Source organism: Tachypleus tridentatus, chromosome 5 (genome assembly GCF_004210375.1).
Source record: "Tachypleus tridentatus isolate NWPU-2018 chromosome 5, ASM421037v1, whole genome shotgun sequence".
Lineage (NCBI taxonomy): Eukaryota > Metazoa > Arthropoda > Merostomata > Xiphosura > Limulidae > Tachypleus > Tachypleus tridentatus.
The window spans coordinates 30,534,916-30,607,004 of NC_134829.1; the positions used below are offsets into that span (position 1 = coordinate 30,534,916).

The window sequence follows — 72,089 nt, forward strand, 5'->3', positions numbered from 1 at the left end:
CAAAAAATGACACTGGAAAACAAAGACTACACCTATCAGTACCAGTTTTCACTGAATAAAGATCACTAACTTAGATGGGCTAGAACCACCACCATCAATCTTTACAGAAGAAACGACACTAGTCAAGAAAGACTAGAACCATCAGTACCAGACTTCCCTGATAAAGGCCACTAAGTTAGAATGGCTAGAATATCCACCATCAATCTTTACTGAAGAAACGACACTAGTCAATAAAGAGTAGAAACATCAGTACCAGTCTCCACTGAAAAAAGGTCACTAATTTAAAAGGGCTAGAGCCACCACCATTAATCTTCAGTGAAGAAACGAAAGTAGTCAAGAAAGACTAGAACCATCAATACTGTTCTTTACCGAAGAATGATCACTAACTTAGAAGGACCAGAAACACAACCATCAATCGTTACTGAAAAAACGACACTAGTCAAAAAGACTAAAACAATCAGTACCAGACTTCACTGAATAAAGGTCACAAAATTATCAGGTCTAGAACAACCACCATCAATCTTTACTGAAGAAACGACGCTTGTTAAGAAAGACTAGAACCATCAGTATTGTTTTTTACCGAAGAAAGGTCACTAACGTGGAAGGGCTAGAGCCACCACCATCAATCTTTACTGAAGAAACAACACTAGTCCAGAAAGACGAGAACCATCAGTTTCAGTCTTTACTGAATAAAGGTCGATAACGCAGAAGGGGTAGAACCACTACCATCAATCTTTACTGAAGAAACGACACAAGTCAAGATAAACTAGAACCATCAGTACTGTCTTTACTTAAGAAAGGTCACAAACTTAGAAGGGTTAGAACCACCACCATCAATCCTTACTGAAGAAACGACACTAGTCAAGAAAGACTAGAACCATCAGTACCAGACTTCACTGAATGAAGGTCACTAATTTCTCATGGCTAGAACCACTACCATCAATGTTTACTGAGGATACGACACTTGACAAGAAAGACAAAAACCATCAATACTGTTTTTTACCGAAGAAAGGTCACTAACTTAGAAAGACTAGAAATACCACCATCAATCTTTACTGAAGAAACCACACTTGTCAGGAAAGACTAGAACCATGAGTACTGTACTTTACTGAAGAAAGGTCACTAACTTAAAAGGGCTAGAACCACCATCATCAATCGTTACTGAAGAATCGACACTTATCAAGAAAGACTAGAACCATCAGTACCAGTCTTCAATGAAAAAAGGTCACTAACTTAGAAAAGCTAGAATCACCACCATGAATCCTTAGTGAATAAACGACACTAGTCAAGAATGACCAGAACCAACAGCCCCAGTCTTCACTGAATAAAGGTCATTAACTTAGAAGGGCTAGAGCCACTGCCATCAATCTTTACTGAAGAAACGACACTAGTCAAGAATAACTAAAAACATCACTACTGTTATTTACCGAAGAGAGGTCACTAACTTAGAAGGGGTAGAACCACCATCATGAACCTTCAGTACCAGTCTTCACTGTAAAAAAATCACTAATAACAGCTAACTCGACCATCATCAATCTTTACTGAAGAAACGACACTAGTCAAAAAAGACTAGAACCATCAGTTTCAGTATTTACTGAATGAAGGTCAGTAAATTAGAAGGGCTAGAATCACCACCATTAATTTTTATTGCAGAAACGAAACTAGTCAGGAAAGAATAGAACCATTAGTACTGTTCTTTACCGTAGAATGGTCACTAACTTAGAAGGGCTAAAACCACCACCATCAATCTTTACTGAAGAAACGACACGAGTTAAGAAAGGCTAGATCTATCAGTTCTAGTTTTCTTTGAATAAAGGCCATTAACTTAGAAGGGCGAAAACCACTACCTTTAATCTTTACTGAAGAAACGACACTAGTCAAAAAAGACTAGTACCATCAGTACTATTCTTTTCTGAAGAAAGGTCACTAAATTAGAATGGCTAGGACATCCACCATCAATATTTACTAAAGAAACGACAGTAGTCAAGAAAGACCAGAATCAATAATACTGTTCTTTACCGAAGAAAGATCACTAACTTAGAAGGACTAGAAATACCACCATCAATCGTTACTGAAAAAACGACACTAGTCAAGAAAGACTAGAACCATCAGTTTCAGTATTTACTGAATGAAGGTCAGTAAATTAGAAGGGCTAGAATCACCACCATTAATTTTTATTGCAGAAACGAAACTAGTCAGGAAAGAATAGAACCATTAGTACTGTTCTCTACCGTAGAATGGTCACTAACTTAGAAGGGCTAAAACCACCACCATCAATCTTTACTGAAGAAACGACACTAGTTAAGAAAGGCTAGAACCATCAGTACTGTTCTTTACTTAAAAAATGTCACTAACTTAGAAGGGTTAGAACCACCACCATCAATCCTTACTGAAGTAACGACACAAGTCAAAAAAGGCAAGAACCATCAGAACCAGACTTTACTGAATAAAGGTCACTAATTTCTCATGGGCTAGAACTACTACCATCAATTTTTACTGAGGATACGACACCTGAAAAGAAAGACAAAAACCATCAATACTGTTTTGTACAGAAGAAAGGTCACTAACTTAGAAAGACTAAAAATGCCACCATCAATCTTTACTAAAGAAACCACACTTGACAGAAAAGACCAGAACTATCAGTACCAGACTTCACTGAATAAAGGTCACTAAATTATCAGGTCTAGAACTACCACCATCAATCTTTACCCAAGAAACGACACTGGAAAACAAAGACTACACCTATCAGTACCAGTTTTCACTGAATAAAGGTCACTAACTTAGATGGGCTAGAATCACCACCATCAGTCTTTACAGAAGAAACGACACTAGTGAAGAAAGACAAAAACCATCAATACTGTTTTGTACAGAAGAAAGGTCACTAACTTAGAAAGACTAAAAATGCCACCATCAATCTTTACTAAAGAAACCACACTTGACAGAAAAGACCAGAACTATCAGTACCAGACTTCACTGAATAAAGGTCACTAAATTATCAGGTCTAGAACTACCACCATCAATCTTTACCCAAGAAACGACACTGGAAAACAAAGACTACACCTATCAGTACCAGTTTTCACTGAATAAAGGTCACTAACTTAGATGGGCTAGAATCACCACCATCAGTCTTTACAGAAGAAACGACACTAGTGAAGAAAGACAAGAACCATCAGTACCAGTCTTCCCTGAAAAAGGCTACTAACTTAGAATGGCTAGAACATCCACCATCAATCTTTACTAAAGAAACGACAGTAGTCAAGAAAGACTAGAACCATCAATACTGTTCTTTACCAAAGAAAGATCACTAACTTAGAAGGACTAGAAATACCACCTTCAATCGTTACTGAAAAAACGACACTAGTCAAAAAGACTAGAACTATCAATACCAGACTTTACTGAATAAAGGTCACTAAATTATCAGGTCTAGAACAACCACCATCAATCTTTACTGAAGAAACGTCACAAATCAAGAAAGACGAGAACCATCAGTACTGTCTTTACTTAAGAAAGGACACAAACTTAGAAGGGTTAGAACCACCACCATCAATCCTTACTGAAGAAACGACACTAGTCAAGAAAGACTAGAACCATCAGTACCAGACTTCACTTAATGAAGGTCACTAATTTCTCAGGGCTAGAACCACTACCATCAATGTTTACTGAGGATACGACACTTGACAAGAAAGACAAAAACCATCAATACTGTTCTTTACCGAAGAAAGGCCACTAACTTTGAAGGGATAGAACCACCACCATCAACCCTTACTGAAAAAACGACACAAGTCAAGAATGACTAGAACCAACAGCCCCATTCTTCACTGAATAAAGGTCATTAACTTAGAAGGGCTAGAGCCACTGCCATCAATCTTTACTGAAGAAACGACACTAGTCAATAAAGAATAGAAACATCAGTACCAGTATTCACTGAAAAAAGGCCACTAACTTTGAAGGGATAGAGCAACAACCATTAATCTTTACTGAAGAAACGACACGAGTTAAGAAAGGCTAGATCTATCAGTTCTAGTTTTCTTTGAATAAAGGCCATTAACTTAGGAGGGCGAAAACCACTACCTTTAATCTTTACTGAAGAAACGACACTAGTCAAAAAAGACTAGTACCATCAGTACTATTCTTTTCTGAAGAAAGGTCACTAAATTAGAATGGCTAGGACATCCGCCATCAATATTTACTAAAGAAACGACAGTAGTCAAGAAAGACCAGAATCATCAATACTGTTCTTTACCGAAGAAAGATCACTAACTTAGAAGGACTAGAAATACCACCATCAATCGTTACTGAAAAAACGACACTAGTCAAGAAAGACTAGAACTATCAGTATCAGACTTCACTGGATAAAGGTCACTAAATTATCAGGTCTAGAACAACCACCATCAATCTTTACTGTAGAAACGACACTAGTCAAGAAAGACTAGAACCATTTGTCCCATAATTTACTGAATGAAGGTCACTAACGTAGAAGGGCTGGAACCACTACCATCAATCTTTACTGGAGAAACGACACTAGTCAAGAAAGACTAAAAACATCACTACTGTTATTTACCGAAGAAAGGCCACTAACTTAGAAGGGCTAGAACAACCATCATAAATCGTTACTGAAGAAACGACACGGGTCAAGGATGGCTAGAAATATCAGTACTGTTCTTTTCGAAGAAAGGTATCTAACTTAGAAGGGCTAGAACTACCACTATCAATCTTTATTGAAGAAACGACACTAGGCAAGAAAGACTAGAACCAACAGCACCAGTCTTTACTGAATAAAGGTCACTAACTTGAAAGGGCTAGAACCACTACCATTAATCTTTTCTGAAGAAACGACACTAGTCAAGAAAGACTAGAACCATCAGTACCAGTCTTCACTGAATAAAGGTCAGTAGCTTAGAAGGGCTATAGCCACCACTATGAGTCTTTACTGAAGGAACGCCATTAGTGTAGAATTGCTAGAACTACCATTATCAATCTTTATTGGCATTGGTTTAAAGAACGAATATTGAAGCTGTTGAAGATTGTTATAGGTCATATAAAATCCTATGTATAATTCTCCTGTTATGAAGCCAGTGGCTCTGAAGAAGAAAAATTAAAATACAACAATAGTGACACACAACCAATGCAACGAATTCACAAGCTACTCTTTCTGTGAATCCGTTTTAGAAGCCTTTACCATTATTCTCTATACTTCACGGTTGGGTACTCGGCTCACAGTATTCAGTGTCGCGAGTTCGAATTTACGTTACCGACCTCGGTCGTTTTGACTCTGCTAAATGTAATTATAGATGACGGCATAAAACCAAAATAGAGGCTTATGGTTTGAACAAATAATATCTATAGTATCTCCAGCCTTGTTTCCTTATTATTGTGTAACAGTCTGTAGTTGCAGGTTTTTAAATTCCCATTTTGTTTATTTATCTTGTTTACTGGCCTTTTTATGCTCAACTATGTGCAAGAAATTACGTGATGTGGTAGTTAACTTTATACAATAAACGTAGCCAGTAGCTAGCTGTCGCAGTCCATGATAATTTACTGTATCTATTGGCCTCTGATCGCATTACTTTGAGATGTAAATTGTTAAGCTGCAGCTGAAGACTGTCATGGAGATGTTTTGAGAGTATACTGAGCATTTATAGTTTTTCTGTAACTAACTTATATATATAATGCACAGCAATGAGTAACTATGTGCTTGGACTAAGACACACCTCCACTAAGCGAATATAAAATTTTATCAGTAGAAAAGCAATTTTTTTCTAATAAAACACATATTTCTAAAAATCGCTTTGAATAAACCTCTGTATATTTTAAAGTAATTATTTTATAAATGTGTGTAATAAAATTTAATATTTGTGTGTTGACTTTTTTTACTTTTTCACTCATTCGTAATGATGAATTACCTCCTTAAATACACCAGTCGTACAATGTACAAAATTGAATATTTACGTGTTACAGTCGTCTAATATTCGTATATTATGAGCTGGGAATTGCTGTACTTAAGCTTTTCGAAAGAATATTAGATATCTGTATGATAGTTTCCATTAATGTTGTCATCAGAATGTTGAATAAAAGTAGAATCACCAGCCTCATCTTAATATAAATTTTACGTTTATATAATAAAAAGAAGTGTTTGTTTTTTAATTTCGCGCAAAGCTACACGAGGGCTATTTGCGTTAGACGTCCTTACTTTAGCAGTGTAAGACTAGAGGGGAAGGCGACTAGTCATTACCACACACCGCCAACTCTTGGGCTACTATTTTACCAACGAATAGTGGGATTGACCGTAACATTATAACGCCACCACGGCTGAAAGGATGAGCATGTTTGTTTCGACCAGACTTCGAACCCGCGCCCCTCTGATTACGAGTGGAACGCCTGAACCCACCTGGACATGCCGGGCCAACTAAAAGAAATACGTACTTTAACAGAATGGTTACAATGTATCGAAACTCTAGCTTTTGGACTGATATCGGCCTTTTATTAAAAATAATGGGTCGAATGTTACATAACAAACACCAAGTTTTTATTTTATCATCAATGTTTTTATGGTAAATGCCACTCTTCTCCAAGTGCTGTGTTTTTTAAATGAGCAACAATAAAGCATTTTCTTCATGCTCTTTACTGTAACTTATGTAATCTTCAATCGTCAAGTTATTCCCTTTGTGCCTCTGATGAAAAGTTATCATCAGTTTGAAAACTAATGTATAAAACGCATTTTTTGCATAGACTATGTAATACTATAACCAGATAACCCTATGTAATACTATAACCAGATAACCCTATGTAATACTACAATCAGGTAACCCTATGTAATACTACAATCAGGTAACCCTATGAAGTCATACTTTGGAAAATCAACACTCTATATACATAGCATTATGAAGTTATTACAAAATTAACATAAAACAACAACAGTATCTTTATATTTACTGATTACATCACAATGTGGGCGACTGTCGTTAACTTCAGTGCTCCCAGTTTCACATATTTCTTCAAAATGTTCTTTAACAATACAACGGCATTTCCATAATTTCACATCAAACTTTGAATTCTTAAGAATTACAATGCGTGTTTGCTGACAACGGTTCATTTGAATTCTCTCATGTGCCACCATACGGATTTCCCGTGGATCAAATATATAGGGTCCGCGGGAGGCCCAACGAATATCATTTCGCCGAGTATAGGTTTCATTATTTTCTAAATCAGATTTAGTTTGTAACAAAGAAGGAATCAAGATAAAATTATATGTAACCATATCTGAGCTTTTAATCTGTGTTATTCATTCTGCAAGCATGGAACGAAACAAGGACAACTCTTTGCTGTGGCTGTGTTGGATTGGCAAAATAATGTATAGAGAAACCGTTATTGGTTCTTTCACAACATAAACTATAAAAGTAAAAAAAAAGTATAATTAAATTATGAAATTTAAATAATCCTACAATACCATGTTGAAGCAAAGTACAGCGTTACACTTAAATAACAGCTTCAATAAAAAATATAAAATTCACGAAATATCTACCGCAACTTACTAAAATACTAGATCTAAAGTTCAGCACCATATATCGCGGGTTTGAACCTTAGACTTTCTGATTCACAGCTCTACATGCTAAATGTATAAAGACGCAACGTACTAATGAAGCTCTTTTTGTTCCAGAAAAGCGGCATATGTATGAAAGAATTAACAAGTAAATGTTGATTATTGTAAAGTGTTATAAATTGTTCAAGTTTGTTTTGTTATAAACTAACTTTTCACACATACTTCGTTATATTATTTTGTTTGAACTCTGTTGAAAGCACCAACTAACAGATCAAACAGAAAACGTTTTCTTTTTATAAGTTTACTTTTACTTGTCTTGATTTTCTTGACGAAAACAGTAAGGGTTTTACCTTTTCAGTGACTTATCAAATGTTTTCATTTTTACTAGCTATCTTTTCGCTATCATGAAGAATAATGTATTTTATACTGATAACGATAAGTTTGGTTTGAATTTCGCGCAAAGCTACGTAAGGGCTACCTGCGCTACCCGTCCCTAACTTAGCAGTGTAAGACTAGAGGGAAGGCTGCTAGTTATCACCACCCACCGCCAACTTTTGAGTTGCTCTTTTACCAACGGATAGTGGGGTTGATCGTCACATTATAACGCTCCCGCGGCTGAAAGGGCGAGCATGTTTGGTGCGACGGGATTCGAATCCGCGACCCTCGAATTACGAGTCGAGTGCCTTAACCACCTGGCCATGCCGGGCCATAAGGATAAGAAACATCTGTTATGGATTATTTAGAGAGAGTACTGTTTATACTACAATTTCTACTCTATTTTTCCTCTCCTGATGGGATAGTGGTTAGCTTACAGATAGCCTGTTGTGTCCGTCCTTTTTTTGAAACGTACGATTCCCACAGTGGCTCAGTGGTAAGTCCGAAGGCTTATAATACTAAAATCTGACCTTTGAAACCCGTGGTAGACACAACAGAGATGGTTCATTGCAAAGCTTTATGTTTATCATCAAAACAAACTGCCAGAAGTTCACAGAAAGCTGGTAAGAAGACTAATTCGCGCTATACTGTTCGGCAACCGTTCGAATCAACAAACATATTTGCAGCATAGTCAGCGAGCTATAATGCCTTAACCCTGATTGGCTGTCGGCGTCACGTGACTTTCTTTATTGACACAGATAAAGCGCATGGATAAAATTTTAGTTCATGTGACTTGAGACTATTTCATAAGTTATCACCTTACGACTGAAACGATGATTATTCCAAGACTAGCGACGTATAAACTACAGAAGTCTTATTTCATCGTGTGTGTCTTGAATAACTTTATGTGTGATTATTGATTTTCGTGAAGTGTGTACAATCCTGAATAAACTTGAAATTTTGCATGTGGGACATTGAACCACACAGAGAAGAAAAGAATATCAGAGTAATTTGGAGGTAGAGTTCAGAAAATAGGTGAACCAAGCAATCTCTGGGTTCTCAGGTGTGACTTTGGGTTCTCAGATGTGACTTTGATAGATGGTATTAAAATGCAAGAAATTGTTAAAAACAATAATTTAAAATCAGATTTCGGACATTTACAAACACAGGCTCCTATATTAAATCAAAGAGGGTTTTCTTTAGCTCTAGTGTATGAGGTCCTCCGATTTATATGAAAATTAGCATGAATATGTAAGGGATAGTTATATTTTTAAACTTTTCGTATTAGTGCTAACAAGTGAGATCTCAATGGTGTTTGGGTGACTCTTAGGATTATCTGCAGGGATTCAGCTAAAAATTGACATGATTATGTTCAATGAAAGTATGCTTTGATCAATAAATCAGTTTTACATTCATTGATTGTTTGTTTGTTTTGAATTTCGCACAAAGCTACTCGAGGGCTATCTGTGCTAGCCATCCCTAAGTTAGCAGTGTAAGACTAGAGGAAGGCAGCTAGTCATCACCACCCGCCGCCAACTCTTGGGCTACTCTTTTACCAACGAATAGTGGGATTGACCGTCACATTATAACGCCCCCACGGCTGAAAGGGCGAGCATGTTTCGCGCGATGGGGATGCGAACCCGCGACCCTCAGATTACGAGTCGCACGCCTTAACGCGGTTGGCCATGCCGGGCCTTACACATTAATTTTAATAACTTGAATAAATGGTTATATTTGTTTCTATATCGATGGCATTTTTTACTTCTAATGCAGTTGCGCTATGCAGGTGTACCAATTCTTCTACGATCTGTATTATTGGAGTACTTTTCTTTTTATAAATTGTTGATTATTTGGATTTTGCGACAACACCTGGTTCAAGGTGTCTAATGGTATCTTGTTCCAGCCACCTAAGCCTTACGTTTTTCAGTTAGATGACGTCTTCTTTCCCCAGGGATATTTCAGTATATTTTGATTCTGGGTTAAAACTAGTTAGTAGTGGAACATACTTTGCTAGACGAAGTATGACGTCAACCGAATTTGATAATCGATCCATGCTGTCATGGAGCAGATGTCACGAGGTGACGTTGTTCACTGGACAAAGAAAGCGAGTTGAGGTTTGAAATACAGACGCTGTATTTCTGTCAATTTTATTCTCAGTTTTACAGTGAGACTTTCTAGAGCACTTTCTTGTGAGAAGGGAGACTTCAAGACTAGCTATTATATAAATCTGAGTGACAGCTGTCGTCACACGTGTTCTGAGTATTCTTTTGTTTATCGAATAAGCTTTACTAAAAGTATGCCCAGCCCGTTCACTTTCACACAGAACGATCACTTTTAATCCCAATAACATTTGTAACTTTTTTCTGATCGGGTTCTGTTGTTATTTCGAATAATTCTATCTGATACTTGTCAGAAAATCAGTTTATAACTACAAAAACAACACAGTTATGTTATGAGTGATGACACTTTGATTTACCTTCAGTTATCAAATATTTAGCTCTCTATGGTCATAACCTCACGCGGACTTTCCTGAAATATGGTGATTGTGTTTTATTAGCACAAACCTCCTCAATAGTATTTGACCTTTAGCTGAAACATGAAATAATGTATTTATTTTATTTCCTTTACGAATCATACACATGAAAGGTTTTACACATAAAAGCGGTTAACCTCATTTTGTATTTTATTTGGATTCGTGCAAATGTAAAATACATACATTCCTATAAGTTTCTCTAGTTTCATCAGTATTAAAAAATTAATAATTATTTTTCACTAACAATTAAAATATTGGTATTTTGTCTGTAAAATAATTACTTTTCTTATAATTCTATCCTCAACTCTACATATCGAATTTTATCTTTCATATCAACAAAAAAAACGTTATAATACAAGGTATGATTAATAATCTATTGCTGGTTACATTATGGTTTTCAAACATTTAATTAAATTGTATGCCCTCTCTGTGGCACAGCAGTATGTCTGCTAACTCACAATGCTAAAATCCAGGTTTCGACACCAGTGGTGGGCATAGCACAGATAGCCCGTTGTGTACTTAATTACAACCAACCAATTCAACCATTCACTTCGTAATGTCCACTTACTGTAAAACAGAGAGTTGACTATGTCCAGCGCACCGCCCCTAGTGGCCCAGTAATGAATTTGAAAAATCATAACGCTAAAAACCGGACTTTGATACCTGTAGGGAGCACAGTACAACCAGTCTTCTGTCTAGCTTTGTGTCTAACAAGAAACATGCAGTATTTATTACATTTAGAATTTATTACATTTACCAAACAGGTAAGTTTCAGACTCTTTTAAGTAAAAAATACACATTAGTAATGGACAGCCCCCCAGTGACACAGCGATACAAACCATAAGTATACAATAATGTTTAATTCCGAACAAACAAATAATGGATATTTGGAGGATTGGTTCTTCGTATTTGAAAATTATGCTTGTACTATATAAGTTATACACAATCTTTAAAAATCATAACTTTCCCACAGTTTTGATTTATACTCATAGGCTGATATAAATATAAGTTAGAGTGGTTACTATGATCATTATGATAAAACCTGAAGCTTGTACAAATATACAGGTCAGCGTACATCTGAAGCCTAGTGAGCTATGTTCATCTAATCAAGGTTGCTTACCTCTAAGAAGAGGTCAAGTGAGTCTATATGAACAACTTGTCCAACTGTTGACAAGGGTGAAATGTGTGAACCTAAACAGCTCATCCTACTTCTGTTAAGAGAATATGTGTCCACACCACAACTAATCCTAATGTTAACGAGGGATGAAATGTGTGAACCTAAACAGCTCATCCTACTTCTGTTAAGAGAATATGTGTCTGCATAACAACTAATCCTAATGTTAACAAGGAATGAAATGTGTGAACCTAAGCAGCTCATCCTACTTCTGTTAAGAGAATATGTGTCTGCATAACAACTAATCCTAATGTTAACAAGGAATGAAATGTGTGAACCTAAGCAGCTCATCCTACTTCTGTTAAGAGAATATGTGTCCACACAACAACTAATCCTAATGTTAACAAGGGATGAAATGTGTGAACCTAAACAGCTCATCCCTATTTGTGTTAAGAGAAAATGTGTCTTCATAACAACTAATCCTAATGTTGACAAGGAATGAAATGTGTGAACCTAAGCAGCTCATCCTACTTCTGTTAAGAGAATATGTGTCCACACAACAACTAATCCTAATGTTAACGAGGGATGAAATGTGTGAACCTAAGCAGCTCATCCTACTTCTGTTAAGAGAATATGTGTCCACACAACAGCTAATCCTAATGCTAACGAGGGATGAAATGTGTGAACCTAAACAGCTCATCTTACTTTTAATAATGAAATGTGTATCTATTTAATAACTCATCCTGCTGCTTATAAGAAATGGTATCTCTCTTCGTAAGCAACTGATTCTACTTCTGATGAGAACACAGAGTACTAATCCTACCTATAGTAAGGGGTGACGTTGGTGACATAGACAACTTATCCTACCTCTGATAAGGGTGAAGTGTGTGTACGTATAACATAATAATCTATTTCAAAGTGGTTAGCTTGAATACAAGCCAGCATAGTGACAGCACAAAAGTGAACAGTTCTTTCACTAAAGACAATACAATATCGAGAGATGTGAGTTCTTTTTTGAAATTACTCGTACAAAAGAAGGCTGTATAAAGTTCTATATTTATAAACACTTGTAGAGCTGCATGAAATAAGTGTAAGGTTTCACATGAAATAGACACGCAGAAAAATTACATGGTAAATAAAAATATTTTTTGAGCACACATATGTATACTTTTTCGAGCGAAGTATAATGTTAATCGTACCTCCTAAACTTTCTGATCGGACACATCGTTTACACATTTTATTACACAATTAAATAGTTCAGTTTTTGATTATACTTCTGCGAAAAGTTTTTGAATTATTAAATAATGCTTTATTTAATTATTTATGTATATTAAATTGGCAAATAAATGAGCATTCTAAATGAGTTATCATGAAATTTGACGAAGTCTTAACATATAAATTTGTGAATTTCTAAACCAAAGAACCAGTAATTCGTTACACACTGGTTGTATTGTTATACTGATTTTACTGATGGTTACTTATGAAAAATAAGTAAATGTTAATTCCTTTAATAAAATTGATATCTTATATTCTGAAATCAAATCATCCTTTAAACTTGAAATGAATAAATAATTATCATCTTTAATAACATCTTTACAGCGAGAGATATTTCTTCACGCGCATTGAAGTGTACTTTTAAAATGTAGCTGAAAATGCAAGAAGGAAATAATATCAAGAGATATCTGAAAACACATTAATGTGTTGTAACTGACATTAACTTTGCATATAGACATGTCAGAGATGTATTATTTTAAACAAAGGACGAGCAGCTCAACACAAAAACTACACTGAATAGACATTTTATTATCCATTTCTGGATCATATAGTGAAACAATAAAGTATGAATTTTAGCTAAAGGATGTTTTAAACATAGCAGGACTCTATTATTTCATTCTGTACTAAAATAAAACAACCTTTAAACATGTAACTCAAATCACTCAAAAAACATTAATCTCAGAAACAAACTGAAAAAATGCGGTTACGCGTTTCGTCATGCGAAACGAATGGCTTTGATGTCTTCTCATAAATCACGTTTCACTATCTTTTTTTTTTTTTTTTTTGCAATGGTGTAACATAAAGTTTTGTGAAAATTGCATCAGCTACTTGTTCTTGGTCGGGTTGTTCCAGCAATCCGCTGGAGGTTGTGTTACGGTGCCAAGAATGGTTTGGAACAAGAGTTGAGCTCTTTGATTAGTTTTAAAAGAACTAGGCAGATTGGGTTACAACATACAAATACTCAGTTAAAACGCTATTTGTTTAGGAAGTTTATGTAACAGCTCATCCGGCTTGATATTGATCGAAGGGCCTCATTGAAAATGAGGTAGAATAGATCTTTTATAGAAGGAATGTTATTACCGACTTTACTTACCGGAAAATTAATCCCATGTCTAACCAGTAAAGCATAATGTAGACTAACTTATTATAAGGCTAATGAGATTTAGCTTCACACCTATTAACAGCTAACGAATCGTGTTTTACCACATTAGATGCTATTCGCTAGTTTTAAGGAAAATGACTTTGGAACAAAAGAGAAAATACTATTTCAAGAAATGACACTAATCAAAATGGTATAAAGCAGGTGATTGAAACATAATGCATAAATCATAACGCAACATTTTATTAAGTTAACTCGATATCTTCAGCTCTAAGAGTTTTATTTCTCCACTTGAGGACACCTAGTTAACTTGTTTAAAGGCTGTGTTATACTTAGTTACTCTTTTAGAATTAGTCGGTTTAAACCACTTTTACACTTTCAGCTTTTTCAAATACAAATAGAAAACATTCTAATTATAATTTTATATTATTCTTAGACTTAAATTGTTAAATTATTTTTAATATTACGTCGTAGTTCTATTTTATTTTAAACGCTGTTTGACTTTTTTGGTATTTCTTGTTTACGAAAACTTAAACTGAGTCTCTTGTGTTAGCGATATGTCTGCGGAATTACAACACTAAAATCCGGAGTTTGATGTTAACGAAATTATAATTACAGGGTAATTAAGTTTAAGTTGTATACATTAGAAAATGTTAAAACCAAATCATGAGGGAGACAAGTTTTTAAAAATTGTTCGGGGTGGTTTTCTTCACCAATTGATCAGTGGTCCTACTAGGAATAATGCTATTTCAGTTTCATTGTTAACTTCTAATGTAGAAGTGGTTGATAAGGTTTGGATTGTGAAACAACTACATGTAAGTGAAAGTGGTCATTGCTGAATTAGGTTTGATTACTTGGAGATAAGGAGTAACGAAATGTTTCAAGTTTTAAAAAGGAATGAGATAAGATTTATCTTGTGAATTGGACAACTAAGTCAACTGGGTACCTATCAAGTGTAGAAAACTTGTACAAAATAAGCATGTTCTTCACAGCAAAAAAAAAAGAGATGTCTACAAGTAAAATATTCCAGATAAAGAGCAGAAAAGACTAAACTAATAAAAACATGAATTTAAGAACCTTAACTTGACTGCAATGACGAGGGATTTTGAGAATTATAAAAGATTAAGAGAGTTGGTTAAATTGCAAATAAGAAATCGAGAACTACATGAAAAAAGTTGTCTGAAAGCGTGAAAATTAATAGTTATGATTCCTTTACACACGTTAAAGGTAAACAATATGTTAAGATGGTAACAGGCCTTTGAAGAATGATAGAAGAATCAACATACCTTATGATCATGAGATGGCCTGATCTTGAAATTCTACTTTATCGTCAGCTTTTGTTGTGAAGATTTAAAAAAATATTTCTGATCCTGAATAGTTGCTGGATGGAAGCAAGATTCAACAAGATGATCACATGAATTCTGAGCTTATTGAGAAAACAATGGGAAATTTAAGCAATGATACTATTATTTGGACAGATGATATTATTTGGACAGATGATATTTTCCTAAGGGCTTCGAAGGAGGTTAAGCATTAAACATGTGAACCACTTGTTTTCTAAATCCTTGATTAATGGACAGGAAATTGAAAGTTGGCTAATGTTACTCCTTTTTTCAAGGAAGGTGTTAACCTTCTTCCCAGTAATTATAGGCCTGTTACTCTTATGTCGGTGATGGGAAAAAATTGTGAAAGTCAGATATAAGATGCTATGCCGAGCCATTTAACAAAGTTCAAAATTTTGTCGGATACTCGACATGGTTTCAATAGAGAAAAATATTGCTTTACTAATCTTTTTGGCATCCTTTGAAGATATTACTGCTTGTGTAGTTCAGGGTAAGGATGTAGGTTTGATGCAACCGGATTTTCAAAAAACAATATACGAGATGCTGTTTGTAAAAAAAAATGTCTTTGTAGTTGTTGAGGATAAGTTAGTAAATTGGATGGACGGAAGACAGCAAAAGGTTGTAACAAATGGAATTCACTCAAACTGAATTAATGCTGTAAGTGGAGTACGTAAGGGCTTAGAGTTAGGACCTTTGCTCTTATTTGATTTGAATGAATGATATAGATAAAGGAAGAGTCAATGAATTATTTAAATTTCCTGATGATATTAAGGTCTTGAGGATTGGTATATGTGAAGATGCTGCTGCTTTAATAAAAGATATGAATTATTTGATGAGTTGAGCGAATAAATGGCAGATGGCTTTTAATAAAAGGTAATGCATATGGATTATCATAATTTGAATTATAAATATAATTTGTATGGGAATAATTTTAACAGCGTCATGAAAGAAAATATTTTGGTGTAATAGTTGATCAGTCTCTAAAGCCATCCAAGCAGTTTGTTATTGCTAGTGGTAGAGGAAATAGGATTTCAGGCTGTTTCATTAGGAATATTGAATATAATAGGTTGTTGGTGATATCACATTTGGAGTATCTTTTTCAGTGTTAAGCTCCTTACTTCAGAAAGGACATCGAATTTTGGAAAAGGTTCAGAGGAGGGTTATTAGAATAATACTTGAAAAGAAAAGATTGTCATAATAGAACACGTTAAGATCTTTGAAACCGTTTTCTCTTAAAAACGAAGATAAGAATTGGAGGTGATCTGATTGAGGTGTTTAATGGTGTGGATCGAACTGATAGTGTTGAGGAAGAATCTTCCTTCGTATTTAATGGGCGATTATTTGCACATTTGTTATATTGGTGTACAGCAAATATGTAAACAGCTTCACATGATTTACAAGTTAGTCTAGAGCTTATGAAAAATATTCTCTCTCAGTAAGATCTGTAATAAGTTTGATATATGTAATATAGCTTTTCCCTCAAATATAACAATTTGGTTTCTTACAAGAAAAATAATTTCATTAGATTTCTTTGTTTAACTTTTCTGATTTAAGACACTGTATGAAATTTTGGTTTATGGTCATTATAGTATGGTTTCCTTATTTTAGCACTTTGCTTTTAAAACTGTATCGAAATTCTTTCCATCATCAAAGCTCTGCAACATATAATGGAATTAGCTTTTGGGAATTCTCATAAGAAAAAGTAAGTTAATGTTTAATCCTATAATTATTAATGGGGTTCTTGTATCTCATCAATTAAAAAAGTTCCTAGTTTGTTTATTTATCATATTGCTTGTGGGTCCAATAATTCAGTAATTTTGAGGTTTCTATAATGTACGAGTTGCACAAAATAATTTAAAATGTACAATCAGTATTCAGTTTAGTCTCAGCATTTACTTCTTGGATCCCAGTGTGTATGTTACATAAAAACTGAGTGATTTCGTCAAGTATGTTTTGCTAATTTCTTTACACTGATTGTTGTAACAAATAAAAACACAAATTACTTAACCCTTTGAACCCTACAAGCTAGAAATCCAGCCTAATGGAGAGGTGTATGTGCCCGAAAGGCCAGTTTTCCAACTTGACCATCTACCAGTATAACATGGCAGGTCAGTAAAGTTGCCAGTGCTAAATTATTGCTTACTTGGCACACACCTCGGAGTCTACTGGAATTTCTTTTCTAAAAGTAGACTGACTCTTAGTTGTTGTTGCATTTACAGTTTGAAAGTGAAAGTAATTTTTAACATTTTAAGGATATTTTAACATTATGCACCTCTTAAAATTTCATTTTTTTACATTCACAATTTAATTAACCAATCTTACAATCAATGAATGCCAGGGAAATTAGCATCAACATTTACATTGTATTTCAAAGTATTGTATTATTTAAGCTTTAATTCCTCTATTTTAAAATGAAACCTTAAAGAAAAAATTCTTAATCTTCCAAGTAACTGCAGACTTTACAGAACTTTTAAATTTATAATTTGAATACTTCTTGAGGTACTCTAGCCTTCCAGGTATAAATAAATTATAGGTTAATTTATTTATTTTCACATTCTTCTTTCAAGTTTGTAGGTCATGTTTGGAGAAAAATTACTTTGAACTCTTGATATGTTCACTTTCTATGTATAGAATGTTAATTGTTCATCTTATTATACTAAGTTGAGCTAAATATTTGTAAACAATAGAAAAATCACATTTTAAAATATCTTCCAGGCCAAGTATTGCTTAAGATACTCGACTCATAATCCAAAGGTTGTGGGTTCGAATCCCCGTCACACCAAACATGCTTGCCTTTTCAGCTGTGGGAGCATTAAATTGTAACAGTCAATCCCACTATTTGTTGGTAAAAGAGTAGCCCAAGAGCTGGTAGTGGGTGGTGATGACTAGCTGCCTTCCCTCTAGTCTTCCACTGCAAAATTAGGACAACTATCATAGATATCCTGGTGTAGTTGTGCACGAAATTCAAGCCAAACCAGAACAAACCCAATAGATGTTTTGAAATTGGTGTGAAAAATTCCAGAGAGAACTCTTCAAACTACTCTTAGCATTGTTACTATTTTTTTTCTTGTTAACACTTGAGCATTGTTTCTCACAAATAAGGATGTTAGTGAGAAAGACAATTACATTGTATTTAGGTTTTAGCTTTATAGTTCAGTTAATTATGTTACTTGTGTGTAGTAGGATAACATCCTAACATTCTGACAAAGGCTAAAGAATCTTTGCCTGTTATACCCTGATATTGCCTTAGAGTTCCCATTGACTTGCGTTGCAATAAGTTTGTTTTTTGTTTGTTTGTTTGTTTTTTGGAATTTCGCACAAAGCTACTTGAGGGCTATCTGTGCTAGCCGTACCTAATTTAGCAGTGTAAGACTAGAGGGAAGGCAGCTAGTCATCACCACCCACCATCAACTCTTGGGCTACTCTTTTACCAACGAATAGTGGGATTGACCTTAACATTATACGCCCCCACGGCTGGGAGGGCGAGCATGTTTAGCGCGACACGGACGCGAACCCGCGACCCTCAGATTACGAGTTGCACGCCTTACGCGCTTGGCCAATGCAATAAGTAATAATCTTAAAGGACAGAAAAGGGGAAAAAAAACCATAAAAAGTAAACTCATTATTAAGAATATAATCAAAATAAGATTTATTAAGATTATTCGACCACAAGTTGAAACGTATTTACATTTTTTTGTATTTTAATATTTATGTTTTATTCACACATTGGTGACAGTACCTAAAATTTTTAGAATTTAGGTACAAGTAACTAAAATAGAGAAAAACAAGTTTTTAATTAAAACAGTCTCATTCATTTTGTACAAAATACTTATAATCTTGGACAAAATTTCCCATTTTGTTTTCAAGATATATTAAAAAAAGCCAAGAGGTACTGAAGTAACCAAATGGGTTCAGCCCTGTTAAGATGTCACATTGGTTTTGAAGTAAAAATTTTGAAATAAGCAACACATAAACCTAAGGCTTGGTTTCAAAGATTGTGGGTTTTGAAAAGGAAGTTATCACGCATATAAAGAAACAAATCAGTGATGAAATATGTGAATGTTTTATTATTTCAGCCAATCTTGCAGCTAAATCTAACTTACTAAACTAAGTTTTTTGTAAATCAAATAAATAATTGAAATAGTAATGCCTGATCACAAAATATATTCTATAAATTCTGCTGTGTAGGAAATTACCAGTTTAATTCCTCTACATTTTAATATATAAACAAAAGTAAAAATCATGTTTTTTTAATGTATGGAATATTTTAATCATTTTTACCATCTCATCTAAACTAAATAAAACTATATTGCCATTTGAAAGATCCTTTAAGAATATATACTATCAAGAGTTGGCAATTACTTGTGAGTTTGTTAAATCTTTCTTAACTTCATTTTGACTAGCAGTTTTTTACAAGTTAAACACAACATATAATTGAGAATAAAACGTTTATTTTAAAACCATATCTTGTTAATTGTGTTTGTTAAGACTACATGTTTAATAAAATTAAGTATAATCTTTCATGGTACTTGTGTTTGTTGTTTCATGCATACTTTACTTTGTACAGTTCACACTTTTCTTGCATCTGTAACTAATTTAGTTAAGAATGCCCCTTAGCATAAAAATCCTCATGTGTTCGTGTTTTTATACACACACACACACTTCTGTAAACAATACAATCTTTTTTTTTCACAAATAGTTAACAATAAAATGCATACAAGCTAAACACACTATAATTGGTCATTGTTGCTGATTAAGCAGGAAGAAAAGGTGAACCAGAATTATGTGAAACTGTGTACCTGAACTTAGTGTTTTGAGTTTTTGTACAGTTTGTGCTATTGTTTAGAGAAAAATGGAAGGGAGGTACACATCCTAATGTAAATTGTTTTTCACGTAGTAAAAGTTTATTATAAAAGCACCACATTATCACAAGTTTTGCCTTAGAATGTCAATTTTGTATTTAACAAAGTTATAGAAGAAAGATGATGACTTATTTTTTGCAGAGCTTACTTGTTGTTGAAGTGTATCATACAACATGCACCTCAACATCTATTACTGTCTGATGTAAAACTCAGGCACTTTAATCGCACCCTTTGGGCCACAGGATCAAATTCTGTACCTGAATGTGCTTGCTCTTTTCTACTGTGGGATCATTATAATATGACAATCACTTTTGACATTTATTAATGAAGAATTGGTAGACGGTGTTACCTAGCTGCTTTTCTGTCTGGTCTTTCACTTCAAAATTAGGAATGGCTACCACAGGTAGCCCTAAAGTGGTTTGGGCACAGCTGAAAAAACAGACAGTGAAATAAACAGGTACAACATAAACCTTTTCACACTTGTGCTAGCAGCAGTATTATAGTTCAGGAAAATGCAAGAATATGAATAATAGTAACCTACTACTTTACATAAGGAAGCAGTTATTTCACTAAAAAGACAATTTTCACAACAGTTAACTTAAAGGCAAATTTATTTGGAAAAGCTACACACATTAAAGTACAATTTTAAGGTTAAATAGATACACTCTGAGAACATTTCCTGGTCAGTTTGTAAACATTGCATAAAAATGGAGATGGCATTTTTTGTTAATTTATTCAAAGAAATTAGTGATATCAGTTGTTAATGTGAGATTTACTTAATATCTATAATCTTTTCATCTATTGTACTTATTCCAAAAGTGTATGTGAATCATGAGACTTTTTTCATTTAAAATTATAATTTTGAACCATTTTTATCTTTTTTATTTCTAATTATTTATTTATTTAAGAACTTTAACCATTTTTTACTTTTAAATTTTTATTATTTGCATAGTTTATTTTTTTGGAAGACGTAAAGTTCATTTTAGGTTATTGGTCTTTATAAAGTTTTTTAAGACCAACAATTGCATGGGAAAAATGTGAGATTTTTGTACTTAGCACGCAGTTTTCTACTTAGCACGTAGTTTTCTGTCTTGGATTATTTCATTTATATTCTACTAGTGAAGTATTATTTGTATTGCTTTTAAGAAATCAAATGGAAAATTTTTATAATATCAATAAAAATTAATATTTATTTAAGATTTATTTTTGGTGACTATTAGTGTTTATCTATTGTTACATGGGTGTAACTTATCAAAGTAGTTTGAAAAGGTAAGACATAAATCTCTGTATGAGTTTTATTTTCTAATGTTTTGTACCATTTTGCTTGTTTTCAGCATTAGATTATGTTATAGTTGCTTTTATAAATTTTTCCTTATGGAATTAAACAATATTTTGTATTATTCCCCAGCAAGGGTGTCTTCTTTGTTACCTCAGGAATATAGGCAACAGATGACCAATATAATGCCTCGTCACAACTTTGAAGTTCTTTATCGATTAAATTGTGACAGTCTATGCTCTGACTTCCAAGAATGTTTGGAGTTTCAATTCTCCCTGGGACTTGTGTCATTAATGAAACGTTTTCTTGGCCCAAGGAACACTAAACAAGTAAGAGATTGTTAGTATTGATAGCTCTGCTGTTGTATAAATTTTAGGAGCTTATAAGTGTAAAGTACTTGAATATTTATATCATGTTGGAGTACATGACTATTCTCAGCTATTTGCGTTGTGTGTATTTTAATTATTCTAAATTTTGGGCTCTTGTATTTATGGCTGAACATGTTTAACCATTTAATTGTATTATTTTGTATATTAATTTGAAGTTTTAAACACTACACAGTATGTGAGGTGTAATATTTTGTTTTTTTCAAAGTATTGGACTGTTTTAGTCAAAAAGCCATTTTACCAGTGGTTGTAAGTATTTGTTAGTTTACCTGTTTCATCAAAAAAGTTGTAATTACTCAAACACACACAAACTTGGTTTGCCTGTCTCATTCAAAAACTATTCCAAGGAGAATTATATTAGATTGTTGGTTTTCTCTTCTTAGATACCTCGCCCCATTGGCATCACTCACCAGTCACCTAGTACTGAAGTGAAACAGTTTTTTCAGCCCTCATCAGACTATTTGTCAATAGTCCAACAAATAGCACTTCTGTCACCAACTTCACAGACAGCTGTGGGTACTCTTGTTGTAGGAGGATTTGTAAGTTTTTGTACTATGTTTTCATGATGTCAAGACATGTTAGTCCAATTAAATTTTTAAAACCTTTACTACCTTAACCACATACATGTAGTTAGATTCTGTGGACATTAGCATATAAGTTTGACTCATTGACACTTACACTTGGTTGTGATAAATTACAAATTATAACAAAAGACAAAGTAAAAATGACCAGTATAAACTATTTAAATCACAGCATAATATTTTTTCTCTAGAACTTCACCTTATGACTAACCATTGTTGCTGAAAACTGTGAGAGGATTTAATTATTAATTCACTTTAATATACAGCTAAAGTATGTTACATTAACCACCAAAATTAATCTTTAGGAGATATGCGAAATCCTAATGTGTCTATGTGTAATGCTTCATCTCTAGCTGTCTAAAAATTATTCACAATGGATCTTAGTGTGCAACATTGCATTGTGTCAATCCTTTTGCACTAGTAACTAGGACATTCAAAAAAATTTATGGTATGTTAATTAGGTACAATATAATTATGTAAAAGAAGTGCATCAGACTCTCCATTTTATTTTTAGTACTAGTGTTGAAATTTCAGAACAAATCAGTTTTCAGTAAGCAAAGATGATAAATTATAACCAACATTTTTAGATCTTCACACTTATTTTACACAGTTCTGTATGTGTACTAATATTATGAATTTCTGGAAATTATAAAATATTTTTAATTTTTATGCTCTTGTTTGATATCAAAATGTAGGCATGCTTTTACAAAACAAACATTCTTGTAAACTGAACATGTCTCGTCATCATGGATTTCTACACCAAATCTGTAGTGGAGAAAAAAGGTTTGGCTGAAATGTAGCAATAAAGCTTCTAGCTGTTTTTCTTATCAATGTCTTCACTCTTTGTAGTTAGTTTGTACAGTTGGCTGGAAGATCATAGTACTGACAGCGGGTATTTATGGGTTATTATATGCATATGAGTGGCTAACATGGACAAACAAGGCTAAAGAACGTGCTTTCAAGAAACAATACGTCAACCATGCTACCCGTAAGCTGAAATTAATAGTTGACTTGACTAGTGCCAACTGCTGTCACCAAGTTCAACAGTAAGAGCAACTTCTTTTGTCCATAAGACAAATAAATTGGATATAAATTCACATCTTCAGAATTTGCATCTATGTAATGGAAGAACATGAATTTCAAAATTGTTTACTATTTTAATGTTTTAATGTCTAATACAAAATATTATGTCCTTTATCTTGCCTAGAAATATTGGAAAAGCAGTGGAATTTCAGAAAGAATATATTGTCTAAGAATTTTTCACAATAGCGTTTAAGATAGTTATTTCTGAAAAAGTATAGGTGGCAAGTTGATATTCTGTTTCATTATTTTTTGATAAAAGTGTTTTGTTTCTCAAGAGTACTTGTGTTAATACAATTGCAATAACAAAATATAAACTTTCAACTGGAACAATACATTCATTTGTTTTGTATTTGATATTTGTGACTCACTTTTAACTAAGGTTTTGTATTGTGTCAGAATCATTACTTGTGTTTTGTAAACTTTCTCAGTATAAATGACAAACATTTTGTTAAGATAAACAACTGGTAAAAGAAGAATATTGTATCTGCATTAAGGGCTATAGATATATTGTAATGTAAAAAAATATATTACTAGAAAAAGAATCCCAGCACTTTTAATGTCAATGAAATATTTTTTTTTTAGTTTTTTTTTGTAATGATACTTTTGAATTATCATAATACAACAGAAATTTCAGAAGGTCTGCTTTCAGGTTTACTGAGTAGCTTGCAGAAAGAAATTTTTGGTTACAGGGAACTGAGCAGTACCTTTGCTCGACTTTGTCAGCTTGTTGTTGAGGTGATCAATGAAATGCAGGGAGAAATCAGAACACTTGACACAGAAGTAGAGAAGCTGGACGAATGTTTAACCATGTCGAGGATTCTGAGGTAAAGATATTTAAAGAAGTGCTTCAGTTTGGTATAATCAGTTTTCTTCAGCCATTTTGATAAACTTTCACATCTTAAATGAACATATTAATAATTTTTTTATTAAATTTAAGTAACCAAATTGATGTTTTCAGCAGCCTTGTCTACATTTTTTTCCAATTTGAACTCATATGAAAACATAGTTTCAATTCTCTTAAACATCATCTTGTATAGCGTTCCAAAGAAACACAAACACAATTACAGTACAACTTGGCATGACAAACAAATGAAAAGCACAGCACTCTCGTCAAAGTACTGTGTCCAACTTACCCTAATTGCAGTCACTCTTCAACTAAGGAAAAGTCAGCTATTTCATGTGAAATAACTTTATAGATGCTGATGTTGCATTATAAAATTAGTTTCAACATACTGACTGTTTTCATTTTGATTTAATCTTTGTTTGTACACTTGTCAGTTTTTCATTTAAAAGTCTAAAGAAGTGTTAATTAGATAAACGATACAGTTTCTGCCCTTGTGAGAAAACTAAGCTATATATTTTCCAGTATTTTACGTGTGCTCGTTGCACTGGCAAGGACCATGTTGCCTACAAGTGTGAAACAGACCCTCATTACATTAATTGCAATGGCTCTCACCTTTCCTACTTTTGTCATTGCCCTAAATGGTTGGAAGAAAAAGAGGTGTTGCATTTGAAAACAATTCATAACATTACCTATCCTGAGGCTTGAAAATTGCTGTCCACCACGTCATCTCGGACATATGCTGCTGCACTTCGTACCACAACTACTGTGGGAGTGCAGACAGATCTCTCTGTGCTTCCTAAAGAATTGTTCTCCAAACAAATGAAAAGTCGTTTGACCTCCATGGTTAAAAAAGTTGATGAATCAACTTCAACACCCATCTCTGTTCCCAAAATACATTCCACCAAACCACAAGATCCGCATTCTTTGGTTCCAGGTACAGGCATTTTCACCTTCCATCTTCCACCCCAAGATGCAAAACAATCATTCATTCACATTTTCAGTCTCTGGAATTTCCTTCCAACAGCAGAAACCTGCACAATCGACCCAGGGAAGGATCATGGAGGATGACTAAGGACAGACAGGAAAAAGACGTGATCATAAACAGAAGGATTTTCCACCCAATTTGCCTACACGTAAATAAATATGGCCACCCTGATACAATGGAGCTGTCGAGGTTTACGTTCTAATTTGGATGACATCAAAACACTGATTGCTTTCTACCATCCTGTTTGTCTTTCCTTACAGGAAACATTTCTGAAACCTTTTGGCAGTTTTCTGTATAAAAATCAGCATGTGCTTACCCTGTCTTTGCCACTTGACACACCCTTGGAGGCTGCAGCCATTCATGTTTCCTTGGGTCATATCATCACTGTTTGTTCTCTCTATCTGTCACCTGGGGAGACATATGATCAATCCAGACCTTGATACTCTCATTGAACAGTTCCCATTCTTTTTCATCCTGTGGGACTTTAATGGACATCATCCCCTCTGGGGAAGTGCTGATATTGATGGAACGGGTTGCTCTGTAAAGCAAATGCTCTCTGATCACAACCTTTCTCTTTTCAATACTGGCTCTTCTACTTATTTCCATGCACCTTGTTAGTCCTTTACTGCTATTGATCTCTCAATTTGCTCCCCTTCATTGTTTTCCCATTTTTCATAGAGGGTTGACAATAATCCATGAGGCAGTGATCATTTTCCTATAATCTTGAGAGAGACTGGCTGTAGTCAATTCCACCAGACCTGCATGCCCCAGTGGAAGCTGGATCAGGCAAACTGGCCCTCTTTCACTGCTGTCACAGAACTTGATCCTGCCATCGTCTGTAAGCCATTAATAGACGACTGTGTGGCAGCAGTAACTGACTATTATACAAGCAGCTGCTCAATGCATTCCTAAAACCTTGACCACGTTTTCCACTATATCCTCGTCCATGGTGGAATCCTGCCTTCCACATGGCACACAAGGCTCAAAACGGGCCTGGAATACTTTCCGAAGATATCCCACACCCTCAAACCGCATTGCTTTCCAGCAGCCCCTTTCACATCTCATCTCAGTCGTCGAACATGAGTTATATTGAGCGGCAGCTACAGACTGCCCTCAATTGTTTACTGAAGTGGACCACAGAACGGCTTTAACTTCTCTCTCTCTAAAACTTTTTTTGTGCACTTTTGCTGACAATAGGGTATTCACCCTGATCCTGAACTCCAAGTTGTACTGCCTATGATCCCTGAGATTGAGTTCTTGGGGCTTATCTTTTACAATAAGCTGACCTTTATACCACACATCAAGCAGCTACAGGTTAAATCTACAAGAGCACTGAACATTCTCCGTGTCCTCTCTTCCACCATCTGGGGAGCGGTTTGACGTTCTATGCTAAAGATGTATTGTGCTCTTATTCGATCGAAATTCGACTATGGATCACTGGTCTATGGCTCTGCTAGACCATCAGTCTTAAAGATGGTAGACCCTATTCATCATCAAAGACTTCTGCCTCTGCACTGGGGATTTCTGCACTTCCCCAGTTCAGAGCTCATACATAGTTTCATGAATCTTCTTTGCACCTCCGCTGTTTGCAACTGTCTTTACTATATGCTTCGAAATTTCATTCCTTACCAAAGTATCCCACCTAGGGTTATGTTTTCCTTCCTTGATGGGACATGCTTTATCAGACCAGACAGTCTGCCATTGTTCCTTTCAGCCTTCTTGTCCAGGTGCATGTGGATGAATTGGGTCTGTCCGTGGATGACATTGCTGTATTCATTGGTCAACCCATCCCATCATGGCTTCTTACAGTTCCCAATTGTAACATATCTTTAAGCCATCTGAGAAAAGTAGACACTCCTGATTGGAAATACTGTCTGCTATTAGCTGAACATCTTTTGGACCATCCTTTCATTCTTTTTTATTTAGATGGTTCAAAATCAAGTGACTCTGTGGGCTCTGCCATGGTTTGTTGTGGCTCGATGGTTGCATGCAGAATCCCCTCTACAGCTTCTGTGTTCACTGCTGAACTGTATGCCATTTCTCTTGCCCTGGATCACAAAGAAGCTAAGCAGTACTCAAACTGCACTATTTATACTAACTCGCTTAGTTTTCTACTGGACCTGGAATCGCTTCACATTGGTTCACATCTTGTTCTTGCCGATATTCAAAACTGACTGGCCCATTTCTCTTTAACATCTACTTCTATACAGCTTTTCTGGATACCGGGCCACGTTGGTATTCGCAGGAATGAGCTCACCGACACTGCAGCTAAGTCTGTCTGCTCTGGCACTATCACAGCTGTGCCTGTCCCATACATGGACTGTGGTCCTGTCGTCAAGACTCGGCTCCATGCCAGCTGGCAGTCGACTTGGAGTGAACAACACGAAAACAAACTTTTCCAAATAAATCCCTATATTGGACTTTGGCCATCTTGCTTCTGTAAGGATTGGAAAGAGGAAGTTGTTCTAACTAGACTATGCATTGGTCACAGTTTTTTAACTCATCATTTTCTTTTATCTGGAACTGATGCACCAGTGTGTAGTTTGTGTAAAACTCAGATCACGATAAGCCACATTTTACTTTCTTGTCATCATTACGACTCTCAATGATGGCACCATTTAAAACATGTTCTGTCCCGAGGTTTGTCCATAACGTTAGACAGTGTTATCGGTGATGGTGACACTGTCCAACGTGATAATGCTTTTAGTTTTTTAAAGACCATTAATCTTTTTAATGCCATTTAAGTTTTTAATTTATACGTTACAACTTTTTAATATGGCGCCCTTTTAAAAATCACAGTTCATCTAGTTCGATTTGAAATTAGAAACCGACCATAACATTAAATAACGCGAAATCAGGATTGGAAATGCCAACTTCAGGTGACTAACGCTGCTGTTTTAACTACCCATTAGTCATCCTGGCGAGTTATTATTGTAATTTTGCTACACGTCTTTTAAAACCTTTTTATTACTTTCCTTTTTGAAAATAGTCATAACGTCAAGTAACTCGGAACCAGGACTGGTAAGGCCAACTTCAGGTGACTGACGGTGGTTTTTGTACTTACTTGTTAGTCTTCCTGGCGAGTTATGATAATTAGTTACGCTACAGAAAGGCCTTCACAAGTTGAATTGCTGTAGTTTTTCTCTTAACATTGTAGACTAGATGTACACATTGGTTTTATACTATTTATGTTTTTAACTTTGTTTTGTTTTACCTTAATTTCCTTTTAACTTTTTACCGGATGTTTGGCACAGATAGCCTAGCTACTTTGTGCCATAAAGCACTAAATCAACCAACCAACCAACTGAGTTCGAGATATATCTGTAAAGTACTGGTGATATTTATCATATAACAGTGGAGCAGTACCGTTGTGATTATTGCACTTGTAAATTATTATTTATACAGTTATTATGTATGTTAACCTTTATGTGTATCAGCTTATTAATTTGTTAATTACAACTTTAATACTACCAAACAAATATATTTCAGTTGGATGATTTTCAAAGTTTGGCATACTAAAGACTTGTGATTTAACATTAATAGCTAACATGCTAGGCAGTCTTCAAGGAAGACGTGTATCATTTAAACATGAAAATATTATTGTCGACACAGTAATAAATCATGAATTTTCAAGTAAAAAATTGTTTTACTGGACATTTCTTAATTTTTCACAATTGAACTAGTTCGTTGTGAAACACTTCCAAGTTATTTAAAGAAGAGTTCATACATTACATTACCTGCTGAAGTTAGTATTCCATGTAATTATCTTACTTACCCCTAGGTGGTAGTGTCTTGTTATTGTTACTCTTTTCATTTTCCTTTTGCTTTACTTTGGAAAACAATCACCTTTCCACAACTGTCTGCAAGCAGTGAAGAGTGTTATAGGGGTGAGACATAGTGGGCTTAAGTACCCACATTTCACTCTCCTAATTTCTATTTCTTTTAATTATTTTGTTATTTAATTTTGATTATTATTATTTATGAACTTCTTCAAATGACTAGCAAATGGAGGTTAAAACTGACAGGGGGTGTATACCCACTGCAATGTGGGTCCTATTTCCACAGTTACCTCCTAAACCTTAAGTACATTTTATATCCCACATTATAGCCTGTACTTTGGGGATCCTTTTGATTTGTGCAACTTTTTTATTTTCGTTTATTGGAATGTGATTATATAAATGAACTTATTTTTGGTTGTTGGTATATTTTTCTTTTTGTTCTTTCTGTAGAAATAAGGCTGGTTACTTGATGAGTAAACTTGAGACTTTTAGCCAACAGTACCTTCAGTGTGACCAGTGAAAATTGTTCAAGTTATTAACTAATGGCAACTCTATATTTGGTGTAACTGTGTTGATTATGTAAGTTTTAGATCCACCAGTCATTGATTCAGGAGTGTTGATGTAATCAGATAGTTTTAGAAAAACTGTTTTTGTAGAAAAAACTTTATACTCTAGCACAGAAATTATTTGTATGAGTCATTGATGATGAATGTGCTCAAAATATTTGTTGATGTGAATACTGCAATAAAATGCAAGTATTTATACAAATAATACAAATTAAAATACATAAATAAGATATTTTTTATGCTCCGTCATCTGCTTATTCTTAACATTTTGCAAAGTAATTGATAAACAGTAAGAAATAATAAATGAATTTGTAGCCTGATCTTGATTACTTGTTGTTATTTACATTTTGATATATGTTATAAGTAAAAGACAGTTGACTGATTGTTTATCTTGTATTAAGTAGGTGTTTGTATTAGGCTATTCTTTTGGAGATGCAATTAAGTTACTCTTGTGGAATATCTGAAAGTAGTTTAATAATTGATTTAAATTTTGTTAAGATGAGTAGGAACTGTTGTTGTTGTTTAACTTTGAGGTCTATAATTTTTATCTGCTCAGAGCATCTTATAATGAAAGGTTTAAGCAAAGCAGTACAGAAGTATATTTACATGAGATGAAAATTGCGATTGAATAACTGTTTTAAAATAACGTAACTCAACGCTAATAATGTGAAAACGTTTAAATATAGTATTTTAAAAAGTGTATAGAATCTGTGTGTAAGCCAAAACTGTTATTATACAGAGCTTTAATAAACTATTCCATATGGAAATGTGTAATTCTAGAAACATTATATTTTTTGAGTTTCTGTGACCTACGTTTTATTGTTTGGGAAATATCTATGTATACATACATACATATACACCTGGTGGTCTTCTGCACTTTTCAGATATTTAGGCTTGTTTATTTTCTCTTGTGCATTTAACTTGTAATTAAGAAGGTGACAGAAGCTTGTTCTGATGAAAGTTGAGGTTTATTTGTAAGTCTGTGCAAGACCATTGCTTCAGATTTTTTCAAATAATGTCTCATGTTTAGTTCACTATTGAAGTAACTGAAATTCAAAACTAATTTTGAATCAGTAACTGAAACATGTTTATCTTTTATATGCTGTTGTAACAACAGAAGATCATAAGCTTCACGATAACAGGATTTTATAGGAAAAGTATCTTCAAAGAAAGTGCTCATATTTAAACCATTGATTATTGTGTGCCCCACATTACCAGTGGATTTTACTAAAGATAAATCAGTTCTTCCAGCATTGTTTCTGTGTTTTTCACTGAAACAGATAGTGATGTTTAATGAAATTTCTTGTGTAAATTGTTGATTAACTGATTGAAAATTATTGTATTTAAATCATGGGTGAATACGTTAGTGATTCAATAATATAAGAAAGAATTACTAGTGCTTCTCAAAGATAACCTTTGTAATACTGGACACATTGTAAGATTTTTTACAATATCTCAGGAGGGTACTATGTACCATGTTTATGTGGAAGTGCCTTCACCTCTGTCTTAGGTTTAACACATCAGTGTTACAGCTTTTAACTTATAAAATGTAGATGAATAAATTGAAAATCAGCATCTTAAATATTTGATGTCTCACAGAAAAAGATACATAGTTTTATGGTTGAATATTTGAATTAATTTGTCACATACCAGTTGCTTGTTAAGGAAATTATAATTTCAGCAAATTTCTGGTTTGAAAAATACACTGCATGTCTTTTTTTAACTGCTCATTTTTTTTATAAGTATTAAAATGTTTATTGAAAAATTTATGGTTCACATTCAACAGTTACTTTCCATAAGCATGTAGAAATATTTGGTGCATTGAAAGAGAGATGTTATTTAATTGTAAAGAACATACAAGCCATTTCTGATAAATATCTAGATGTATTTTTAACTTGTAACAGGATAAAGCTATTTGTTGTAATTTAGTTCTTAATAAATGGATAAGATACAACAATGCCATTGCTGCTGCTTTCTTTATAAGTAATGTTTGTAAGATTTATTAAATAAAAGATTTGAAGAATATAAAATAAACTTTGACTAGTTCACAAAATATATAGGTTTCAAGTTTTTTTTTCGCACGCTAAATTCAAATGTACGAGTTTATCACACATACTGCACATTTCACGTCTGCATTATTGTACAAATTAATTGAAGAAAATAAGCGAATATAGAAAGCAGTTAATTTTTTATATGTATTTCCACAGAGTAGTGAACATTTTAAATGTAACTTTACCCACAATTATTAGATAAACCTTCAGGAAAGATCTGATTTGTATTCCTTATATAAAGAATAAGTTACTCCCTTGGTGTTATTTATATTTAATAATTTACTCTTTTCAAAGCAATTGTGAATAGAAAAAATCACGTTTGTAATGATACATGTTATTCAAACACAAAAAGTTAACTTTAATTTACTTTCAAAGACTAAAACACTAAAAGATGTACCTTAGAACGACTGAATGTTTTACATAAGTTGTGTAATATTCTAAATTATGTTTATAATAATAAAGGCACTTGCAAAGTGCACGCCCTCCCTTTCTTTTGCAGTAACCAGCCTAGAATGTACACCAAAGAGTTCCTCAACCTGAAACATTTACTACCATTGTAAGAAAAGTAGTTAACTTTAAATATAACACTTATGTTTGACTTGTATTTGGCCCAGCATGGCCAGGCACTCGAGTCGTAATCTGAGGGTCGCGGGTTCGAATCCCCGTCACACCAAACATGCTGGCCCTTTCAGCCGTGAGGGCATTATAATGTAACGGTCAGTCCCACTATTCGTTGGTAAAAGAGTAACCCAAGAGTTTGCGCTGGCTGGTGATGACTAGCTAACTGTCTTCCCTCTAGTCTTACACTGCTAAATTAAGGACGGCTAGGGCAGATAGCCCTCGTGTAGCGTTGCGCGAAATTCAAAACAAACAAACCAAATCGACTTGCATTTAACAAAAGTTTATTATTTGTTTTGGACAGGACAATCAATCGTTTGATTAAAATAGCAAATTTATTTCCAATTATACTGTAAAGATGCACACAGGACTGAAAGTAATTTCTGTTGTCTGCTGAACTAATATACACGTACTTCATTAAAACTGGCTATTCTATAACATTTGTGTACTAATATAATCAAAGTTTATAATAAAGACGTACTTGAGACAGTCTTAAATTCTGCAACAGGTAATATGTAATACAATACTTAAATAACCAAATCTGTAATGTTATGCATTAAGAGTTCACACATTTTTCCTGATCAGGTTGATATTTATTGCAGTTTTTCACACATTTTTCCCGATTTAACTGATGGTCATACCGAATAATTTGAAGGACTTTTCCGTATGCGAAATGGTTAATTGTGTTATTAACAGTAATTACTTATTACATTTTAATAAAAAAAATACACAATCTTTTTCGTTCGTTGAGTACACATAAACACTAGTGTAAGAAAATCATATGAACTTTATTAATGTTTTAAATGTTAGTTTGATTGTTTTATCGTCCCTCTAACTTTTACGTTTTCAAATTATAAAACTAGTTTATCTTTCAACTAATAATCAATTCCATTACATTCAGACAGAAACAGTTTTATCCAGTGCCTGTTGTAGATCGTTTAGTAAATCCTCCGTATCTTCCAATCCGATGTTTGTTTGTTTTGGAATTTCGCACAAATCTACTCGAGGGCTATCTGTGCTAGCCGTCCGTAATTTAGCAGTATAAGACTAGAGGGAAGGCAGCTAATCATCACCACCCATCGCCAATTCTTGGGCTACTCTTTTACCAACGAATAGTGGGATTGACCGTCACATTATACGCCCCTACGGCTGGGAGGGCGAGTATGTTTAGCGTGACGCGGGCGCGAACCTGCGACCCTCGGATTATGAGTCGCACGCCTTACGCGCTTGGCCATGCCAGGCCCTTCCAGCCCGACAGATAGACGTATCAAATTATCTGTAATTCCATTTTTCTGTATTCCTCTTCTATCCCGTTGTGACTAATATCAGCTCTATTAGAACAGATACAATTACTTTTATCGCGGTGCACAGGTCAAGAAATTGGTTGCAACATAATTCCTTAAAAACTAAAACGACTACAATGAAACAAACCCTTAAAAACTTCAAAATGTGATTACGACAAATAATATGATTGTAAAACAAAACAGTTCCAACAAATCGTGTAAAGTATCATAAATAATGTTCACTAGTGGAGAAAATCATAAAAATAATTGACGAAACTCTTATGTCAATTCGAACATAAGTTGATCTAGTAAACGTAATTCTCGTCAACGTAAACTAACCATTAATCGTTACTAACTATTTTGTCTGACTCAGTATTAACGTGTATGTTGACATTAGATGTGATGCTTATAAAAGTGTGCAAGTGCTGAGATCAGGATGATAATTACAGTAAACTGTTGGACCTCATTAATAATTACAGCGATACCAAATCTGAAAGGCTACAATTGGCCTAATATTGATCTACATATGTTTTTTTACGTTATATATCATGATATAGCCGAGATTTTCGTTATTAATCAACCATATCCTCAGATAATGATATTTAAATATACTTTAAATAGCTAGTGCGATACAAATCTGGTGTCGGAATTTAAACAAGTTCGATTCTAACGTGAGAATAAATAACTAAAAAAACTCATAAATCAAGAACTAATAAGGATAGTAGAAAGTGTATGTTGTGCTTACGGAGTTTATGTAAATATTTTGAAGACTATTTATTGCATGTAAATACTTTTGGCCGTCCGTGGCTGAGCGGTAAAAATGAGAAGCTTATAATAATTAAAAATCGGGTTTCTTCACCCGCGGTGGGTCAAATACAGATAGCTCAGCGCGTAGCTGTGTTGTTACCAATCACTTAATAACGTATCACGTGTATGTGTTATTCGCAAAATAGCAAAACAAAAAAAACTAAAAAATTTCTAATTATAGTTCGGAATATAATCGCTATGTTTTGCCAAATTCAACGTTTGGTACTACTTTGTGTAACATAGTCTGATAACGGAAACTATTTACCTGCTGTTCTGTAGGATAGCTGTATTGTGTCTCAAACTTTTCCTTGCATACGTGGCGGTTTGTTTACGACTGTCGTTTTCCTTTGATCCAGTGTTATTATTGGTCAGTTACAGAGAGCAGGTGAATTGTAAACGTAGTTTTAACGTTTGTAGACAGACTCCTTCCTGTCCTGGGAGAGTTAAAAGTCGGAAATTGAAGTCTGATTTGTCTGATTCATTCTGAGGACTGTGTATTTATCCACTGGCCATCATCTAGAGTCATCTGTTCATTTCCCTTTTGTTTTATTTAAATACAATTTATGTATTTATTTCGTTTTTAACTTCACAACTATAACCCAATAGTCCTTTACCACCTTTGTGATCGACATGGCCAAGCTGTTAAGGCGCTCGACTCGTAATCCAAGAATCAGGGGTTCGAATCACTGTCACACCAAACATGATCATTTTTCAGCCGCGCGGTCGTTATAATGTACGGTTAATCCCACTATTTGTTTGTAAAAGAGTAGTCAATGAGTTGGCGGAGGGTGTAATGACAGGCTGAGTTACCTCTAGAGTTATGCTGATAAATTAGGGAAGGCTAGCGCAGATAGCCCTCGTGTATCTTGGAGCGAAATTCATAAAACAAACAAATATTTTCTCCGTGTCCCTGACAGTTAAAACCTCAAACCGGACTTTGCCTCTTTAATTCTACTGATAACAAATCACTGATACAGAGTCTGTCCTTCTGTGTAAAGGATTCCGAATCTCCAATTGTTTCAATAATCAGGTATCTCTGTTATATTTTTGCTTCCATTTTACACCAAGCTTCGTCTGTTTAACTCCATCAATAGCAAATCACCTTTGTAGATCCTGTCCTGCATGCAGGATCCCAAATTTTTAGTAACTGCGAGAATCAGGTATCTGTGTTCTTGGATTATTATAGTCTTACTGGTATAATCCTTTAGGTTTATTGTTTGGTACTTTCGAAGTATGGGTTTCATTTAACTTGTAAATTATATGATTGATGTTACAACTTAAACATCTATGTTCAATTAAAAAAAGAAAAGAGTTTTACTTACGGTATTTCTACGAGACTTGCTACGCAGCCCAAGCTTGCAGCTGAATTAAATATTCTGAGATTGTTAACGAAGGTCTTGGCTTCTTCCTTTCCTCCTGTGATGTAAAAAACTGATTATTCCACTAAATCCTCCTCACTGTTTCTTGGCGACATCGTGTTGAGGATGACTTTCTAGCCCTAAAGAAAGTAAGGTTTAAGCTACCATCTTAACTCACTCATTATTTAACAGATAATAAGTAAACATTATATGGTTTTGAAGTTTAAAAGAAGAATGTTATGTTTTACACAGTCGCACTGTTAAAAATATTAATGCAATCTTACAATAAAATTTTCACTAATACCTCACGTCAAAAAGCCTTTCCAACTGTAATACTGTTAACACTAGCAGGTGCGAAATACATTGATTTGAATTAAAACCGATTCTTAAATCAGTGATACATAGACATCTCTGTTATGATTTTGAACTATAAATATATTTACTTTTAAAAAATCAGATGGTCAAGCACTAAAGTTTCAAGTTTTTGACAGAAAGAAAGGTGTGAGACAAATATATTCAATAATAATAACAAAACATTCAATTAGGTTTAGGAATTTAAGTAGTGTACGTCAGTCTCCCAATTAGGAGTTTCAAGATGCTATATTTCGCTGAATTTTTTCCGCCCTTTTAGCTGTGGGAACAATATACTGTGACAGCTATCTCGGTATTCGACTGAGAGTAACCACATAATCAGAGGGTCCTGCTGACCAGTTGCCCTATTTTTGATCAATTGTAAATTACGAATGGTTATGTCTGAAACTTTGGTTAAGGGGTATTTGACCTGGATGTTTAGCTCATGTGTTACATATAGCACTCTTCAGCTTACAAATAGAAGTACCACACACACTAGTGTGTATTTTCTATATATACAACGACAGTCAAATCTAACATGTAACCTAAATATTCGACTATGTACTCTTTTATTTATTGTTTTGACAATGCAATACGATGATAAGTGTCAAATTTAAAGAAAGAGTATCAAGTTCGATATTTAGACCAATTATTTAGGTGTTGTTTGACAACTCCTCACAAACTGACCAAAGAAATAATTATACTATTAATTTGATAAGTAACGGACACTTACCACGCAGATTTTGCAAAGTAATGTTTATATGTATAAATAACAATGAAGTGCATGATTTTTGAGTAAAAACCAATATATCAGTAGCCTAATAGTACTGAAATATAAGTTTGGTAGTCTTTAACAGGCAAGGCTGTGAAAGAGATGTTGATGGAAAGCAGGAAGATGTTGATAATAATATAAGTAAATCATTTAAATGGTAGTAATACGTTTATTGGTAAAGTTATCTTCAGGAGCTTAATACCTTCCTTAGAACAGAAAATAATAATATCTCAAATTATTTTAAACAGCTTAGTACCTTCCTTAAAACAGAAATGAATAACATCCCACGTTATCTTAAACTGCTTAATACCTTCCTTAAAACATAAATTAATAATATCTCACGTTATCTTAAACAGCTTAATACCTTCCTTAAAACATGAATTAATAATATTTCAAATTATCTTAAACATCTTAATACCTTTCAGAGAATAGAAATTAATAATATCTCTAATTATCTTAAACAGCTTAATACCTTCCTTAGTACAGAAATTAATAACATTTGAAATTATCTTAAGCAGTTTAATACCTTTCATAGAATACATATAGCAATGAAGAATATCCAAACAATATGAAACAACATATTTGTCATAGTTGTAAATGCAAAATAAGAAATTAGGAACTGAAAAAATTTAGCACATGCTTAATGCTCAAAATGTCATTATACGACTTTTGTTATGATATGAGGTTACAAGAATCGAGACATAAAAAAGACGCGAAAAATTTAGCTTGCATTATTTCCATTAGACCTGAATTATCTGGTGATTCACCGTGACACGTTCTTTGTTTGTTTCCTCAGATAAGATTCCACAAGAAACAATAACACTATTCTTAGTTTTAGTTTACGAGATAGGGTGAATATAGACAAAAACTGATTATCAGCTAATAAAAATCAAAATGAGAAACATTCCAGTAAGCGCAGCCACACATTTTAACCGCAATAAAATATATATATCATTCATAACTTAATATGGGTTCAATTTTTTCTTACATCTTGTTGTAATCATTTTTCGGTTTCGTACGGGAAAAATATTGAATTATACAATTGACCTTTTTTTTCTGCTGAGTTTTGACAGGTGAGAGGTATATAAAGTTTTGTTTTATATATCTAAAACAATTTTCAATGAATCGTAATTGTCCTCTTGAAAAACCAAACGGAACTAGATAGAACATAATTGTATAATTGCCGGCTGTAAAACACAAATACCTCAAGCTTCCATTATTATCGTCTCAAGAACTAAAACCAAAATGGAGAATAATACACATATAGATCAGGATTAACTCGTAATAAATGAATAACTGAGTTGTTAAAACGTGAGAAATAACTATAATGAAACAGGATGAAAGGTAATGTAATGAAAGTTAGCTGAGAACAATAGAGCTTCTCAACAGTCTCTTGTTTTGACCCTGGGCCAGCATGGTCAGGTGGGTTAAGGCGTTCGACTCGTAATCTGAGGGTTGCGGGTTCCAATCCCCGTCAAACCAAACATGCTCGCTTTTTCAGCCGCAGAGGCGTTATAATGTAACGGTCAATCCCACTATTCGTTGGTAGAAGAGTAGCCCAAGAGTTGGCGGTGGGTGGTGATGACTAGCTGCCTTCCCTCTACTCTTACACTGCTAATTTTGGGACGGCTAGCGCAGATAGCCCTTGAGTAGCTTTATGCTTAATTATAAACAATATATTGACCTAAGAGAGAGAGACACAATCCTTGGACAAAATAAACATTTGCGATATCAGTCCAAATTTTAGGGGTAAATTATTAAATTCCAGTTTTTTTTTTTACCTTATTATTCACACAGTATATTGCTCTAGTTTTTACCATATGACTCACATAGTTTGGTACTCTACCATTTACCTTGTTATTCACACAGTATATTACTCTAGTTTTATTTTATTATTCAGAATATGGTATTTTACCTGATAAATCACGCAGTTATCGATCATTTTAAAACTTTTATCGATCTTTTATTTAGTTTACTTTTTGTACCTCTTTAAGATATATTCTTTTCATTGTTACTAAATCGTTTTTGTTTATTTTTTGAAGAACATAATATAATGATCATTTCTCTATTTTTAAGAGAAATCTCAGTTTTGTTATTGAATGGAATACCTTTCAAACAATACAGTTTTTACTAAAATAATAGAAGAATTAAACTAAGTTATTAATTAATTGACACTTGATCGTGAACTTTAATAGACGAATTCTTGAAAAATGCCGTATTTTATTATTTTTCAATTTATTAATTACATTAACCAGTTCAGTGCCGTAGACGAGATATATCGCTCAAGCCGATTGGTAAAACAGTGCCACGGACGAGTTAATTCGTTCTTAATAATACCTAACTTCAACGCTAGTTGTCAGCACCATACATGCATTTGATCTACTTACAAATTGTTTCACTTTCAATCCAAATTAGCCCACTGTTGTTTTTAAACAATAAACATATTGCTGAAATTATCACTCTATAATATAAACCTACATCAACAACAACCCTCGTCGTTAATAAGGATGTAATACTAAGATGTCGTTAATTAGATAAGTGTATCTTAACACTAACTAGTCTTAACCTGTTGACTACCAAGTATTGCAACTGCTACGGCAACTCCAAACCAAGTTCAAAATACAACTAATGCTTCCTAGTTTTAATTAATCACACCAAAACATGCAAGTGCTTCTACATGGAGGTTAACAGGCGTTAAATATTCACTCACCTGGATAGAGAACCTTCTTCACCATCGGGTGTCCTTCCAGAAAACAAGCAATATCTAAAGCATTTTTTTCGTGCTGACGCATTCTTACTGGTAAGGTCTTCAACCCACGACAGACGAGATAACAATCAAAAGGTGATGGAACCGGACCAAGTGCTGAAAAAAGTGTGTTTGTCGTAGTACAAGTGCATAGAAAGCTTTTGTTTTCATTTCTGGTGCGAGGTGTGTATATGTATTGATCACTAATGAATTTACGATCACGTCTTTTATTGTGGAAAACAATATGTCATGAAGATTTGCTTTAGTTTTCATCGTTTAAATATTCAAATCTCCTTAATGTTACAAGAATTCACAGAGTAAAAAGTTGAACTTAAAAACTGTACTTTATTTGATTTCTGTGAAAGAAAGAATATTGCTTGTTTTTCAGACTTTATACAGAATATATATATATATATATATGTGTGTTCAATATTTTATTGTAATAATGCTTTGACGAGAAAGTTAATTACGTTATGTTTGATCGTTGTAAAATACGTAATAGTGACTATTTATTAGAGATGTTCGTAAGATGTCATCTCTTTCTTGGAAATTGAGCTCAGAGATCTTTTAAAAATTTTGAAATTGAATGAATTACATTTTACAGCTCTTTATACGGTCTTGTTCAAAATGTTTGCATACTGTTTTACATCGATCTTATTGTCTACGAGCATGAAGTAGGTGTTGAGTAAATACCAGTGTAATAACAGAGAAGGTGGCGTATGATTGGACAAACATGTAAGATTCGTTATTCTGGTTTGTATAAGCTGTTTTGAATATTTGTTGGTCAAAATACACATAAACACCTGTTTTGTTTAGACGGGTATGCTTTTGGTATAATCGTTTTCCAAAACAAATCAACGCTTTCTTCAGAAACCTTTTCTGTACTTCGTGTAGGATCATACCTTCTCTCGTGCCAGAAGAGATGTGGCTTCAAATTGTTCGACTCTCCAGAAACGGTATAAAGCAAATGAACGCTGTCAGAAAAGAAGGATAATCCCAACGTACTGTATTCAGAATCTAGAAATATCGTCGTATTAGAGGAAACATTGTTCGAGGAGAACATACTGATTGACGCCGAAAAACTACTTAAGTGGATGACCTTGTTTTGATCATGTTAACAGGTAACGGTCAAAAGAAGTCTTACAACACATTTCGACAGGGACAGCATGAACATATTATTTACAGCTATTACATAATATAATTTATCTTGGAGGAGTGTTTTTGGGCAAGAGCACATGCTAACTTACAGGTTGGACCCTGACGACATGTACTTATTTTGGATAAGTCCTGTTTCCGGCTTGTTAAAATAATAAAGTCTCTCTTTCCTACAAGAAAAACACAAGAGGTGGTGCAGTACATGTTTGGGCAAGGTTTAATGATAACTATGTGTTCTAGGATGACAATGATACTGCTCACAGTGCACATATTGCACCGTGTTATCTTTACCAAAAAGAAATTACAAGATTCCCTTAGCCAGCAAAGTCTCCAGATTGTAAATTCCATTGAGAACTGTTGTGCAGGACTGAGCCAGAAAATTGCTAACAACTACACTAAACTAGTTACCATAGCTGGCTTGCAGTGCATTCTAGTAACGAGTAGATTACATTAATAGCCTTATCTACAGTATGCCACGCCACCTTGCAGAGGTAATTAAGGTACAAGAAGAACCGACCAACTGCTGAATTTTTTATAAGAACTGCTATTTATGTACAGACGCTAACTGTATTAATTTAATGTTATATTTTGGCATTATATATGTTTCAGTAAGGTTTTGTTGTGATAGATAAAATTTTGCATTACACATCTTTCTCCAGGTGTCTGATAAAAGTGCTTATTGTTCTAACAAATCGTTCGTGATGTCCATGGAACCTGCCTCATTACATAAATTAGGTATGTAGATGTTTAATATAGCGTGCATTTTTCAGTTTGACAGGGCTAAATGTAATTTTTTTCCATCTTCATGATAATATTTTATTTGTTACAAAATATGTAAACATTTTGGCCAAGACTGTAATGTCGAAATTTTAAAATCAGGAGGAATAAAAGATTGAGAAATTTATTCTTTTTAAAATGGTTTACTATTTTCCAGTTATCACAAATATATGTATATGTAATATATGAAAAATATGCATTAATGATCTCATGGTGAAGCTTTATTTTATTATATCATCGTGATGTTTCGTGCAAAACAAAACAATTCGTCCATGTGGATATATATATATATACTCTTCAAAAAAAAGAAACGCAAAAGGCAAAATTTGAGACATATTTTTAACAAGTTTATTCCCGGTAGTTCTTTTGACATGTGTAAACTTTGCACATTCACTGCTAAACATCCAAATTCTGCAAAGGCGAAGTCCACGCTCACTAGTTGAAGTTTAACGTCACTCAACGTCAATAACGAGTATGCCCCCCCCCGTGAGCATCAATAACTGCTTGGCATCTCCTGCCCATGGAAGCGATGAAATGACGAATCACATTTTGTGGAATGGCTGTCCACTCAGCCTGCAAAGCTGCTGCAAGCTGAGGTAGAGTCTGCAGTTGAGGTTGTCGCCGTCGCAGACGTCGATCCACCTCGTCCCAAAGATGTTCGATGGGGTTTAAATCTGGTGATCTGGAGGGCCAGGGAAGAACGTTGATGTTGTGGTGTCTCAAGAAGACAGTGGTGAGTCGGGCTGTGTGAGGACAGGCGTTGTCATGTTGAAAAACGTCGTTGATGTTCACCATGATGGGTTGCACATGGGGCCTAAGAATTTCGTCGACGGTTGCGTACGGTCTTATCGGAAATTCTACGCAGCCCTGGTATGGTTGAGGCAGTAGACGTCGCAGTGGTGGTCCTATCTCGAAGGTGACGTAACCGGATGTAGCGATTTTGTGTGGGCGGGGTCACACGAGGTCTGCCAGATCGTGGACGGTCACAAGTTGATCCATGTTGTTGGTGACGATTCCATAGCCTTGTGATGGTGCTTGGGTGGATATTCACAGCTCTGGCAACATCTGATCGAGATTCGCCTGCTTCCAACGACCAATGGCGTTGTTGCGTTGTGCTTCTGTCAGTCTTGGCATAACTGTATTGCGTGTCGGTGGCTTAACATTGAGCTATGGAAACCGAGAACCCGTCACTTTTATAGGGATTTTGCACATGTTGCACTTGCAGAACATGTAGATCTCTCAAACAAATTTATTGGACACGAATGCGTTTTGGCGAAAAATTTGATGTTTTCCTCCGTTTTCAAAGTGCACAACTTTTATTGTCATTTTGGTCTGACAATCACTGCCTTAGCACGTGTGACATCACATACTCTGAGCTTGTAACGTTATTACATATATTTCTCTTTAAAATAACAAAAAATATCCCTTTTGCGTTTCTTTTTTTGAAGAGTATATATATATAACCTCAAATACATACTACTCAATATTTTCATATCAAAAACAGCGTGAATTTCTATTATGCTTCAGATTCAATTCTTACGTTATAGGTTAATTGACAATAATTGAGTCCTTTCTTAATTTTTTTTCAAGTTACTCTTGATCGTCCTTTTATTTAAACTGTTATCAGTTTTTTAAATCGTAAGTGTTACTGGGTGAATATTCAGTAATTTTAGAACACAAATTCGTGAGATTACGTACTTTTTTGGACAGTCTATAATCGACAGTAATTTTACAAAACAAATGGTTGAGACAACTTACTGCGTTGTGCAAAGGATAATCGTTGATATATATCCTTGCTTCTACTCACAATAGATCCCAAAGAGACGTCACAATGAACTGTTATAAATATTCAAAAAGAAACAAATCCACCAGCACCTTATGGTCTTTCACAGACTAACAAGAAATAGAAATAATTACTTTTACATCAACAGCTTATGATCTGATTTCTAATGAGGTACAGAAACCATCACTTTTTACACCAACATATTATGATCCTTCACATAGCAATAAGAAATAGAAATACCTCCGGGCTACTGCACACAAAAATGGACTAGATTGCATGACTTTTTTACCATTTTTGATGAAGAGAAACCAACTTGAAATAAAAATATATCTCAGAACGGCTGGTATGTGTATTAACACTTTTATTGATAAGCAAAGAATAAAGTTTCGACCTTCCTAGTTCATCTTTAGGTTAACAAAAGGAGTTTGCAATTGACCGTTATCGGACACATGTCTTAGTGACGAGAGTATAAACGAGTACGGGATTGTAGGGGCGTTGCAGCAACTTATACAGGAATTAAAACCAAAATAAAGGAACACTTTTATACCCATACTAATTAATAACCTGACATCCAACTGCAACTTTTACCATATTCAATTATTTTTCATTATTTATCTGTCTATTTAATAATGACTTGCTTGGATTTTTATATACCTCAAACAAACGTACATAGTAAAATTAGCCAAAACAGACGTGATGACATATATATTTATTCAAGTCAAAATTCTGCAAGACAGGTTAAATAAAACCAATATCAAAGAATTAGAACCTCAAAATAAGTCAGTACCTGTTAAGTTTAAACACATCAACTTATAATATGATGTCTTTTTCATAGCAACTGTTTAAATACTATTCAAAACATGAAAACAATAACAATCAAAACGTTCACCTCAAATAACTAGATTCAGTATTATCTTCTAAGTTACCTAACTTACAGCACATAAAATCATAATATCTTTCTGACATTCTCAGAGTAATTGTTATTTGAAACACTAAACATGAAAACACAAACCATCAAAATGTTCACCTCAAATGACTACATTCATTATTATTTGAAATTTTTATTCAGTTTTCAACTGTTCCTCCAGAATGCATTTATGTTTAAAAAACTTCAAATTGTCAAACAGATCGTAACAGTCATCATTTTGCATCCAAAAACACGCTCAGATCATTGTTATAACGTCATTGTGATAGACTGGATTTAACACATCAAAATATTTTTTCAGTTCTTCCTCTAATTTTTGGATTGCATTATTCAGATTATATATTTCACATTTTTTAGTAGCTGTCTGTTTTAGTACATTAGATTCTACAGTTAATGACTTCATTTTTCAACTGGATTCTGCCATTACAGATTTTTGTTCAGCACTGTCTACCAAAACAGTTACATCTTCTTGTAGCTTTCGTTTCACTTAATTGATCCTTGATGGCTATCCATTTTGGGGCCAAAGGTAGAACCTAAATTTTCTGCCTGTATTTCTGTCTAGCACCTACTGCATTCTCTGGGAGAGCTAGTGTGAAATTAGACCTACCACCAATCGATTTAATATGCGCTATTACTCTCCTCTGAGCAACGAGAGAAACCACTTGCATGTTCTCAGTTAAACTTAATTACGTTATAAAGAACCTTCGCTCCACATTGGCTTGTCCAATTGATGTAATTAGTCCAAGTTTAAAAACTTCCCAAATTGTTGAGCTCTAATATGAGTTCCTTTTTTTTACATAATTATGCAAAACGAATCTACTGACTCATTTTTTAGCAGATCAAAATCTCTAAAATAATGATGATCAGAACTATGGAAAGTTTGTACACTGTCTATAAAATCATAGTATTCTTCTTTGACAGTTTCGCTTGTATCTTCATTCAGATACTGGAGTTCAATCAGCTTCTCTACGGGGTTTTGAACTGATGTTTGCAAACATCTGAATTCCAATAACACAGGCAGCAGATCCTCAGTCCTGTTATGACCAGTGAAAGCCGAGGTAAAGTAATGTGATACAATGCAAACATCAACAGGACTCCAGTATCTAACATGAATTCCTACTTGCTTCTTATTCAAGCTGCTGTTGTGAGATTCATAGAACGTGAGTACTATTTTATTCGCTTGTTGGAAGCATGTAGCCAACTGATTGTCAAAATATGGACCAAGTCCAAAGTCTACAAGGTAAGTACATTTGCCTTCAACACATGTTAAATTTTGACCTATAGCGCTGTCAAGAAACATTTGTTTAAATGTCTCAGAAATGTTATTACAACTACTGTAGCTGAATTAGGGTATCACACATTTTACAGCCCAAATAATTTCGGCTCTAAGTACATCGGTATGAGAAATATTCTCAGATATGTTAGCATGTATATACTTATTTATACTGGTACTTGGTTTGTCCTGACTTAAGAATAAAAAAATGCCTAAATTGTTGTTCATATGCTTCAAGTTACTTTTATATTTTTTTACATTCATGTATGGATTCACCCATGTTCCCAAGGCCGAAAGTCTTTACAAAAATGCATACGTTGCAGCGTGCCATTTGTAGGCACTTTCTCAAGACATGTTCTATATAATTCACTCTCTTCCCAGTTCTCCTCATATTTACACTTCTCAGGCATGATGTGAGAACAATTTAAAAACAGGATCACAATTATTATCATATGATGGCAGGAGTTCCTGAACTGCAAGCAGTTCTTTTCAGGTATTTTAACCATTTTCACAGATTTTGAACCCCCTGTGTAGCTCATAGCGAAAACAACATCAACAGTATACCCTTCCAAACTTTGGTAGTTAAAAGCCAAACATTACAAAAACACGTATTTTGATCTGCCATAGTTCGACTAACTTAGGTAGAACGTTCCACAGAGATACTTGCATCAGTTCTCGACAGACCGAAGCAGGCAGATATGAAATTTGTTTCTTTCTTATGACTTTACAAGAGACCAAGTTCAAAATATTACAGAGAATTATATTTTTTACCTGCCATTACTCTATATTCTGACCATCTAATTTAGAGTTTACACAAAGGAAATCTGCCAACCATCCCTACACTCTTGAGATTTTTTTCATTTTTTACAGAGTTCAAATATAAAACATTACAATGTATGTAATATGGAGCTCTGAGTCTTAGTGACATTTTCTGCACATGGTTCGTTTGTCTGCAATTAAGCACAAAGATACACAATGTGCTATCTGTGCTCTGTCCACCACTCATGTCGAAACCCGGTTTATAACGGCACAAGTCTGAAGACAATCCACTGGGCCCCTGAGGAACTTCGGCACATGTAACTATGACAAAGATTTGGTATTAATCGCTAGTATTAATGTTTTGATACAGGCAATGCACAAAATTGCATATACCGCGCTAAAGAACAGATCTTAGTCGCCCAAAACTTACAGTTAAAGTTGTTATCAATGTGCACTTATCTGTTGACACAGAAACATAATGTCTTATATATTATACAGTCATAATTTAGTGTGATGCAACAGACCTTAGCCATAAAGAAGTCTTAAATTCATAATGAGCTAAGTGTCTTTCCTTCCGAAGTTGTAGTTTATGTCTTTTCACCTTCCTTGAATAACACGTTCTTGAAATCTACTGATTTATAAAGATCTTATCAAATAAAATGGATGGGGGACCTTTCTAATAATCACCTTCTTTACTATCTTTAAACTTTTGGCAATAGCCATCGTTCAAATATCACCCTGTACAAAACAATTCACTGTGTATAAGAAACTATTTTCAAAGGTTTAATAATTGTTAGACGAAACTAAATAATGTAGCATTGTTACTTAATGTTAAACTGACTTACAATCTCTAACATGCTTTATGCCAATTATTGCGGGAATAATACAGGTTACAGCCAAAACTTGATGAAATTTGAAACACGAAAAAACTTTTTTTTTTGTTCTATATCCATGACTCGTCACGTGATAACTCTAATTCAAGGGATTTTTACAACTTTCCAAACATGTTTGTGATATCATTTAACCTTCAATAAACACAGATAAACAAACACTAGATACTAAACTTACAATACTAACATTAGATATCATAAGTATAAGATAAATAATAATTCATTTTCTAAAGTCAATTTTGATATTTTTGACTAGCACAACTATTTATATTGACGTCATTTCAACAGCATGAATCAAAATACGGATGTAAATACACTTCAGTAGACATTTTGTCTATTTTTCTTTTTTTTCTTTAAGTTTGGCTAGGGAACTTTACCGTACTTAACATAATCAATAAATGGATTTATAATGTTAATCTACGACATTCTTTTACCAACGAATAGTGAGAGTGACCGTCACTTATAACGACCCCACGGCTGAAAGAGCAAGTATGTTTGGTATGACGGAGATTCAAACCAGCGACCCTCGGATTGCCTTAGCCACCTGGCCATGCCGGGCCATTTACTACATCTGAAACAGCAGAAAAGTAACAGAAAGGACTACACCAAATGAAATAAAAATTAACTAAATATTATGTCATTACCATGCACTGTTTCACTCTAGCACAGATCACGTGTTTTCAAGACGTATGTCATTACCATGCACTGTTTCACTCTAGCACAGATCACGTGTTTTCGAAACTTCCTTTGAATTTTATAAAACATCAAAGACCAGAATGTATTAGACTTTCCGGTTTAATTCTGATCCAGCATCAATACGGTTGGGTTTTTAAAATACCTTCTCAAATAAGGTCGTGTTGTGTCATGATTTTTTTTTTCATTTCGGTGTGAAAAGGAACGTATCAGTTACATAACCTTCATTGGCAACGATAAAAAAAGGCAGTATAGAACATGTAGTCTTTAGTAATGTATTCTGTTATATAAGGCCTGGCATGGCCTAGCGCGTAAGGCGTGCGACTCGTAATCCGAGGGGCGTGGGTTCGCGCCCGCGTCGCGCCAAACATGCTCGCCCTCCCAGCCGTGGGGGCGTTATTATGTTACTATCAATCCCACTATTCGTTGGTAAAAGAGTAGCCCAAGAGTTGGCGGTGGGTGGTGATGACTAGCTGCTGTCCATCTAGTCTTACACTGCAAAATTAGGGACGGCTAGCACAGATAGCCCTCGAGTAGCTTTGTGCGAAATTCAAAAACAAACAAATAAACTGTTATATAATCCTTATTAAATAACTCATCGAGACATGTAATATCAATCATACTATATGGAAGTCGGTAGTTATATAGTTGAATATTTACAAATGAATTACTGAAATAACTCAGGTTGCTCAATGTTACAAATATGTTTAAAGAACTGAATAATATAAATCAAATATTGATATTTTAGGCAATAACTGAAGCTACGTTGCGCATACGTCTAGTGTATTTTGCTTTTCAGAAAAGGAGCATTCAAACTAACGTAATATTAGATACATGGCGGTGGCTGTGAGCCAAAGGATAGGTGAAAGACGGGTGATATAAATTGAAGTGTCGTAAGTTGCTAGAGGGCGATAACTAATGTTGTATATTTCATAAGCAGTCACTGTTGTGATATCGAATAAGATAATGAGTTAACTTTAATTATTAAAGCTTCAAATAGACATAGAAACAATAAACTATTATGTCTTCCACTTTATCAAAATAAGTTTATCTGTATGTTAAGATGTCTTCACTAGAACCTGTTCTGCGAGCACCCGAGGGCGGCCTAACGATGTTGACAAACATCTTCACCAAGTTTAATCTCAGAAGGATATTTCCTTCTTCCTTTAATGTTTAAAAAGGTCCTGTTAACTTTTGCTTATTAGTGATTGGTACCTACCTCCAAACATGTCATCTGAGGAAAGAATGTGGTCCCCATTAGCGAGCAAACAGACCACGGCTGTAATGGCTGTCATTCCCGATGTAAAACAAAGAGCTATAAATAACGTAATCACAATTGTTAATATATATATATATATTATGACCACATAATTTTTCCTTAAAGAAACACATAACTATCCATTCTGATTTTTTCATATAAATGATTGTTTGTTTTGAAATTTCACTCAAAGCTAAAGAGCTACCTGCATTAACCGTCCCTAATTTAGCAGCGTAGGACTAGAGGGAAGGCAACTAGTCATCCCCACACATTGCCAACTCTTGGACTACTCTTTTACCAACGAATGGTGGGATTGACCGTCACATTATAACGCTTCCACAGCTGAAAGGGCGAGCATGTTTGGTGCAACGGGGATTCGAACCCGCGACCCTTAGATTACGAGTCGAATACCTTAAACCACCTCACCATGCTGGGTCTACATATATGATTCATCTGTTTATTTTTTTAATTTAGGTAAAACTAGACCCCTGGTCATACAGAGGTATATCTACGAAACTACAAAGTTCGAATCCGGGTTTTGATACCCGTGGTAGGCAGAACATAGCTCTTTGTGTAGCTTTGTACAAAACATAAAATGAAATATTTTTGTGTACACTTTTAAGTTATACTGTTGAGTTTTTTTTTAGATATATTTTAAAAGTGGTGTATTGACAACTACGAGACTTTTTAAATAAATCTTGCTTTAATGAATTCTTTTTGCTATGGACGAATAATGTATTATTATTATTATTGTGTAAATCAAGAACATTGTTCCAAAGAGTGATTTTAGCCGCGGCTAAGCAACTCATTGAACGGCTTTGAGTGTGTGTGTGTTTTTTTTAAGTACTACTTTTTATCTCACAGTTCCTACTTATATTAGCCAGTTTCACTGTGTCGGTATTTGGGTATTGATGTTAAATACCCAGGAGGGTCAGGTACATTTGGCCTCTTCCTCCCTCCCGAACGATTATAGCGTCTGTCTTTAGGGGTTTTTTTGTGTTTTTTTTTATAGCTTTGGGCCAGAGTAAAAGTATAACATCATACTCAGGCCCATTTCAGGGCTCAGTCCATGCATGGACGAACAAGAAGTGTGTTTTTTTCCTTTTATTATTTCTCTTGTGTTCTTTTTCTTCATTTTTTTTTTTTTTTTGTATTTTCATATATATATATATTTTTTGTACGTTTTTGTACGAAAAGGACTCAGGGTCCTTTTCACCCGAAGCAGGAGTCCCGCAGGAAGGGGTTTTTAGCCCTATATTATTTATCATGTACGTGAGTAATATGCCTCTGTCGGACCTAAATTTTGGTTATGCATCACGGTTCGCTGACGATGTAGCAGTCTGGAAATGTGCCCCCACTCCGTCAATAGCAGCAACGAACCTACAACCAGTCCTAAATAACATCGAAGAATACTGCCAGAAATACAGAATCAAAATCAATATTCCAAAAACCCAAGTCATATTATTCAGCAGACTGAATAAGCTGAAAAAAGATCCACCAAAACTCTATATGAATGGATCACTTTTACTGACTGCTACTTCTGCTAAATTTCTAGGTCTAACCTATGATTCAAAATTAACGTGGTTACCACATATTAAAAATATACTGATACGAATCTGGAAAAGAGCAAACTATGCAAGAAGTCTTTCAGGTAAAATCCAAGGAACATCACCAGACAACATACTTAAAATCTACAAAACGTACATTAGACCAACAATAGAACATGCATCACCTGCCTGGATTAACATAGCACCCACACATGTACAGAAACTTCAACGTATACAAAATTCAGTACTAACTTCAGCATATAAAGTACCACGTAGCACCTCAACCACATTCATGCAAAAGTATGCAAATACAGACACAATATCTGAAAGACTCTTGCATAATTCTCTAAAATATTTCAATAAGTATTGGCATAAAAATGACTTAATGTGTGATCTCGACAGATATCACGTACATGATGTAAATAGTCCTAAATACCTCTCCCCTTTTAACATATATTTAAGAAATGTAACACAAGCTGGCCACTATGCACTAGACACTTAGTCCTTGTTTCTTTTTTATTATTATTATTATTATTTTTCTTCTTTTTTTAAATCATTATTATATTAGCCAATTTAGTATCTAATTACAGTTTTAAATTTAAGAGTTAAAATACTTTCGTTTGATGTATTTAATCACGTCCAGGTTCTTATAGATCAGGCATTTTATTTTGAGGGTAAACTGATAAGGTTCTGATGAGTAATAAAATCCAATCGGGCATGCGAGCGCCCCATGCTTATTATTGTTGGGGCATATAAATATAACTAATAAAAAGGGAAACAAAGGTTTCATAGATTAATTCACTCTAATTCTGCCTAAGAGAATTTCAAGCGACCCGGCTTTTGAGGGTTCTCTATTGCTTAGAATTTAACTGTTTGGATTTCTGTCTGTTATAAATTACAAACACAGTCCACACACACATAGTTACAACGCACCGTATTGCCCTTCTTCCAAAGCAGCTAATGTTCTTTCCAAGCAACTTCTTGTTGGATTCCCACAACGAGCATACAAATAATCCTAATAGTAGATAAAACACATCCTTTAAATATATAAACAGTGGCAAAACGCAAATAAATGTTATTTCAAAGCATACCAATTAAATCTAAATTAAGCAACAAGTTCGATTCATTCGAACAATCACTACTAACTGAAACATGATTAATATAGTAAGGAAGTTCAAATGTTTTATGTATATTCCTTTATGTTTTTACGTAAAGGTCTTTGGGAATGACTTTCACACTTTACATCAAACTATTTTGCTTTGCTTCATATCTAGTGAGCCTTGAAATATTGTTGTTTTATTTAAAATTTGATTTTTTTAGATCTAGCAATTAAAGTATGAAAATGAAAACCATTCTTAGGCCTACTAAACGTTTTATCTTCTCCATCTTATGTTGTTCGAACAATCGTTTTATTCACATTACCGGTAGGTTTCATGTGTGAAATTGGCTTTCTCAGGTCAGTGTCCTAGTTCAAATGTTGTGTGTAGTTGGCTTCATCAGGTCAGTGTCTTAGTTCAAGTTGTTGTGTGAAGTTGGCTTTCTCAGGTCAGTGTCCTAAATCAAATGTTGTGTGAAGTTGGCTTCATCAGGTCAGTGTCTTAGTTCAAGTTGTTGTGTGAAGTTGGCTTCATCAAGGCAGTGTCCTAGTTCAAGTTGTTGTGTGAAGTTGGCTTCATCAGGTCGGTGTCTTAGTTCAAGTTCTAGTACACTTTTCTCGATTTCTCCCACACCATTAACACATAAATATTTACTTCTTAGCGTAGAATTTGATTTAATCAAATTGTTTAATTCTGTCGAATAGCTGCGTGAGTAACAATTTACACAATTTGTGCTTGAGAAACGATTTCATTTACGACACACACACATCTATAGATATAATTCCAGTGGAAGTGATATTAACATCCAGTTTTCAAGTCGACCAGAAAGAAATTGGGAAACTGAGTGAGTTACAAAGGGGTGCCATTTTCAGTATTGAAATGACACACCCCAATAAAAAGTATTCAGATAAATGACTCTATATTTTAACAAAAAACACACTTTACCGAAAAAGAATCAAAACCTCACCTATCAATAATGTTTAGCCACATAGTTTCGGAGTTAAGGTGGTTGGCTGAAGGGCGTTCCATTTGCACAAAATAATAGAAGTAATCACATTCAGACAGCACCATCATAAGTTACTTCAATGACGTGAAAATATGACTTTGTGTCATACTGTTGTACAGAACAAAACCATCAATGACGTGAAAATCTGACTTTACGTGTCTTACTGTTGTACAGAACAAAACCATCAATGACGTGAAAATCTGACTTTACGTGTCTTACTGTTGTACAGAACAAAACCATCAATGACGTGAAAATCTGACTTTACGTGTCTTACTGTTGTGCAAAAGAACACACTTAATGACGTGAAAATCTTTTCTTCACGTGTTTTCCTTTCGTGATTCTTTTATGTGTAATTTTTAATTTTCTATTAATAGTAAAAGTTTTGACACAATCGAAACTCATTTTTCTGAAGACACGTTTTATAACCACCCTAGTTTCTACCAGAAAAAGAAAAGTTGAAATCAACATAAAGCTATAGAGAATTAGAGTTTTAAAAGTTTTCTTTCTTAATTATTCATTGTATTATGCTTTGATTTAGTTTGATAGCTTAGGATTTTGCGGTTTAAGCTGTTTTATATTGGTCTGAAAAACCCTAATCGGATATTATTTTGTTTGGTTGATGATTACAGGTGTACACGTACATGGTGGCTGGATTCTCTAACAGAAAAGTGTTGTATTTAGTTACATCATCGACACAACTATTCATCAATATGTTATCAAATAAACAACGCCAAAACGAGAAGTGGTTATTGCAGCACTACCTGCGTGATAAGGATCTTTATCGCTTAGTCATAAATACATTATCTATGTGTGTGTGTATATATATAAATTAAGAGACATATAATGACTTAAAATGACATTTTATCGATAGTGTTTTAAACTTACCATAGGTTCATTTTCTTTACAAACAAACGTAACTGATGTTACAATGGGTGCGACTAAAGCTCGTGACCTCCACTCTGTTGGATCATGACCTGCGTGAATTGCCTTTGTTGCTAGCCGTGTGTCCGATAAAAACTTCTTCATATTTGCATCCTTACTAAACATTTTAACTGGTCAGTATGTTAAGTTAACACGTTAACCGGTAAGCGTTGTTGTTAAACCGACGTTTCACAATTTTACTAACTCAACTGACTAAACATTGAAAATGCACGAATATAAGATAACACGATGCCTATATATGAACTAATTTGGAGCGCAGGAAATTACAACATGAAAACGTTATTATCTGATATAAGCACAATGCCCCACCCCACCCCAGTAGGACAGTGGTATGTCAGCGGACATATACTACTAAAATTCGGGTTTCGATACCTGCGGTGAGCAGAGCACAGATAGCCCTCTGTGTAGCTTTGTGCATAACAACAATTAAGCAAATAAATACAAACACAGTTTCAACCGACTTGCAAGGTATTGGTTTAATTTTGTGCTTTGAAACATCCAAGATATCAGCTCCCATACGAAATCCATAGTTACTGAAATAAGCAACAATTTAATAAGAACACCCAACGATAATTATTCTTCCAGAGCAAGAGAGGTTCAGTTCGTCCTCTGGATTGATTCTTAAAGTTATGAAGTGTTGAAATTGAAAACAAAAAGCGTTATATTTGTCACTTTCTGTAGGTAATGTAGACCTATTATGTTAAAAATCACATTTTAATTTCGGTGGGCACAACAAAGATAACTTATAGCGTTGTGCTTAACAAAACAAACTAACCTATATTTGTTTAATAAATGTGATAATTATCAATAACCTCTGATCAAAAGTAAGATATCTAATTACATAATTTATGAATTAATGAAGATATTTTAACCAAATGACTAGAAATATATTACGTCATAAAACAGTACACAGAACTATAATCCACAATGATTAGAATGCTTTACTTAAACCATTAGATAACTACCTTACTATTAACAGTACCTATTCTGCAATCTCAGTTATAGTAAGCTGGATGTGGTCATATGGTTAGCAATCGACTACTGTGAACCCGAAGGTTAGTGGTTCGAGACCCCTCGTCGCGAAAAAGACTCAGAGCTCTTAGAGCCGTGAGTATGCTGTAAGAGTGACGGTCTAATCTCACTATTCGATGAGATTAAAACAGCCACAAAATAGTGGTGAGTGCTGCTGTTTAGCTGATTCTCTGGTTTATCAGTTCGAAATTGTTTAGTTTTGCGCTACAAACAAACCCAACAATATCTGAATATTATATACCCCTTTGTTAAACTCAAGATGACCAAAGAAGGTTAAAACGTTGTTCTCTACTTTATTTTAACAATAGTTTTAATATCCATAATAGCCGTCTTGAGATACAAAATCCCAATATCTTATAAGTTTCACCAAGTTTAAGAGATTTGCCATTTCTAAAGTCCATGAACTAAGCTCACAATGCAACATTTTCTTCATAAACGCAAAATTAATAATGTTTATAAAAGTAACAAATAATAATATTCACGAGACAAGTTTAAGAAAACGGAGTACTTGCCAAACACATGCAATCGTACAGCTGTTTGCTGCTATGTTTTGACATTCATTCCACCAAGTGATCATAAACAAAGTTATTTATTGTAACAACTACTCGACACAGTATTTTGTACACGTATTCTTATAACGACAGTATTTGTGTTTTGGTTTTTCTTATATGTCACAGCAGATATGTTTATGCGTATGTGCGTCAGTCTTGGCAGAGAAAACTACAGTATACATGACTAAAATAAAATTATTTTCTTCGTTAAGTCATTAAAATACATTTTTTTTCATAACTGTTAAGGTTTATTTGTAAATAAATTTTGAAGTTTGTTATTGTAGATTAGAAAGTATCAGGGTCTTTTTCAATTAAAGACATACGGTTAACATTTTGAAAGAGGTCAACAGGACACCAGATTGTTTTATTTATTTGTTTGCCGTTAAGCACAAAGATACACAACAGGCTAACAGTGTTGTTTCTACTAGAGGTCTCAAAACTCGGCTTTTAGCGTTATAAGTCCGAGAGTTGATATTAAATATCTCTTCTGTATTTCTTCCTTGTTTAACTTTTACTATTCATTTACCCCCTGAAAGAAAAATGCTTCATTGTTTCCTGACTATCGACATTAAGACAAACTGTTACTACTGTCTCTTTAGTAAGCTATTGTAACGTAGTCAAACTTTACAATTATTTTCATTTAGAGTCTGTCATATTTTAGCAGCTCCTGACCTACTAGGTTTAATATATTTTAAAATGTTTAATCACAAGCTGAGGCATCCGTCCAACGTCTAAGGATATAAGGATTGAACTAATAAATGAAATGAAAAAAAAATATGTGCGTAACTCATTACACATGTAATTTATTTCACAACTACATTATTTCATACAAACATTAATCTACGTTACAGAAATGGTGTTACAATTATTTTACTTTATTCTACTTTATTACTTTTTCTAATCCCTCTTTAAAGCCTCGACGTTTGTTGATACTCTGAGTGCTTCTTGATAGACGTGGGTTAAAAATAAATATATTTCTTGGTGACCGTATTCTTTAACACCAAACATAGAACTGACCATGTGTAAAACAAGGATTTTTTTAATGTAGCTTTTCGTGTTAAGGGTCTGACCTTGTGAGCTGATTGCCATTTTCTTCTGGCAAAAATGTGAATGTTTGACATTTTTAATGAAAAAAAACAACAGAAATTTTCCAAGAAAAACTTAAAAAATGTCAAGAAGAAAACTCAATATAATTATTTCTTAAATAAAATTGGCTCCAAAGCTGTAGAATCATTAACTAAACAAATTTATCTTTGCTATTGTAGTGATACAAGTTCGATAAGGTCAGATACTAATTACCTTGTGACATACTGCTTAGTCCAATGTATCATCCTGCGAGGTTGATTCAGAGACCACAAAGTAGGTCGTGAACAAACAAAAACAATTGTTTTTTGTTTGTTTTTTACTTCTATGAATATAGATATGTAAAGTGGTATAGGAGGACATATATGTGCATAGCTTTGTGTATACTGGAACACGTCAGAATGTGGTCATTGATGTGATTCATAAATGACTGTGAATTTTAAATGGCAATAAATGGATATGCATTTCATATGTGAGTTCTTTTTAGATGTAGATTTGTTACATATATATATGAATGTATTTTTTTTCATTGAAATAATGTGCCAGAAATATAAACTAGTTTGATCTAGATTATGCAAGATCATGAGACAGTTCAAAGGGACATTAGATAATTCAGTTAATTGAGGTAACCCTTCATCTAAAAGAGAGAAAAAATTTAAAGTATTAAAACCAAACTAAATGTATCCAGTCATATTCCAACACCTACTTAACAAAAATTATGAACAAAATCAAATTTAGCAATACAAACTACTTTATCAGGTAAACCATTCCACTAGGTGGTATACCTCTGGCTGAAAAATTATATATTTTGCTGAGCAACGAGTCTTATCTACAACGTTCACACTTTTTCTTCCTAATATATAGTATTTGAGTTTTAATTTATGTTCTTTCATGTGATTGTTTTGTCACCTGTAATTCTTCTTTCCTAGAGATAGAACAAGTCCAAAACTTAACATCTTTCTGCCTATATATATATATATATATATGTACCTGTAATTCTTTTTATATTAGCCTATATATATATATATATATATGTATTATTCTAAGTAGTAACCTTTCTCTGAACTTTTCAAACTTCTTTATCTTTTCTGTAGTACATGAACTAAACCTGTTGACAATTTTCCAAATGAAGCTTGATGATAGTTATATATACAACTACCACCATATTTTTTAATTAGAATAGAAAAGGGACTTTTAGGATTTAATTTCCATAAATAGATTCCAGAATTTTATTTGTTTTTGCACAACTAAATATTTAGCTTAAGATTTCAAGCAGTGCTCAATGTTAATGGTTGTCAGATTGCCAAAGAAGAATGAAAATTTGCTTGGGATAACTGAATTTACTTATGTATTTCAATCATAAGTGTAAATAAAATCATCAATGTAATATTCGTTCTTATTAATAATAAGTTAAATAAATCTATCCAGAGCAAAATTTACAAAGAATAAGCTTCAATTTGTTATTTTCATTGTTGAGGCATTATGTATTTACTTCTGTATTGGCTCCGTTTTCTACAAGGTAGTATACGTTAGGGGCATTATAAAAATATGCAGTTTTAGTTTTTGGGAACATATTGCACAATTTTGTTTTAACCAATTATTTGTATTCTTCACACCTTGTGATGAGTTCACAATATGGCTAACTGATCACACACTTCTATGAACTTGCTGCTTTAGTATTTTTAAAATACAATGAATTGAATGGTTTAGAACAAAAATATAAATCAGAAATTCTTGAAAGCAAGAAATATGAGGAGAGGTTGGAAAAGTGTTTATTGAGACTTGTAAAGATAAACATTATTAATTTAATGTTTACAGTTAATATTGTAGGAGTTGAACTAAAGTAGTTTTTGATGTTACTAACTAAACATTCATATACTTTGTAACTAGAAACATTCTCTTGTCGGTTTTAGCACAATCCTCATGCAAAGGCTCATTAAGTTATCTATTTGCTTTTGAAAACTTGTGCTGTATTAAAGAATCAGTAAAGGAAGAACAAAATTCTAAGTTGTTGAGTGGCCAAGTACATTTTAAATTTATAACCTTCAGGAAACTGAGAACAAGTTTCAAGTAAATGAAATTTACCTCCCATTTGCCTGAATGGACAAGTGCATTCTCACATAAATGTTAAATCCTGTAAGACTTTTATAAGAAAACACATCTATGTTCTTCCATCCACCATTGACATGGTTTTCTCACATAAAAGATATTATAGTACTTCAAAAATTTACATACACCATTGTACAGTTTTTTGTATTAACTTATTTTATAATGAGGCCTAATCACTAAGACATTCAAGGCTCTTTTAAATAATAAAAAATTATGCTAAATACAATTTTTACTACCTTCTTAGAATTCTCACTGACTGGAGATACAATTGTTCAAAAACTATCCATACTTATGATTCTAAACAGGGAAGTGCTTATGTATTATCAGTCACAGCCTTCTGTTATTAAGCCAATTTCTTATTCATTTTGTGACTTTTTTCTTATCTCTTTTGTGAGCAAACAATCTGTGTATTAATTCTACATGAAATGTATATAGATGCATATTAACATCTTGCAAAACTTGGAAACTATAAGGAAATCTATTATATCATAGTATAACAACAATGCAAAACTAGCTGCTGTCAAAATCGGTTGATTTCCTGAAATGTCATTAGTGTACAAAATAAGGTTTTGTTGGTTTCAGTTATCAGTTATAGAACATTTCATGTAGTTTAATCATTTTTAACTTAGATATATGGTATACACTAATACCATTTATGGTAAATATGCTCATGAGTAGTTTCAAACATAAGTATATGCAAACTTCTAATGAAACAAGCTTATCCATAAGAACTGGGTGTTTAATTGATAAAAGTAATTATCTGTGAGCATCCAGTGACAGATCTGTTACAATGTTCTTTTGTTATCTATTAATTTAGGATATTAGTGATGAATAAAGGTCAATAAATTAAAACCAATAAAACAACTATAATTTCTTCCCTAAGACTGGTTGGTTTAAAACGAACAAACAATTACTTGTACATATTTATTACCTAACTTTTATGTTTGAAAAATGTGGTCAGGTTATACACAAATTTACCTCCATTAAACTCTAATACCACACTCAACTATATTTCAATGAATTTCTGTCTGAGCTGAGAGGAAAATCTTTATAGCACGTGTAATAAACGTCATGAATACACAGTACTAATAAGAGCTACTTTTCGACTGGAAATAAAAATAAAGAATATACTTGAAAGTTTGAAAACCACTCAAAACATCATAAAACAATCTTTTTTTGCTACTCGAAATATTAATGTACACATCACTGTAATTCCCGAAGAAGTAATTTTGTTTCATATTTATGTGAAATAAAAATGCCTACCATACTGTAATGAAAGTGACAGTAGGGCATTTGGTATCCATTTCATTAAAAAGTTTTCTACTGTTTTCATTTTCAACCACAGAATTATTATGAAATATAAAATATAGAATATTTGAAATATAACTCTGTAAGATATAATGCTAAGCAGTGTATCGATGTATACTGCAATGCTATTACACTAAAAAGATGGACAGTCTCTTGTGTTGTTTCAATGCCAGTGTTGTTACATTTTTTATCTGATATTGTGGTATTTTCAGCTAAAACCATTTCTCCAAAAAAGTAAATCAGCTAGGCCCTCTATATAATACGAAGTTTGGCAAGATATATTGCAAAGTAATACTGAGTAACTTTACAGAAAACTGAGTTTGTCCTACAAAATAAACTAAATACAATATTTAATATACACTGAAATAACTTTTATTCGTACAATACAAAATAACTGTGTGAGTGTGTAAAGTTCTGTTTTTGAAATGATGGATAGTTGCTTTTATTGAAGAGATGGATAGATCAGGCTGGTTACATTCTCTCAAGAATTAGTTCCAGGTTGACCATATGACTAAATATAATATTCCAGAATGACTGAGCTGAATATGTAACATAAAATTACCCAGAGTTCCCAGTGTTACCCATTTGATTGGTTATTCCCATTAAAAAGTAAAGGTTGTAATTTTGAGACATCCTGATCTTAGCTGAATATGTAACATAAATTACCCACAGTTCCCAGTGTTACCCATTTGATTGGTTATTCCCATTAAAAAGTAAAGGTTGTAATTTTGAGACTTCTTGATCTTAGCTGAATATTAACATAAAATTACCCACAGTTCCCAGTGTTACCCATTTGATTGGTTATTCCCATTAAAAAGTAAAGGTTGTAATCTTGAGACATCCTGATCTTAGATGAATATTAACATAAAATTACCCAGAGTTCCTAGTGTTACCCATTTGATTAATTATTCCTATTTAAAAGTAAAGGAGGCTGTAACCTTGAGACATCCTGATCTTAGCTGAATATGTAACATAAATTACCCACAGTTCCCAGTGTTACCCATTTGATTGGTTATTCCCATTAAAAAGTAAAGGTTGTAATTTTGAGACATCTTGATCTTAGCTGAATATTAACATAAAATTACCTACAGTTCCCAGTGTTACCCATTTCATTGGTTATTCCCATTAAAAAGTAAAGGTTGTAATTTTGAGACATCCTGATCTTAGATGAATATGTAACATAAATTACCCACAGTTCCCAGTGTTACCCATTTGATTGGTTATTCCCATTAAAAAGTAAAGGTTGTAATCTTGAGACATCCTGATCTTAGATGAATATGTAACATATAATTACCCAGAGTTCCTAGTGTTACCCATTTGATTGGTTATTCCCATTAAAAAGTAAAGGTTGTAATTTTGAGACATCTTGATCTTAGCTGAATATTAACATAAAATTACCCACAGTTCCCAGTGTTACCCATTTGATTGGTTATTCCCATTAAAAAGTAAAGGTTGTAATTTTGAGACATCTTGATCTTAGCTGAATATTAACATAAAATTACCCACAGTTCCCAGTGTTACTCATTTGATTAATTATTCCTAATTAAAAGTAAAGGAGGCTGTAACCTTGAGACATCCTGATCTTAGATGAATATGTAACATAAATTACCCACAGTTCCCAGTGTTACCCATTTGATTGGTTATTCCCATTAAAAAGTAAAGGTTGTAATTTTGAGACATCTTGATCTTAGCTGAATATTAACATAAAATTACCCACAGTTCCCAGTGTTACCCATTTGATTGGTTATTCCCATTAAAAAGTAAAGGTTGTAATCTTGAGACATCCTGATCTTAGATGAATATTAACATAAAATTACCCAGAGTTCCTAGTGTTACCCATTTGATTAATTATTCCTATTTAAAAGTAAAGGAGGCTGTAACCTTGAGACATCCTGATCTTAGCTGAATATGTAACATAAATTACCCAGAGTTCCCAGTGTTACCCATTTGATTGGTTATTCCCATTAAAAAGTAAAGGTTGTAATCTTGAGACATCCTGATCTAAGCTGAATATGTAACATAAATTACCCAGAGTTCCCAGTGTTACCCATTTGATTGGTTATTCCCATTAAACAGTAAAGGTTGTAATTTTGAGACATCCTGATCTTAGATGAATATGTAACATAAATTACCCACAGTTCCCAGTGTTACCCATTTGATTGGTTATTCCCATTAAAAAGTAAAGGTTGTAATTTTGAGACATCCTGATCTTAGCTGAATATGTAACATAAATTACCCACAGTTCCCAGTGTTACCCATTTGATTGGTTATTCCCATTAAACAGTAAAGGTTGTAATTTTGAGACATCCTGATCTTAGATGAATATGTAACATAAATTACCCACAGTTCCCAGTGTTACCCATTTGATTGGTTATTCCCATTAAAAAGTAAAGGTTGTAATTTTGAGACATTCTGATCTTAGCTGAATATGTAACATAAATTACCCACAGTTCCCAGTGTTACCCATTTGATTGGTTATTCCCATTAAAAAGTAAAGGTTGTAATTTTGAGACATTCTGATCTTAGCTGAATATGTAACATAAATTACCCACAGTTCCCAGTGTTACCCATTTGATTGGTTATTCCCATTAAACAGTAAAGGTTGTAATCTTGAGACATCCTGATCTTAGATGAATATGTAACATATAATTACCCAGAGTTCCTAGTGTTACCCATTTGATTAATTATTCCTATTTAAAAGTAAAGGAGGCTGTAACCTTGAGACATCCTGATTTTAGCTGAATATGTAACATAAATTACCCAGAGTTCCCAGTGTTACCCATTTGATTGGTTATTCCCATTAAAAAGTAAAGGTTGTAATCTTGAGTCATCCTGATCTTAGATGAATATTAACATAAAATTACCCAGAGTTCCTAGTGTTACCCATTTGATTAATTATTCCTATTTAAAAGTAAAGGAGGCTGTAACCTTGAGACATCCTGATCTTAGCTGAATATGTAACATAAATTACCCAGAGTTCCCAGTGTTACCCATTTGATTGGTTATTCCCATTAAAAAGTAAAGGTTGTAATCTTGAGACATCCTGATCTTAGATGAATATGTAACATAAATTACCCACAGTTTTCAGTGTTACCCATTTGATTGGTTATTCCCATTAAAAAGTAAAGGTTGTAATTTTGAGACATTCTGATCTTAGCTGAATATGTAACATAAATTACCCTCAGTTCCCAGTGTTACCCATTTGATTGGTTATTCCCATTAAAAAGTAAAGGTTGTAATTTTGAGACATTCTGATCTTAGCTGAATATGTAACATAAATTACCCACAGTTCCCAGTGTTACCCATTTGATTGGTTATTCCCATTAAAAAGTAAAGCTTGTAATCTTGAGACATCCTGATCTTAGATGAATATGTAACATATAATTACCCAGAGTTCCTAGTGTTACCCATTTGATTAATTATTCCAATTTAAAAGTAAAGGAGGCTGTAACCTTGAGACATCCTGATTTTAGCTGAATATGTAACATAAATTACCCAGAGTTCCCAGTGTTACCCATTTGATTGGTTATTCCCATTAAAAAGTAAAGGTTGTAATCTTGAGACATCCTGATCTCAGATGAATATTAACATAAAATTACCCAGAGTTCCTAGTGTTACCCATTTGATTAATTATTCCTATTTAAAAGTAAAGGAGGCTGTAACCTTGAGACATCCTGATCTTAGCTGAATATGTAACATAAATTACCCAGAGTTCCCAGTGTTACCCATTTGATTGGTTATTCCCATTAAAAAGTAAAGGTTGTAATCTTGAGACATCCTGACCTTAGATGAATATGTAACATATAATTACCCAGAGTTCCTAGTGTTACCCATTTGATTGGTTATTCATATTTAAATGTAAAGGAGGCTGTAATCTTGAGACATCCTGATCTTAGCTGAATATGTAACATAAATTACCCAGAGTTCCCAGTGTTACCCATTTGATTGGTTATTCCCATTAAACAGTAAAGGTTGTAATTTTGAGACATCCTGATCTTAGATGAATATGTAACATAAATTACCCACAGTTCCCAGTGTTACCCATTTGATTGGTTATTCCCATTAAAAAGTAAAGGTTGTAATTTTGAGACATTCTGATCTTAGCTGAATATGTAACATAAATTACCCACAGTTCCCAGTGTTACCCATTTGATTGGTTATTCCCATTAAACAGTAAAGGTTGTAATCTTGAGACATCCTGATCTTAGCTGAATATGTAACATAAATTACCCAGAGTTCCCAGTGTTACCCATTTGATTGGTTATTCCCATTAAACAGTAAAGGTTGTAATTTTGAGACATCCTGATCTTAGATGAATATGTAACATAAATTACCCACAGTTCCCAGTGTTACCCATTTGATTGGTTATTCCCATTAAAAAGTAAAGGTTGTAATTTTGAGACATTCTGATCTTAGCTGAATATGTAACATAAATTACCCACAGTTCCCAGTGTTACCCATTTGATTGGTTATTCCCATTAAAAAGTAAAGGTTGTAATTTTGAGACATTCTGATCTTAGCTGAATATGTAACATAAATTACCCACAGTTCCCAGTGTTACCCATTTGATTGGTTATTCCCATTAAAAAGTAAAGGTTGTAATCTTGAGACATCCTGATCTTAGATGAATATGTAACATATAATTACCCAGAGTTCCTAGTGTTACCCATTTGATTAATTATTCCTATTTAAAAGTAAAGGAGGCTGTAACCTTGAGACATCCTGATTTTAGCTGAATATGTAACATAAATTACCCAGAGTTCCCAGTGTGACCCATTTGATTGGTTATTCCCATTAAAAAGTAAAGGTTGTAATCTTGAGACATCCTGATCTTAGATGAATATTAACATAAAATTACCCAGAGTTCCTAGTGTTACCCATTTGATTAATTATTCCTATTTAAAAGTAAAGGAGGCTGTAACGTTGAGACATCCTGATCTTAGCTGAATATGTAACATAAATTACCCAGGGTTCCCAGTGTTACCCATTTGATTGGTTATTCCCATTAAAAAGTAAAGGTTGTAATCTTGAGACATCCTGATCTTAGATGAATATGTAACATATAATTACCCAGAGTTCCTAGTGTTACCCATTTGATTGGTTATTCACATTTAAAAGTAAAGGAGGCTGTAATCTTGAGACATCCTGATCTTAGCTGAATATGTAACATAAATTACCCAGAGTTCCCAGTGTTACCCATTTGATTGGTTATTCCCATTAAACAGTAAAGGTTGTAATCTTGAGACATCTTGATCTTAGCTGAATATTAACATAAAATTACCCACAGTTCCCAGTGTTACCCATTTGATTGGTTATTCCCATTAAAAAGTAAAGGTTGTAATCTTGAGATATCCTGATCTTAGATGAATATTAACATAAAATTACCCAGAGTTCCTAGTGTTACCCATTTGATTAATTATTCCTATTTAAAAGTAAAGGAGGCTGTAACTTTGAGACATCCTGATCTTAGCTGAATATGTAACATAAATTACCCAGAGTTCCCAGTGTTACCCATTTGATTGGTTATTCCCATTAAAAAGTAAAGGTTGTAATCTTGAGACATCCTGATCTTAGATGAATATGTAACATATAATTACCCAGAGTTCCTAGTGTTACCCATTTGATTGGTTATTCATATTTAAAAGTAAAGGAGGCTGTAATCTTGAGACATCCTGATCTTAGCTGAATATGTAACATAAATTACCCAGAGTTTCCAGTGTTACCCATTTGATTGGTTATTCCCATTAAAAAGTAAAGGTTGTAATCTTGAGACATCCTGATCTTAGCTGAATATGTAACATAAAATTGCCCAGAGTTCCCAGTGTTACCCATTTGATTGGTTATTCCCATTAAAAAGTAAAGGTTGTAATCTTGATACATCCTGATCTTAGCTGAATATGTAACATAAAATTACCCAGAGTTCCCAGTGTTACCCATTTGATTGGTTATTCCCATTAAAAAGTAAAGGTTGTAATCTTGAGACATCTTGATCTTAGCTGAATACTCAACAGCCATACCATCCATATATTTTGAAGGATGCATAAGAAGAAAAGTAGGCAGGATTAAAACAACTTAATGTTCTTCTTGTCCACATGTCATGTGAAAACTGCATGTTTTCATGCCTAAAGATGACCTTAGAAGGTCAAAACATTGTTTTGTAGTTTATTTTAATCAAAGTTTTAATATCCATACCAGCTGTCTGGATAACACATTTTTACTTCAAGTGGGTTTCTCATCATCACAAATTTACCCAAATTCGAAGTGCATTTTATATTTCAATGCTAGCAGCATGGAGTTTTATATGTTTTATCACTACCACTAAGACATTTTGTTAAATTCTGTGCTGCTATCAAGAAATATTTTATGTTGCAACACTAAGAACAAACACCATATCATGAGTTGTACGTGTAAGTTATATTGGAACTGGTATGATGAAGTTTTATATTTTGATACTTATAATGTCATGGTGTATTTGGTTTAACTATCAGTTTAAGTTCTTCAATTTTATCAACTCTGTTGTGTTAAAACTCAATTATTCCCGACTTACCCTCTTTTTTTACCTTTGTTTTCAACTGCACTGGAATCATCGTTAGCAGCACTACAGCACTGAAAACAGTAATTCTTCCAACACCATAACAAAGTGTATTTTTGTAGAACCAAGTGCAGTTATTACACATCAGTCTAAAAGATTAAACATAGGAAAATTATAACGTATCTTATTAATTCACATAAACAAAGAAACACAACAAGCCTTCACTATCCCAAAATCTCTAAGATTTGTTAGGGAGACACCAACCATTCTAACCTTACATATTTCTTTGATTCTCATTATCATATATGATCAAAATATACATATTGAAACATGAAAACTCATATCTAAAATAATTTTATTTTACAAATCATGAACAATTCCATTAAAATATTTTTTGTGCAATGTAAATACACCAACAAGTGACATAAACATTCCCACAAGGATCTAATCATTTAAAGTGTAAAAGTTTTCATAAGAATATCATCTTGTGTAACACAATGACAAATGTATATCATTTAATCTGGGAGGTTCATTCATTTTACCCGCTTCAAATAAACTTGAATTATTGTAAGGATTACTCTTATTGAGTGGGTACTTTCTGAGTGTTTACATAATAGAAGAATGCAATGTTCATTCCACTTAATGATAAGAAAGGCATTTTATATTTCCAACTGTAAGTTTTAAATTTCTACAACATAGTTATACATCACAGACTAACTTCACAAATAATGCTAAAAAGTCATTACTTGCTAATATCTAATGCATCTACAATACTTTTCATATCTCTGTTAGTTCACTAAAAACAAACTGAAACTTTACACTTCCCAGTTGACTATATCTCTCATGATCACAATAGTTTACCTTAGGTCTGGATCAACTTTATGCTTTGTTCTACTTTAGGTTAGATGTTTTAATTATCTTGCACTTCCATTCTTTTAACATTGGAAGTTTAACATCTAGTGGTATGTCATGTATTGCACAAGGATTTCTTGATCTCGTATAATAATAATAAAAATTAAAAAACTGTTCAAATCTAAAGATAGTCTAACATTACATGTGTTTCTGAATGAAGTCTATTCCTAATATGTATCCTTCCTCAATGTCAATCATCATTACATCAATTTGTGTGGAGAAGTTTCCCACAGTGAGAATGACCCCCACTTTCCTCTTGTTGGAACCTCATGCATGTCAGAACCGATACAAGCAGTTTCCCAACCTTCATTATCAGAGAAGATCAAATAATGGCAACTGTTGAACCAGTATTAATCAAGATATTTTGAGAATTTCCATAAATTAATCCATTAATTTGGGAACTGGTTTCTTTAGATAACAAATTTCTTAATTTAATTACAACAAATGGAATTTTCTTGACTGACTTTCACTTTTTGAGTTCAGCTAATTTCTGTTGCCAAAGGTCTGATTAGCTCTCCTTTTCCTTTGGTGTGGAGAGTTTCTGTGGTTCATTCTTAGGGTATCATCTCATGGGTTTATTATCATACTAATAGATGCTGTTGAAACAATTCAGTGGTAATTTCCATAAAATTAGTGAGGAATGAATATAAAATGGGCATTTAATCTAATCCTTTGGAATAGTGTACAAGCTGTGATGGTGTACAAGCTGTGAAATTCTCTTCCAAAAATAAATACTTTTATTCTTATTGGTGTTTTTCACTGCCCATTCAGTACAGGTTAACGGATTAATGTTAATATTGATATGAAATATTAAGGAATTGCAAAAAAAATTAATAATTTTCTTGTAATGTACCTTTGAAAATAAACAATTTAATACACTTTTTATTTCTACATGTAACAGTTCAGGAGATACAGAATATGATAGACAGATATATAAACACACACTTGGCTGTTAGATACAAAGATATTGGTCTGTCACAGTTTCATCAGTATTGTCCATGATTTTAATATAAAAAATGGCAGTTTATTCTTAAGTTGCAAATAAAATGATACAAAAAATGTAATTTGCCCTTCTTATTAATACAAGAAAATATATAGTAAGTGATCAATCACTTAAATCATTTATTCTACCTACCTTTATATAAAATGTACGAGATATCAAATTTAGATGTAAATGTGTAATTGTCACTTTTCCTATTTTTTATATATTTAAGAAGTAGAGGAATTCGATGGTTATTCATCCAAGATCAGATTAGAAAGTTATGATATTATAAACAAGTAAGAATATGGAGCACTACATTGTGAATCAATTAAAACATGAAATATTATTATGGCAAAAGTCAAGGAAAGATGGAAAATTGTTATTTATAACAAGAAACAACATAATGAAAACAGTAAGCACAATACTTGCAAGGTAAGTTGCTAATTGCCAGCCTCAGATGATAGAGAAGTTGGGAAGTAATCTAAGTTCGAATCCCTGTCACACAAAACATGCTCGCCCTCTCAGCATGTGCACGTTTTACTGACATCACAACAGTTTAAGTTTCAACATTAAATGTTCCTTATGTAACGCCATTTTAGTGTCTTTCAGGAATATAAGGATTATAATTTCTACTATAATACGGAGGCTATTTTAAAATGATCAGCGTCACTATGTCTGGTCATGCTCTATCTGACGACTGTGCATATTGATAATAGCCTTCTGATGTGGTATACATTGCAAAATACTCAATCATACGGCAATCATTTCCAAAGTTCACTGGTCCCACTTCCAGGTTTTCCATAAGTTATACAGTGAATGTAGATTATGGTTTTCCAGCACCTGCTTCAGCAGTGTGATTATACAAAACCCCTTGTGTGCTGACTTTACCAACATGTCTTTGTATGGAACATGTGAACACCCATCCCAGCTGCTTTAAGGTATGATACAGTTGAAGGAGTAAGTCGTAGAAGTAACTTCTGCATATGCGATTTCTGTCACTTTTCTAAATGGAGATCATTCTTGAATATGGTGTGTACTGTTATTTTTGACATTTGTTATAGGACTTTGCTTTCCATGGATGGTTTATATTTGTTCCATGTTTCTTTTTGAATGGTCCTGGTGCTCCAAGTTCATAAATATTCCTTTGTTTTCGAAAGGCGCAGAGTGCATGTTCTTGTCATGGAAGTTGTAAATACCAGACCTGAACACATCTTTGTCATCTGAATGTATCAATATTTTCGCTTGCAACATATGTTAACTAAAAGATTATAGTTTAGATGGCATCACACTACCTACGAAAAGGCAAAAAAAAAAAAGCCAAAATACATTTGCAATTGATGTTGTTGTACTGCGATTTCACATTGGTTGTGGTACTCACGTGATATTCTGATTTGTATATTCAAAATAAACTTAATATAACTCAACACTCTGTTTACTAATTTTCTGTACTATACTGTATGATATTTTCTGAGCCATACTAAAGTTGTTTATTACAAGAAGAATTGGTTTTGGTTTGTTCTGAATTTCACGCACAGCTACTCAAGGGCTATCTGCACTAGTCGCCCATAATTTAACAGTGTACGGCTAGAGGGAAGGCAGCTAGTCATCATCACCCACCGTGAACTCTTGGACTACTCTTTTACCAACGAATGGTGGGATTGGCCGTTACATTATAACGCTCCCACGGCTGAAAGGGCGAGCATATTTGGTGCGACGAGGATTCAAACCCGCGACCCTCAGATTACGAGTCGACTGCCTTATCCACCTGGCCATGCTATGTAATTGAGTATAAGATTGTAGAGGGCGTGTTTAGATGTTGGGTTGTATTTATTAATGTTGGTATAAAGGTATTCCTTTGTATTGGGTTATCTTGGGCTTGAGTTCAGATTACAATATTTCATTGATATCAAACTAACAATTTGGAAGAACAATTGTTATTTCTTTAGAATCCTTCAGTTCGTTATACACATTTACAAGTTTGAATTTTTTTCCGTTTTTATTGTTTATTATCAAGTAATTTACAAGAATTACTACTTTTTTGATTATTTAAACTTAATAACTTTTAAAAAGTATTCACTTTCTTGGTCCTTCGTGATTTTCTTGTATTGAACTTCCTGTCGTCAATAGCTTTAAGTTATCTCATTTTTTTCTGTTCTTGTTTTCCTTGTGGTTTAGATTCCAGACATGATTTTTTTGGTCGATTAATTTTTCTTGGTGCTAATTTTAAAACAACTTAAGCTTGAGATTTCGAAAACATTGAGAAAAACTAAAATTAATAATAATTATCAAACTGTAGTACAATAGAAAAAAATCGTTATACAAAAGTCAAATCGCGGAAAGAATTAAAGCTCCGCATACAGGTACTGAATGGTTAAAAGCAGGATTGTAACTGATTTGGCTTTGATAAGAAATGACACTGCACACACGACTGGGGTCAGTTGTTGATTTTTGGTATGACAATGAATTTATGTTGCAAGTTATTCAAAGTAAAGATGATTTTGAAAAGTAACGTTGTTCGTGGTCGCCTGGGCTTGTCAGATACTCATCAAAAACAAAATAATATTTTATTTCAAAGTGGAGTTGTCTAGTAAAATATTATTTATAGAAACGTAAAGAACAACATAGGTAAAGACAACACTGCCAAGCCGCTGTTAGGTTTCCACACTGTAAGTAACCGGTTTGACTGCATCGTGGTTGAGTAAAAGGTTCAAGGATAAAGGCATCAGACTACATCAAGATAACTGTAAATCTTATACATGTGAGTGAGCAAAATATGTAGTAACGACTCACTGAAGGACTTCATTTTCTTCAAACAATGACTTAGTGTCATTCTGAACTTGTTAGATAATTATAAAATAATTAAATAAAAGAGATATTAATTTAATAGTTAGCATAAAGAATCACCAAAAGAATTTTAAGACGATTTCAAAAGATACTGAAGCTACAAAAGGCTACTAGTACATCGTGAAAATACTAAGCTGTAACGTGTGTGATAAGTTGTTCAACTTGTCACAGTGACTAACATGGCACACATTGATACTGACTGTAATGTATGTGATAAGTTGTTTAACTTGTCACAGTGACTAAGATGGTCCACATTGATACTGACTGTAATGTATGTGATAAGTTGTTTAACTTGTCACAGTGACTAACATGGCACACATTGATACTGACTGTAATGTATGTGATAAGTTGTTTAACTTGTCACAGTGACTAAGATGGTCCACATTGATACTGACTGTAATGTATGTGATAAGTTGTTTAACTTGTCACAGTGACTAAGATGGTCCACATTAATACTGACTGTAACGTATGTGATAAGTTGTTTAACTTGTCACAGTGACTAACATGGCACACATTGATACTGACTGTAATGTATGTGATAAGTTATTTAACTTGTCACAGTGACTAACAATGGCACACATTGATACTGACTGTATTGCATGTGATAAGTTGTTTGACTTGTCACAGTGACTAACACACATTGATACTGACTGTAATGTATGTGATAAGTTGTTTAACTTGTCACAGTGACTAACATGGCACACATTGATACTGATTGTAATGTATGTGATAAGTTGTTTAACTTGTCACAGTGACTAACATGGCACACATTGATACTGATTGTAATGTATGTGATAAGTTGTTTAACTTGTCACAGTGACTAACAATGGCACACATTGATACTGATTGTAATGTATGTGATAAGTTATTTAACTTGTCACAGTGACTAACAATGGCACACATTGATACTGACTGTATTGCATGTGATAAGTTGTTTGACTTGTCACAGTGACTAACATGGCACACATTGATACTAATTGTAATGTATGTGATAAGTTGTTTAA

The 72,089-nt window shown here is 33.7% G+C and overlaps 3 protein-coding genes across 4 annotated transcripts; 1 reads left to right on the forward strand and 2 right to left on the reverse strand.

The window, feature by feature from the left end:
- The first annotated feature begins 21,500 nt into the window (after nt 1–21,500).
- On the forward strand, nt 21,501–31,694 carry LOC143250837 (mitofusin-2-like). 2 transcript variants are annotated; one of them, XM_076501910.1, is made up of 5 exons: nt 21,501–21,746; nt 22,187–22,342; nt 23,234–23,430; nt 24,157–24,291; nt 29,526–31,694. In XM_076501910.1, exons 1-5 carry the CDS (start codon nt 21,516–21,518, stop codon nt 29,593–29,595), a joined length of 789 nt encoding a protein of 262 aa, XP_076358025.1. In that variant the 5' UTR covers nt 21,501–21,515; the 3' UTR covers nt 29,596–31,694. The 2 variants fall into 2 exon arrangements, with proteins under 2 accessions (XP_076358025.1, XP_076358026.1); XM_076501911.1 differs by having other exon boundaries at nt 30,759–31,694.
- Nucleotides 31,695–35,797: 4,103 nt separating this feature from the next.
- On the reverse strand, nt 35,798–45,950 carry LOC143250318 (cystathionine gamma-lyase-like). The gene is made up of 4 exons (XM_076500771.1): nt 45,857–45,950; nt 43,318–43,395; nt 39,592–39,744; nt 35,798–35,898 (listed from the first exon to the last, which is right to left on the reverse strand). The coding sequence occupies exons 1-4, from the start codon at nt 45,948–45,950 to the stop codon at nt 35,855–35,857; spliced, it is 369 nt and encodes a 122-aa protein (XP_076356886.1). The 3' UTR covers nt 35,798–35,854.
- Nucleotides 45,951–49,054: 3,104 nt separating this feature from the next.
- On the reverse strand, nt 49,055–53,983 carry LOC143250838 (cystathionine gamma-lyase-like). Its single transcript, XM_076501912.1, has 3 exons — nt 53,676–53,983; nt 51,621–51,702; nt 49,055–49,197 (listed from the first exon to the last, which is right to left on the reverse strand). The coding sequence occupies exons 1-3, from the start codon at nt 53,835–53,837 to the stop codon at nt 49,070–49,072; spliced, it is 372 nt and encodes a 123-aa protein (XP_076358027.1). The 5' UTR covers nt 53,838–53,983; the 3' UTR covers nt 49,055–49,069.
- Nucleotides 53,984–72,089: the final 18,106 nt, after the last annotated feature.

Excerpts from the sequence above, each read along its gene's own strand:
- LOC143250838 (XM_076501912.1), bottom strand. The coding sequence starts at position 53,837 with ATGTTTAGTAAGGATGCAAATATGAAGAAGTTTTTATCGGACACACGG. Across the intron at positions 51,703-53,675 it reads GTAAAGAAAATGAACCTATG|GATTATTTGTATGCTCGTTG; the intron begins GTAAGTTTAAAA and ends ATCTACTATTAG. Across the intron at positions 49,198-51,620 it reads TTTGGAAGAAGGGCAATACG|CTCTTTGTTTTACATCGGGA; the intron begins GTGCGTTGTAAC and ends CGTTATTTATAG.
- LOC143250318 (XM_076500771.1), bottom strand. The coding sequence starts at position 45,950 with ATGCCTGAGAAGTGTAAATATGAGGAGAACTGGGAAGAGAGTGAATTA. Across the intron at positions 43,396-45,856 it reads TACAAATGGCACGCTGCAAC|TTCATTGTGACGTCTCTTTG; the intron begins GTATGCATTTTT and ends TATTTATAACAG. Across the intron at positions 39,745-43,317 it reads ATTATCCTTTGCACAACGCA|CACTTGGTCCGGTTCCATCA; the intron begins GTAAGTTGTCTC and ends CACTTTTTTCAG.
- LOC143250837 (XM_076501910.1), top strand. The coding sequence starts at position 21,516 with ATGGAATTAAACAATATTTTGTATTATTCCCCAGCAAGGGTGTCTTCT. Across the intron at positions 22,343-23,233 it reads CTCTTGTTGTAGGAGGATTT|TTAGTTTGTACAGTTGGCTG; the intron begins GTAAGTTTTTGT and ends CACTCTTTGTAG. Across the intron at positions 24,292-29,525 it reads ACCATGTCGAGGATTCTGAG|AAATAAGGCTGGTTACTTGA; the intron begins GTAAAGATATTT and ends TTCTTTCTGTAG.